The sequence below is a fragment of the Mchenga conophoros genome, linkage group LG5 (genome assembly GCF_057382185.1).
Source record: "Mchenga conophoros isolate Kocher_MC1m ecotype Shallow Benthic linkage group LG5, M_conophoros_male_GT1.1, whole genome shotgun sequence".
NCBI classification, from domain to species: domain Eukaryota; kingdom Metazoa; phylum Chordata; class Actinopteri; order Cichliformes; family Cichlidae; genus Mchenga; species Mchenga conophoros.
The window spans coordinates 35,463,672-35,534,659 of NC_140530.1; the positions used below are offsets into that span (position 1 = coordinate 35,463,672).

General features: G+C 40.3%; 5 protein-coding genes across 9 annotated transcripts in view; 3 read left to right on the top strand and 2 right to left on the bottom strand.

Annotated features, from left to right (window-relative positions):
* The first annotated feature begins 2,291 nt into the window (after positions 1–2,291).
* tubb1 (tubulin, beta 1 class VI) lies at positions 2,292–7,020 on the top strand. The gene is made up of 4 exons (XM_085275125.1): positions 2,292–2,406; positions 3,743–3,851; positions 3,992–4,102; positions 4,574–7,020. The coding sequence occupies exons 1-4, from the start codon at positions 2,350–2,352 to the stop codon at positions 5,716–5,718; spliced, it is 1,422 nt and encodes a 473-aa protein (XP_085131251.1). The 5' UTR covers positions 2,292–2,349; the 3' UTR covers positions 5,719–7,020.
* A 586-nt stretch (positions 7,021–7,606) lies between these two features.
* On the top strand, positions 7,607–13,128 carry prelid3b (PRELI domain containing 3). Its single transcript, XM_085275126.1, has 6 exons — positions 7,607–7,771; positions 8,878–9,046; positions 10,171–10,260; positions 10,984–11,054; positions 11,164–11,266; positions 11,665–13,128. Exons 1-6 carry the CDS (start codon positions 7,740–7,742, stop codon positions 11,779–11,781), a joined length of 582 nt encoding a protein of 193 aa, XP_085131252.1. The 5' UTR covers positions 7,607–7,739; the 3' UTR covers positions 11,782–13,128.
* A 4,740-nt stretch (positions 13,129–17,868) lies between these two features.
* On the top strand, positions 17,869–24,383 carry aurka (aurora kinase A). The gene is made up of 9 exons (XM_085275127.1): positions 17,869–18,415; positions 18,855–18,920; positions 20,194–20,533; positions 20,620–20,662; positions 20,763–20,954; positions 23,013–23,151; positions 23,335–23,483; positions 23,612–23,786; positions 23,873–24,383. The coding sequence occupies exons 2-9, from the start codon at positions 18,858–18,860 to the stop codon at positions 24,053–24,055; spliced, it is 1,284 nt and encodes a 427-aa protein (XP_085131253.1). The 5' UTR covers positions 17,869–18,415; positions 18,855–18,857; the 3' UTR covers positions 24,056–24,383.
* A 3,227-nt stretch (positions 24,384–27,610) lies between these two features.
* slc32a1 (solute carrier family 32 member 1) lies at positions 27,611–32,375 on the bottom strand. Its single transcript, XM_085275128.1, has 2 exons — positions 31,412–32,375; positions 27,611–30,267 (listed from the first exon to the last, which is right to left on the bottom strand). Exons 1-2 carry the CDS (start codon positions 31,802–31,804, stop codon positions 29,080–29,082), a joined length of 1,581 nt encoding a protein of 526 aa, XP_085131254.1. The 5' UTR covers positions 31,805–32,375; the 3' UTR covers positions 27,611–29,079.
* A 27,393-nt stretch (positions 32,376–59,768) lies between these two features.
* arhgap40 (Rho GTPase activating protein 40) overlaps positions 59,769–70,988 on the bottom strand; it is a 25,058-nt gene continuing 13,838 nt past the window's right edge. For all 5 annotated transcript variants that reach the window (XM_085275134.1, XM_085275131.1, XM_085275130.1 and 2 more), the window contains 10 exons: positions 70,748–70,913; positions 70,158–70,249; positions 69,788–69,865; positions 68,338–68,497; positions 67,456–67,538; positions 64,730–64,936; positions 63,827–63,967; positions 63,272–63,423; positions 63,079–63,134; positions 59,769–62,582 (listed from right to left, as the gene is read on the bottom strand). In XM_085275134.1, the coding sequence (XP_085131260.1) occupies positions 62,476–62,582; positions 63,079–63,134; positions 63,272–63,423; positions 63,827–63,967; positions 64,730–64,936; positions 67,456–67,538; positions 68,338–68,497; positions 69,788–69,865; positions 70,158–70,249; positions 70,748–70,913 (1,242 nt within the window). In that variant the 3' untranslated portion in view covers positions 59,769–62,475. The remainder of the gene's footprint in view (positions 62,583–63,078; positions 63,135–63,271; positions 63,424–63,826; positions 63,968–64,729; positions 64,937–67,455; positions 67,539–68,337; positions 68,498–69,787; positions 69,866–70,157; positions 70,250–70,747; positions 70,914–70,988) is intronic.

Here is a 70,988-nt window from a genome sequence, read left to right on the forward strand (position 1 = left end):
CCTTTAAAAAGCTCAGTATCATTTTATTGTTGGACAACAATTTATCATTTATATCCACAAAAGTTTAAATATGCGTGATATTTTACACCTAGCATATAAATAGCATCTACCACACATATGTTTTATTTATTTATTCACTTTTCTCACTCTGATTAAGTATATAGGTTTGCCAGCAGCATTAACAAGCCTAACATTACTGTTGCATGGACATGTACTTGTAATAAATACTTTAATATTTAATTTACCAAATACTTTATTTGGTAAATTTTGCTCATTATTAGAGTTCAAAAGGATTATCCGAGATACGCTCACTAGCTAATGACCATCCGTGAGTGTGTGGTTTCACAGTCACCCCCATCCCACCCCCTCGCTCATCACATCTGGTTTCAAAACACCAAAATGATGACAACAATAATGCTAAACATGAGGTAAAAGGTACATCAGAAATTTTGAGGTAACAGGTCGTCAGTAGCTAGTGGGTGAGATCACACTGTGTTTGCTTTGAGGGCTATATCACTGACGTCGTACAGATCCTGGAGTCTTAACAGTCTTAACAGAGTATTAAGAGCAGTCTGAAGCCTGAACTTTGGACTTATTCCTTATACATCCGGTGACCTTATTAACATCCATTTTTTGCCGTCTTTACTATGTACATTTACCATTGTAAGAGCATATATGTGACAGAAAATCTGGAAAAACATAACACGTCATAATGGTTCTACCCTAAACTTACTGACGAGCTGCAAAAAGCAATAAAAACAATTATTTAAAGTAATTAAACAGACACTGAGAGCCATTCAAAAAAAGGACGTCCTGTCATCTTCACTCACCTCCTGGCGATTTAGATATGCAAGTGGCTCTTTGGCCTTTAGATCACAGACGGATGCATGTAAAACACACACACACACACACCTCCCTCCATAAATGTGTCAAACAGCAAGAGAAACAAGCTCAGGGCAAAACACATAAAGGTCATCAATGACAACTAAATGCTGCTGTGGCTCACTAATGAATGCCCACAGACGAGTGAAAAAAGACTAATAACTTCAATTTCAGAAGCAATATAAATGCAAAATCTCTGTAAACAAAACTTTTCTCAGTTCAACGGCGTTTTTGTCGTCGCAAACCACGTGCACTTCGCTTATAAGGTTTTGCCAGTATACTGAAAGGAACTTTGTACAGTCACCTGCAAACTGTCAAAGTGGGTGGTATCATGAACTATGACAGTAAAAATCTCAACAAACGCAAATGATTTGACCATATGTGGCATTTCTGTAGGTGTGAGCAATAGAGCCTTTGTCCTTATGCTGACCTGTACTGAAGGTACAGTCAAGGAGAAAACTTACACTTAAATAATTATGATATTTTCTGTGCACACTAACTAATAAAGTAAGTTAAAAGCTATGACAGGAGAATAACATTTGTCCTCTTTGTTTATCTCTAAATCACTTCTCTCAACTATAGTAACAATAATGATGGTTTAATTCTGTTTAAACCAATTTGTCACCCACATTTGCATTTGGGTGACATAACTTTATTCAGTTATATCATGTTATGCTTACATAAATCCTCTAGATGGTAGCATCTCTCACACATATAACATTCACTGCAAACAGATGTATCTACAGTGTTAACATTATTTTCTTCTTATATATAAACGAGCATGCTTATTGAGTGTTATCTGACGCTGACCAGAGAAACACATCAGCTTCCATTAATTTCTGGTTCACTTCCTTCCTTCTTTTGCCCAGCTGCACAGCTCAGATGTTCTTTTTATATCCAATAAAATGTCGTGTTTTGCATTAGTACGACAATATTGCAAAGTATTAAAATATTCCAAGAGCTCACCTTACTTCATCTAAACATGTTTCAATTGCCTTTTATCAACACAAAATGCACAGGTTTATTGAATATGAACAAGTTGTGTTGATTTAACTCAGTTGTTTAAGTTTCTGCCAATGTCCACTATTGAAATAAATAAATCCAACTTGGCCTTTTTTCAGTGTAGAGGTGTTTTGCAAGTCTACAAAGTTTTATACAAAAGGAAATATGCCATGCCTTTTTCATAATTAGCTATTTATATTTGCATATGTGAAACATACAGATATAAAAACAAATCTAAAGCAGACATGCTATGTCTACTTACTAATGGAAGCATAAACAATGAATGGTAAACGCTGCTATTCTGTGCACAGTTTCCATTGTGTATCATGGGTCTCTCACATATTATCAGCAGGGGTGACTCCCCGACACTGCTGGTGACATCATTTCTTGTCCTATAAAAGCTGACAGGAGGACTGAAGACTATCACAGACCACCAGCTGTTCTGCGTACTGTAGCCCGACCATCATGCGTGAAATTGTACATCTGCAAATTGGACAGTGTGGCAACCAGATCGGCTCAAAGGTAAAATAAATAAAATATATAGACAAATGCATTAGCATCGTTAAAACTTCCTATGTAATTCTTAAAAAGATTATTTAAAGATGCGTCAGTTTGACTATAAACCACTTTTTACTCTAATTGTGGTTGAGATAAAATGACAGAAAATACTTTTCTTTACTGGCCGCATTATTTTGCTTTTTTCTATTTCGGTGTATATTGTCACATGCAATTTTTCTTTGCATATCAAAAACAGTTTTGAGTGACACAGGGTGTTCCCTGTCAGGCATTCAGGCTAAAGATAAGAGCTAAAATGAGAACTGCAGTGCGAGCACTGGGTGTGACATTTTTATCGTCGCTGACACAAAAAAGAGAGTGAAACTACAAGATAATAAAGCTGAAAACATAACACTTTTAGATACTTTTAAAGTTGACTCAAGATGCTGACTTTAAATAACTTTACCATTTGTACAACTCGAGATCTGAGCTTGAGGAATCTGTTATTAATTCTGTATTGTTTATGTAAAGATTTCCATTTGTACAACCTGATGTGTCTAATACGTAAAACTAAAAAAATGTTAAAAGATAAAGTCAATTATTGTAGCAGTCAGCGCAACTTAATTAAAGTCATTTCGAATATATTGCATATGTGGGAAGTTAAACAAACTTGTTGATTTTTGCAGTTGAGACAATTTTTTAAAAAAATCTAATTTTATGTCCAATAGCAAATTCTGCACATCGTGTGTGTAAATAAACTCCAGTTTAATCCAATTTACATGCAACAGAAGAAAGCTTTAAAAATCATAAATGAACCAACCACTTCCTTATTTGTTAAACTACACACCCTAAATTTTTTTATTAATCTTAATGCTATACTCACAAAACACAAAGCACAAAATAATCTAAATCTAAAGTGTATTCAGAGGCTGTTTGAAATTAGAGAGTAACAGTTTGAACTCAGGGCGGAAAAGTAGGGGTCCGGACAAATATTGAGGGATTAACTGGTGGAACATTCAATATGAAAATGTAAAATAAATGTTTAAAAGTAATGTGGTAACCAACTTTAGTGCTGATGTATGGTTTTCATTTTTTTTATTATCTATTAATTTGGTGAGATGTTATAAATTTCTTGTTATTTAGAAAAAAACAGTAGATTTAACAGCCTGATATTTTAGCCTACACCTTTTTGTTTTAATGGTCATTAGGGTTGTAAATACTGCAAACAGTGATCAAAATATATTTTTAAAGAAACCATTTAAAGACCTTAACATCAAAAGTGTTAAATGAAGTATTAATTTTCTGCATCTGCAAACATTTTTGCTTCTGCTTATGTTATACTGATGCTTTTATTTCTTGGCAGTTTTGGGAAGTGATAAGTGAAGAACATGGGATCAACGCAACAGGCATTTATGAAGGAGACAGCAACATCCAACTGGAGAGGGTCAACGTCTACTTCAACGAGGCGCATGGTGCGTTATTAACTTGAGCTGCTTTATCTGGCTTGATAAATTTCAAATTTTTATTTATAAATTCCAGCTGTTTACAAATTTACAAATAAACAATATTAAAATTAATTAAGTCTTTTTTAAAACTTCAACTGTGTTTGCAGGTGGTAAATATGTCCCCAGGGCCCTACTGGTGGACCTGGAGCCTGGCACCATGGACAGTGTAAGAGGAAGCCGCATTGGGGCCCTTTTTAGACCAGACAACTTCATCCATGGTGAGATAATCAATAATATGCAAACTCTGAAACTCTGAAACTTTCTGTCTCACATTTCTGTGCTTTTGATTTTCATGACTTTTTGAGAAAGGAGGCTATATGCAGTTTACTATATTATACACTACATGTTGTGCTTTGGATTTAGAAAGCTCTTGGATAGAGTTGTACAGTGTAAATGCTATATTATTTTTATAATATTAGCCTTGCAGTAAGAAAATAATAAGGTTTCCATCTTGGCTTTATTAAAAAAAAAAAAACCCAACTGAATTTGACTTATTGAATTTCAGAAAGTAAAACTGGTAAAACTGATAAAAAATTATTGCAAAATAGCTGTGCTAAGCATTTAACCTGTGAAAAGTTGATACATTTACTGCCCTAGAACTGAAAAATGTCACAATTTCTTTTCTTTTTAAAATTGTGATGCATGTTATCAGTATCCTTGACCTACATACATTTATTCTGGCATTACAGGAAACTCAGGAGCTGGGAACAACTGGGCAAAAGGCCACTATACAGAGGGCGCAGAGCTGGTGGAGCAGGTGATCGACAGGGTGAGGCACGAGAGTGAAAGCTGCGACTGCCTGCAGGGATTCCAGCTGGTTCACTCACTCGGGGGCGGCACTGGTTCTGGAATGGGAACCCTCATCATCAACAAAATCCGTGAGGAGTACCCCGACCGCATCATGAACAGCTTCAGTGTCATGCCGTCGCCTAAAGTCTCTGACACGGTGGTGGAGCCCTACAACGCTACGCTGTCAGTCCACCAACTTCTGGAGAACACTGACGAGACCTACTGCATTGACAACGAGGCCCTCTATGACATCTGTTTCCGCACGTTAAAACTGACCACGCCGACTTACGGGGACCTCAACCACTTGGTTTCCATGACCATGAGCGGGGTCACGACTTCTCTGAGATTCCCTGGACAGCTCAACGCCGACTTGAGGAAGCTCGCCGTCAACATGGTGCCCTTCCCTCGCCTTCATTTCTTCATGCCAGGCTTTGCCCCTCTGACGCCACGTGGCAGCCAACAGTACAGAGCTCTCACTGTACCGGAGCTCACCCAGCAGATGTTTGACGCCCGCAACATGATGACAGCGTGCGACCCGAGGAGAGGCCGCTACCTCACGGTCGCTGGCGTCTTCCGTGGTAGGATGTCCACCAAAGAAGTGGATGAGCAAATGCTTGCCATCCAGCAGAAAAACAGCAACTACTTTGTGGATTGGATCCCCCATAACGTGAAGGTCGCCGTGTGTGACATCCCACCTAGAGGCCTCAGAATGGCCTCCACGTTCATTGGCAACAACACAGCCATTCAGGAAGTGTTTCGAAGAGTGGGCGAGCAGTTCGTCATGATGTTCAGACGGAAGGCGTTTCTCCACTGGTATACGGGGGAAGGTATGGATGAATTGGAGTTTACGGAGGCAGAGAGCAACCTCAATGATCTGGTCTCAGAGTACCAGCAGTACCAAGATGCCACTGCTGATCTAGATTGGGAACCAGAAGAGGAAGAAGAGGAGGGACCCTCACCATCAGCAACAAGAAAGGCACAGTCTAAGGTGGAGGTTACGTTGGAAACAGTGACTGAAATGAGCAAAGAAGCCAAAGATGAGTAGAAGATAGAAGAAATGTTGGAATATTGGTATTAAAATGAACTCTTACGCTGTAGTTTGTCGCATCTGTTGTTGGTGTAAGTGATAAAAGGTGCTGCAACATATTTGCAACAATAATGGTGATTGTCTGCTTTGTATTCTTAAACTGATCATGTGCTTGAATGTGCGTTTTCGATTTTTTTTTAATTTCACAGTAAATTTGTTAAATACTATTTTTGCATGTATATATGAAAAGTAATGTTTTGGCAGCAATATATATCCATCAGCTTTAAACATGAAGTGTCACCTTTACACTGCTTGACCAGTATCGTTTGCATTTTGCATAAGTTGTGATAGCAATTAAAAACAGTAAAACAAGAGTGAAATTTTGTTCCAACAATGAAAAAGGAAAACCATATTTTTACTTTTAATTCAGTGACACAATTTTAAGCTAAACTGGACTAAACTCAGCTCTACTGATGGACGTTCCTCTGACAGCACACTGACACTGATACCGGCTAAGGCTGTCGCACAGTTTCCTCCCACTTTCACGAGCCTGGGGTATAGAGATTACTCATAACTCGAACAAACTAGCTGCACTCTGAGATAAGTACACATGCTGCCAAGATGTCCAAGTTCAACCGCAATAAAGCCACACTGCACTGGGATTAAAGAAAAGCCTGTAAATCACACGGGGGTATAGGTTATGGTGACAAGTGCAGTATTGCCCCACAGAGGACAAATTCTACAATGTAGCAACAAAGCTAGGAAGGAAAAACAGCTGTCATGTTTACCAAAAAGCAAGCAGGGTTAATATCACTCAAAAAAGAAAAGGACTGACTAAAGAGAGATATTACTTCTCATTCTCAATAGTTTGAGTATTCAGTAATAACTCAAAAGCTATGTAAATGTTAAAAAAATAACTTTATTTCACATAATCCTGTCCAGCAGCATTAACATTTATTGTAATTTTATTGAATAATTATGTAATTAACCACAAGATATCACACTCAGCTTGAAAAAATTACTTGGAACTGTCTTGCACTGGAAGAGATAAGGACACCAGTTTTTACTTGACACAGCACTCACAGTACTAGCAGTTCCCAAACTCGTCCAGTAGCTCATCTTCCCATTGACAAGGACGACCATTTACCCCAAGGTTGTTACTCTGAGCCAGAACTAGGTATGACAAAACACTTTCAAAGAACACTTTTGAAGAAGCAAAACTTGACTGAAAAAACACTGCACACAAAAAACTAAAATATATTTTTAAAGGAAATGTGAGTATTGCTGTTTTCTTTGTAACGCATATTGCAAATTTTCTAAAATATTGCTCCTGAAAAATACCGCCCACAGTTGTATATATATTAAAACAATTTTTTAAAGATCTGCCAATAAAGATTTGTTTTTTGAGGGGTGGGGGTAACTTTTTTTTGCTATATAAACTAAACTAAACCTAACTTAAAACTGAGCAAAAGGGGGGGAAAGTGAAAATAAATCCTGTTTTCACTCAGTAAAACAAGTCTGTCACTTCATAATTGCGCAGAGAAAATTAAGAACGTAATAAAGACTCGGGATCTACAGAGCCTGCACACTTATAACCAAGTGCTGAACCATTACATGAAGATTTGATCTGTGACTCCGTCCTGTTGCATCAGCTGAGTAGGTCTTAACCTTCAGCTGAGTTGTGTAACAGACAAGGGCGATATTCACAGAGCCTGCCAAGCCTGATGGGAAAAAACGTATTATGCATACTTAAGGTGATATGTTATAATCACGCTTTTGTTACATCGGTTAAGTGAATTGTCCATGGACATTTACGATAAACTATTTCTTATCCTTCTATTCCAGGGTCAGCGGACTTGTACGGCATGTGCCACAGTAGCGGAAGTGCGTCACGCACCCGTGACTTGCTCTGGTATGAAGGGAGGAGACATGCGGTTGTCTTTGAACGTGGTTCACCCCGGTCTGTCAGTGCGTCTGTGCCAGTCTACCGGCTCTTTAAATTACCCCCCTTTCACCAGCAGCGATCAGCTACCTAAACCATGAAGATCTGGACCTCAGAGCACATATTCAAGTGAGTAAATTACCCCTGCAAAGCGTTTTTATGTCCGGCCTGCAGGAGCTCGGTGTGTGGTTCAGCACTTAAGTAACGCTAGTTTTAATCCGCTGAACAACACACGTAGGGTTTATAACACAAAACTGTAACCAGACGATGTTCCTAACTATAACTAACGGACTATGTAAGTGAAATATAACCTGTCTACGGTATAACTTTACTGTCGCTAGCTTGTATGCTAAAATGACATGCTAAGGAGAAGTACCAGACGTATTCTATTCGTTGTCAGTCTGTGTGTAATTTTAAAAACAATGTAATGCTTAAAAGAAGTCACGCAAGTTCATAGGTGATTGTAAAAGTATTAACATAGCCATGGTGTGTGCGGAACTGCCGGTTTCTGGTTACAGATGCTTTTGTCATTGCATAATCAGCCAGCCAGGTCAAGCCCTTGGTGCGTAACCTTTCCCCTACATCTCCGTGTGCGTCACTACGCAACGGGCCAGTGCATGGCAACCACTCAAAACAACATTTTTACTCAATGAGCGCTCTTTACTGATGTTTTGTTCAAACATTATATATCTACTTAACTAACTTTGGATGGATATTTTGAAAAATTGGAAAGTGGGAAATTGTTTAGACTCATTAAAATATTTTGACACATTAAATGCTTTAAACACAAGTTCGAATCTTTTTTTTTTTTTTTAATGATCACATAACAAAACATTTTTTTTGTTACTTAGTGGTTAATTCACTAGTCATTTAATTGTTAAATGTGTGTATTGTTAGCAAACTCGCTTTAGCAGTGTTGGAAAATATATTCATACAGCCAAAAAAGAAGAAAAACATGACACAAATTGCTTAAATGAAATAGAATAGCTACCAAAATGTAACGCAAAGGACTAGTTTGAGATATTATACAAAGGAAAGAGAATAAATTAATAGATGTGAGATAAAATGAGTGCTGATATTGGATTTAATGTTGATAGCCAACATAAAATGGTAATTTATAAAGAATTATTTTAGCTCTGTATTCAGTTTGTGTAAATATAATGTATAAGACATAAAAATGTGTATTTGGCAGTTTTTATTTGTTACAATATTAATATTTTTCTTTGCTTCAACAGCCACCCTTGGGAGATGGTGATTAAAGCTGCTATGCAGAAGTACCCAAACCCCATGAACCCCAGTGTGGTTGGGGTGGATGTTCTGGACAGAAAAATTGACACACAAGGATGCCTCCACAGTAAAAGACTGCTCAGCACAGAGTGGGGGCTTCCATCTATAGTGAAATCTGTGAGTATCAAAACCCAGCTGTGCATCACTGACAAACGCACAATCTTATCAAATGATAGAAAAAGCAGATAGAAGCGTGGCAATGGTGAGAGGTTAAGGCTTTCCGTTCAACAAGTGCAGCGATAACCTAACAGGTTATCAGGCTATTTCTGTCCAGGAATAGTAGCAACAGCTGACCTGTCTGCCCAGGCGGGTTCATGGCTGCGTGCCATGACTCGTGCTGTACAGGACACCGTAGTGACATTTCTGTCATTGCTCAGATGTAACCCTTTACGCCATGTGATGTAACTTTCCGTCTTTGTATGTCAGCCCAGTTAAAACTAGCAGTCTCCTGAATCGGAGCAGTGACGGAAGCCTCTGAATATCTGTCATGTCATTGAATTTTTCCTTCTGACCCTCACTTTTTGAAGCCAGTAATGATAAGACTGCAGAAAGCTGATATGCTACATACTGTTTAACTGTTTAAATATTAGGAAATCAGGTGCTGTTCGTCAGCACTGACCTTTGCTTGGATTTCTTCGGGTGAAGGAATGCTCACTTACTACATCTATGACTAGCCTCTGTAATTCCAAGGACAGACTATGACCCGGTGATTGATAGTGTATTAATGTAATCTTTAATCAGATTGCCTCAGTCTCTGCGTATGAACTAGATCCATCTTATGGATGATGCCCTGTGACAAAGGTCTCCTAGGAGAGTTGTAGTTGTGGCAAACTAAATCATCAATTTGAAGCTCAAGCAAGTGGAATCAGCCTTTTCTTACTGCAGTCTATTTTGCCTCTTGTACTCTGGAAAATATGGCATATGAGTTACAAGAAGTTAAATTATCACATGGTGCAAATGTTAACTCGCATTAAGGTGTCGTGGTATCAAAAAGCCTCTTTTGGAAGTAATCCATGGAAGTAGTAATTTAGTGAAAACACAAAGTGTTTACTCAGCTGCAGCCTTCATGTTTCTACTTAAAACACAGATTAAGTAACACTTCTTCACATGAACTTTAGAGTCATTAGAAGGTCAATTATGATTTCTAACCTCACTTTTTTGAATTATCTTTGAATTATCTGCTCCATTTCTGAAATATCTTTTAAGGTTTGTGTAAAATGTATCTCTCTCTTTGTCCTCAGCTCGTTGGTAACGCACGAACATACACTTATGTTCAGGAACAATCAGTTATTGATCCCAAAGAGCAGACTTTTGAACTTCAGTCTTCAAATGTGAGTACTAAAAAGTTTTAAAAAATTACAAATATTGTATAAACACCTCCTGTTTTTTGGCTCACAGTGGGTGAAAAACCAGATTACCGAGCACGGATCAAAGCACACTTTTACAGTCGTACCTCGTTGTGCTGCCAGCTGAATATAGACCATGATGCTGGCAAGCAGGAGCAAATCTGATTTCATTTCTGACTGCTAAGAATGGGAGAATTTTTCTTACATGTTCTTATGAGACCTGTTTGACATGCACACATCTGAAGAGTTTCTGTGACTTAATCCTGGAATCAAGTCCAACTTGTTAAACTGCGTGAGAAGTCACTTCTTAGCAGAGTGCATTTTAACTTTAGAGGCACATGTAGAGTATTTTGGAACTAAAAAAGAACTTCAACTTTGTGATTCAATCAACTCGTTAAGAGCATGAAAATCTTCAAGTCTGATACGTTTTTGATTTAGTTCAGTCTCTTACTGTTCTTATTGTCTTGGAGACACCATATAATCTGCACATAATTTTTTTTAATGGATTAATAAGTATTCTGATTTGTAACTAGTCTGTTGTGAACTTGCTTCACCGCACCTGCAATAATGGAAGAATTTGAGTTCTTTCTTTTTTTCTTTTTGTTAATGCCTTTTCTGGTGTTTTAACAATTGACTTATGGTTATTGTCCTATTGCTGTAAGGCATGATCTCTCCATAATCTCACAATTTGCATTTCCCTCTCTCCAGATCACATTCACAAACATGGTATCTGTGGATGAAAAATTAACATATAAACCACACCCTGAAGATCCAGAAAAGTAAGTTTTAACACTGTTACACTGATGTAACATGTGTTATAAACACTCTGAGCTTGAAGTGTCAGATTGTTCAATGCACACCATAACTTTGATTTCACGATTTTTTTAGAACAATATTGACCCAGGAGGCTATCATCTCTGTGAAAGGGGTCAGTCTCAGCAGCTACCTGGAGGGAGTTATGGCCAGCACCATCTCTACTAATGCTGGAAAGGTAAGAGGTTCCTTCAAACTGTACTGAGATTGGTAAAGTTTTAAGTAGTTTTGCATGTGACTAGTGTTGGTTAAATAACTAAAACCTAGCTGTAATTACATATAGGCAGAAGTGTTTATAGCCATTGCAAATCGCAAGAAAAGAAGGGAGATGATAACTGTTATGCTGGGGCAGTAGCAGCAGGTTTGTGGCATTTCACTTGTACGTCCAAAAGTACTTGTGTGGAAAAATCTTTAAAAACTACGAGATGACTAGTCAACAGCTTAACGTTCTCTCCAGACCAGTCGCTGCATGAAGTGGGTTTACGTGTTTCAGGCACGCCGTCTCTTCTGTTCTTGTATTCTACTTGATGCAACTCATTTTCCCGTGAACTAACATTTCACTTTGTTCTCGAACAGGGCCGTGAGGCCGTGGAGTGGGTTATCAGGCGACTGAATACAGAAATCGAGGAGCTGGCAGCCACAGCACGTGGGACCATACGCACCCCGATGGCTGCTGCAGTCACAGAGAAATGACACCCAACTCTGGTGTTCAGCTAAGTTTCAGATTGGACTGCACAGCAGAACAGCCAGCCTCCTTCTATGATACTCTGGTCCTGTTTGGTGCTTTGGGGATTTTTGTATTATTTAAGGGTACAATTTGGCATGTTGTGTACTTTTACCAGTTATATTCTAAGCTGGAGACTGCTGCCTAAAGGAGGTCTGAGTGGTTTCTAGTGATGCGGCCTGGCGGGACTGCTTTGATAGGGCGCTGAAAAGTTGGTGGCTCACTCAGGGACATTTAAACACTACTGCCATTTGTGTCTTTGAAAAAAGGTGCAATGTGGAAGGACTGGAAACACAAGAAATGTGCCAATGCAGACGCTGCTGTTTGTCTTTACAAATGCCTTCTCCAGGTGTGTATTCATCTGGCAGAAATGTGTCAGAATGCCAGCATATCGTCTCTGGTCCGAGCTTCACGTTTACAGCAGAAAAACAGGTCATGGTGAGACGTATAGGAGTGACTGTAACAAATGCGTACACTGAGAAATGATGGCTGATATTAGCCATGGAGGCGGCATGTCAAGCGCACTGAATGTCACAAATGCATGCAAGCAGGTCAGATTAAACGGTTTGGGTTATCCACAGTGACCACAGTAAGGTTTATTTGTGTAAGAGAGCCACCTCAACAGTGTTTTCGTATGGGACCTCAGTTACAACAACAGACTGTACTAGGTACGAATGCAAGCCTGATACTAAACTGTACTGATGTAATGTAATAACTTATGTCATTGAGGTATTTAAGTGAAATGAAGGGATCAAAGTACTTGCCATATTTATACTTTTAAAAAGGTATAGTAGACCTTCTCAAATGCTGCTTTAATGTAACATAAACATGAATCTGTTTACTGTGTAGAAACAAGGGTCAGACTTCTTTTTACATACTAAACATGAGGTCGTTTCAACTGAAGTAGTTTTATCAGCACGTGCATAATCCTGTAAGCATGATCACTGAATGCCGGGGCCGAAAGCTTCACAATTATTACCAGTAAAAGCTGCTACATGTGCTAAGCAAGCTTTTTGATAAAACTGTTTCAGTGGATACTCTGTGTTTGAGATAGTCTCATAGTGGGAATCTGTGTGGCGATGGTAAACGCACAACTTTCTGTCTATAACATATTTATAAATATTTTTTATCTATGTCAGGGATATTTATTTTTGGAAAAAGAACAATTTGGAAGAGCAAACTATGAGTTTGGTTGATTTTTAAAGGAAAACAACATGTTCACGTAATAATTTTTGTTTTCTGAATGGGTTATTGTGTAAAAGATTCTCACCAAATGCAGAATGTGTGAATAAAATATTTGAACCCTTTTTATTTAAGAGCTTTTGTCAGATATTCTTTCTTGTTTTCTGGTTTCTTGCTGGAGGCAATGGTTGTATATTTTAAACACAGAGGGAGTTACCTGACATAAACGGGAAACGCTGCACATTTGACAGGATGATTGAAGTTCTGACTTCATCATGCAGGCGCCACATGCTGCCACGTAGTGGACAAATGTCACAGTTACAATTTCTGGGAAAAAATGAAGGAAATGAAATGATGCTAATTAAAAAGAATTATTTAAAATGTTTGTGGAAGAGGAAATGATTCATATTTTATATATTTTGGGTGACATATTTCTACAGGACTATTGAAATTTAAAAAATACTGAACCCCAAGTCAGACTGATTTATTTTGAACCAGTGTATGAGCAGCTGTGTTACATATCTGCAGTGTTGGGAAGGTTACTTTTAAAATGTATTCCATTACAGAATACATGCCCCAAAATGTATTTTGTAACGTATTCCGTGAGTAACGTATTCTGAATACTTTGGATTACTTAATATATTATCATGCTGCTTATAACTACATGAATGTGATTTATTACTATTACTGAAGGTCCGCGGCTCATAGCCGAAAACTAGCTTTACTTTGTTGTCTGGGTCAGGTTTGCTAGCGAGAGACCGAGAAAGGCTGCTCCAAGGAACTTATTGTTTCAGAGGAAAACACGAACACGGTGTACAGTCGAGTCTTAATCGCTTACTTACAACTGGGCTCATCAGGCACTCTTCTTGGCTGCAGTGGTTATTATTATATTAACATGCTTCCAGCTCCCGTTTCTGCTCGGTGACAGCTCGCACTTTTTTTCTCCCTCCTCGCGCTCACAGACACATAACGGATATGGCAGTCCATTCTCCCCGCAGCACGGACTACACTGCCCATGAGGCTACATTCTGTAGCATTCAGCTTAGCACAACAACAACAACAACAAAAAGGCGCTCTCTCACCCAGGAAACACACAGTCGCAGAGAGAGCGACACCCTGTAACCATGGCAACCGTAACGCTGCCACCATAACGCTGGAACAACAGAACATAGCTGTCAAACAAAACCGTCCTGACCCGTGACAATATGAATCAGGCAAATACCACCGTGTAATCCATTTATTTCAACACAGTATCTGTATTCTAAATACCACCTTTTTAAACGGTAACTGTAACGGAATACAGTTACTCATATTTTGTATTTTAAATACGTAACGGCGGTACATGTATTCCGTTACTCCCCTTCCAACACTGTATATCTGGTATGGAAAAAGTACACAATAATAAAAAAGCAAATACACTTCAAAGAAGCATGGGCCTTATGGTTTGCCAGGTAGGATGGATTCCCAGAACACCTGCTCTCAAACTTAGCTGAGATCTCTTACAGGTGTTGAAATTTTCAAAAATTACTTGAGCTCCCCTTGGCTATGGGTCACACACTCATGTGGTTTGAGAAATACTGTTCTAAGGAACAGTTTTACACCATCATACACACATTTTTATACCAAACCAGTTTGAACAGTGTGAATGGAAACGTATGCAAGTCACTGAAATTGTTTAATTAAGTACTGTTTTATTACGTTTTTAGTATTTTTTTCTCAACATGGTGCAATTTTTTTGATAGATTTTTACATATTATTTTTCAGTATACATTGTTTTCTTGTAGTTGTTCTTCTTTTATAATGTATTACTTTTTATTCTAATTAAGCATATAAATACATAAATAGCATATAAAAAGCTCTTCAGTTCAAACGGAATAAACAGATAGTTTATTCTCAGTGTTATCCTTACAAAAGGTGATGCACACCAAAAATGGCATCACCACTGCAGGTGCATGGTGCACTTTGGTGTCACTTGTCTTGCAGCCCTGATTACTGCAATAAATCATATTTAACCTCGGCTGATCTAACCTCACACCCATCACATCTGCATGCCCCTGCTCTCTTATTTACATATACTTCCAGGGACATAATGAGATTTCTTTCAATACATTTTCTGGCCAGTTAGCTGCTAATGGTTAGATAGTTAATGGTCACTGAAGTGCAACAGTGATATTGAAGAATGTAAGCTGCCCTTGCACAACATAAAATTCTCATAGTATCTTTGAAAACAGAGAAAATGTCCTTATCGTCTGTGTCTGAGTCATTAGCACAATTCAATAAAACACCACAAATGGGATATAAGTTCTTTTCTTAATCCACAAAAATCATAACAGTATCCTATGATTATTCTGAATCTGAAAACAGGCTTCTGAAACAGGCTTCTGAATCTCTTGGAAGCCTGTTTTGCTGGATATATCTGGCCTGTTTTGCTGGATATATCTGACCCTACGGTACTGATAAAACTGGATTCATCACCACGTAATTAGATTAATTACCCACCAAGAGATGCCCAAAGATATCTTGCAAAGGAAATCACTTAATTAATGTTTATTTCTCCCTGGATGTAGTTTCTCATATATTAAAGGCTTATATAACCGAAAGGCTTATATAACCGAACAGCAAATGATTTATTAGAAAACTACGTGGAATTTTTTTTAATTACATGTCTTCAAACCTTTGCTAAGATGTGTATTACTAACAGAGGTGTGGACTCGAGTCACATGACTTGGACTCGAGTCAGACTCGAGTCATTAATTTTATGACTTTAGACTTGACTTGAAATAATGTTCTAAGACTTGTGACTTGACTTGGACTTTTACACCAATGACTTGGGACGTGAATTGGACTTGAACCGGTTTACTTGAAAAGACTTGATATTTTACCCCAAATATAAAATTTAACATGCATATTATAGAGATTGGAAATGTGACGTCATTCACGGGTAGAACCGCAAAGGATTCTGGGAACTCGTGGCAAGCGGTACTAGCGCACGCAGGCTTTCAATTGAAACCAGTCACACAGCGATAAAAAGAAACACAAAAATGTCAAGAAGCTGTTGTATTATTAACTGCAATAGCCGGTCACATGACAGCCACGGGAAGCCGACGGGTAAAGAGATCGGTTGTTATCGGATTACGTTGTTGAAGAGAAATTGTTCGAGCCATGTTTCCGAAGTAACAAAGAGGCGACTGGATTGCAGCCATTCAAAGACCAATTATAACGTCCCAGAACACTCCAGCTCACAGGTTAGTCTGCTCCAAGCATTTCCACAAAGGTCAGTCTGCTGTTGTAGTTAACATAATTGGTGATATAGGTTACAAGCAAGTCTGGCGCTGAACAGAAATTGTCGCGCTATGCTCCTTTGTTTATTGTGCATAAATAGTGAATTGTCCTGACAGAATATTGTGTTTCGCTTCTGTTATTATGGTACATTGACAAAAACATATACTTTTATTCACAGGGTAAAACAGTTGTTTTGTATCACTAATTGTCCAGTGCGATTACAGCATACAATATTATTGTCACTGCTACATTTCTGTGATGCTACCAGAAATTATTTCCACTGCTAATTAACTACCGTTGAGCTCAAAGGTCCTATTAATAAACGGTTAACGAATGTGTATTTATGACGACGATTTGTGAGACTGGTAAACTTATGATACGTACGATGGTCTTTCGTTCTACACGGTGCATTTCAAGGTCCTGCACCCATCCGTCGGTAAACTGTACCTGGGCTTGTTGCAGTGACCGGAAGTTACTAAACTTCATGAGTGTATGCACTCACTCCAAGAAGCGTATAATTATAAATATGCATATAAATATGCTACGATGAGATAGCTGACTTCATCTAACTAGCAAATGTTTTCCAGGCTACGTTGGTGATGCAGTTTTTTTTTAAATTATATATTTTTTAAAATATCATTTATTTATGTATGATATTTTTGTCATACGATTTTAAAGCCGGTCCTACAAGCGCATCCAAGAATAACATGCAGCTTATCTCAGAACTGTCGGTGAAAATTATTCTTGGAGCTAGGTTTAATTGAGCTGCATTTTAAAGAGGTGCAATTTCACAATTTGTGTATATTTTCTAAGTTCACTATTTTGTCATGTGTTGAGAAAAACACAGATTTAAAAATTACATGGTCTAATATTTACATTTAGCATATAACTGCAACATGCTTTTTTTCGGTTTTTTTTTTAAAGACTCGAAAGGACTTGAAATTCAAAATTTCAGACTTGTGACTTTACTTGGACTTTTACACCAGTGACTTGAGACTCGACTCTGACTTGCCTGACATTACTTGAGACTTGACTTGAGACTTGAGGATAAAGACTTGAGACTTACTTGAGACTTGCAAAACAATGACTTGGTCCCACCTCTGGCCTTTAGTTTGTGTAATAATTATCTGTGAGGGGGTCAGAAGTTGTTTTTCTTACATTTTCCAGCCAAAGTTTTAAAACTAGCAAAAACAAAAAGAAACATAAAATAAATAAAAGGCTTTATTTGTTTGTGTTATTTAGACAACACAAACAAATAAAAGGAGGGCTCTAAACTCGCTTTATAATTTGCAGTTGATTATGTAATTTGCATTTTTTATTTACTTAAGCATTGCATTTATTCCTTATATTTGTTGCTGATTTAACTTTTTTTCTTTTTAAAGAAAGTCGTCCAATAATAATTATAATAATATAAAGACAAATAAATGCGTTTTGTAATTTCTGATCTACTGGGAATCAAAAATAATAAATTTAAATAGATTTCAAAAGCGATATCATTGATAGTAATAAAAAGAAAGAAAATACTATGAAACTATGATTAACTCTTGTTTTTCTGAGTTTATATTTGGGAAGAAACTTTTTTTTCAAGCAGCTGAAGTAATAATAAAATCATTAAGTGTAATAGCATGTGGTATGGAAGAGTTCCTGTACTGACAGTGTCTGTGGACTGCCCCCTAGTGTTTTGGAAGATTCACTTCGACGTTAGTACGTCACTCTCCACCGGCCGCCGCGATAGCCTCAGCCAATGGAGAGTGAGTACTGAGCATTCCCTCAGCCAATAGCAGCCTGTGTTGTATTTAAAGGTTTTAAACCGAGGGCCGTTTGAAATTAAACGAGCAGTGTTCGGAGAGTTAGCCAATCTCAGTCAGTCTCTGTACTGCTACAGCTTTGTGTTTCGACTTTATTGTTTTATTAGCACTCATGTAGTATTTTTCAGAAAAAAGAAGTGATACTAAGGTAGACTCGTCGTAACGTCTTCGTGGATAGTCCTTATGTTTGTAGCGAGCCACAAACGCCAGCTGTGGTCTACTGGCCGATGTAGCTGTTAGCTAGCCTCCCTTGGAGCTGTTTTCGACCTGTTTATGTTCTAGAAAAATTATCGTTTAGCGCTGAATCGGGTCATTGCAATAATATATTTAGGTAAGTGGTTTTATACAACTAGCTTGTTGCAAAAAGGTGATGTTTAACGTGGTGTTATGGTGTGGATGCTAATTTAACTTTACCTGATCGGCAACAACGTGACGATGATGGCTACTGTTAATCTTCCTGACAGAATAAACATTGTAAATTGTATATACATTTTTAAACAGTTATTTCAGACATGAATACAAGAGCGTCTATATCCAAACAGGATTGTTATTGGGTTTGTTTGGTTTTTTTAAGCTAGAAGAAATGTCTTGAAGGTTCTCGGTCATCGTAGTCTAAAGAGGTTGAAAAGAAAAGCGTCTCTTCCAACCTCCTTAGCTAGAAGAAATGTGACAGACTAAAGAGTTAAACAAACTGCATGTTTTTCTTAATTCCAATCACGTTTTTAACAATTTCTTTGAATAAAACCTGTCTCCGTTTACTTCTTTATTAGATTATGGACTCTACTGCTATGCACAAGATGCCAAAAGGCACGAAACTTCAAAGGCCTGAAATTAAGGTAACTCATCATAAACCCGGGGCTGGTTAAAAATTTTATTAAATGTGTGTTTTTGTTTCTTGTTTTGTTTTGGTAAATATCCTTGATTACTGTGTATGGCATTAGATTTGCGCTTCCAAGCATACCAGTGTCTTTGGACACTTTTCTATATGGCTTATTAAGAAGATCTAGTGTATATAGAGACTCGGCATATGCATCACCAAAAACGGACCTAAGAGAGAATTTACCCACAAAGCTGGATGGGTGAAAATGAACATGGCCAGAACTAAGCACTTGTATGTGATCATAGGAGTATTGATCCACTGATTAAAATAGAATTGGTGTTTGTTAATTTAGATAACCGTGTCTTTTGAGGTAAAAGATAAATGCTGTTGTTAAAACTTGTTTGTTTGGGGGGTTTTTTTTTCTTCAGATTAGGGAACTCACAAAGGTAAACAGATTTCAAAGTTTCAGATTTTTAGAGTCCTGACTTTTCAGGTGACAGTCTGTCACTATTACCCTGACTGCAACTGGTCCAAAATGCTGCAGCTTGACTTTTAACTGGCATGTGCAAGACAGACCACATATCATTTTTAAGGCATTGCATGCGTTTGCACCTTCTTGCTTCCATATAACTTTGCCTACTTCCATTAGATCACTGAGATCTGTTTAGCAGGTTCTCCTAGATTAAAACAGCTGATCAGGGTTTTTGCTCCTAAATAGTGGAACAAACTGCATCTGCACATCTGGACCCCTCCAGCATTAGACATTTTCAAAACCTGTTTTCATCATTGGCTTTTAACTCTAATTGGATTACTTTTTCTCAATCTTGCTTTACTCATGTTCTCATTTTTTCTTTTTAAAATCTATTTTATTTTTATTACCTATGTATTTTACCCGTCCAGTTGTACGGGATGGTAGCCAGCAGTTATTTTTTTTAAATGAGCTTATAAATAAACTAAACTGACCATATTGACTACACCACAAAAAGCATTGTTAATCTTGATAATATGAGCAGAATTGATGACCTTAAATTGGACGTTGGCAAGAGCATATGGTTGTCTCCGTCTCTGTTAGCCATGTGACACACCAGCGACCTGTCCAGGATGTGCTCAGTGAGAGACTAGGTTGAATAGATGGTTAAGAAAATTTAGAAATGAAATGAATTTCAAATTACAATTTTTTTTTATTTTTTTTTTCAAGGTAAAGCTAATTTATAATACTTTTAAAAAAAAAAGTAAAAAGCTTGAAGCTTTTTTCAATTATTATTATTGTTTATCTTGTTTGTTTGCAGTCAACCAGTGATGGGCCCAAGCGGATTCCTGTATTGCAGCAGTCACAGCCCATTCAGAAGGCTGTAGTCACACCAACCCCGCATCAGCGAGTTCTAGGTGTATCAAATGGACCTCAGCGCGTTCAGAGGCCTATGAGTCACCAGAAACCAGTGTCAAACCTGCCCGCTACTGTCAAGTCGACACACCCTGCTGATCAGAATGTGAACCCCGCTACTCAGAATGTAAATGCAGCAACACAGCTCAAACCCAGCACCCAGCAAAAGCAGCTGAAAACGCAAGCTCCTAAACCAAACCTGACCAAACCCCAGTTGGAACCACAAAAGCCAGAGAAGCCACAGGGTAAGTGTAATACTAAACTGGGAAAACAATGGTGTTTGTGTCTGTGTTTTGGGTGCTAAAATGTATCCTCCTCTTTCTTTGTCCAGACAAACCTGCCAAGAACGATCATGCACAAACCTCTACATCAAAGTACGTTTAAGAGTAGTTCCTTGTCTCATCCATATACTTTTATGACAGGTTAAAGTTTATGTCGCTCTTGCTGTAACCGTGTGCTGGTTTGCTCACACAGGACACGATGGAGTCTGGAAAATTTTGACATTGGTCGTCCTTTGGGAAAGGGGAAGTTCGGGAATGTCTACCTCGCCAGGGAGCGACAGACTAAGTTCATCCTGGCCCTGAAGGTGCTCTTCAAAAAGCAGCTGGAGAAGGCTGGGGTGGAGCACCAGCTGAGGAGAGAAGTGGAGATCCAGTCTCACCTCAGGTAACATCTGTCGAATTATATTTTACTGTTAATTGTAATTAACTACTCCCCAGACTAGCGTTTCTCAAACTGTGGTGAGTAGACAATATAAAGCGCCTTGAGGCGACTTTTGTTGTGATTTGGCGCTATATAAATAAAATTGAATTGAAAAAATTGAATAGACCCACTGCAGGCGAGCTACAGATGAGGGAAAAGAGATGGGGTCAAACTGAAGTGACTGATTGTTGTAGGGAAAGTAAGCAAAAATGACTTTGGTAGTCAGCACAACAGCATTATTCTACTCAAATTATCTTGGATCCATGTCTGATTTTTCAAAACTGTCTTGAGTAGGAGTGAGTTTTAAAAAATCTATTTTCTGGTCCAATATATTTTAATATGTTCCCTCTTACTTTGGCTGTTTTGCTTCCACCACAACAAAATCACACCACAAAATCAGCCAGCAGTGGCTTTCTGCTATAAAAAGCCAGGCCAGGAAATTCTCCTTCATATTTTTCTGTGATTAATCATTAGCTACTTTGACACAAAGGCATCAGCTGTGAGGCTTGCACTTCTGATGAAGTTTCACAGGTGTCAGCTTTGTTTTTATGCCTAGATAATTTACACTGAGTTTGTAATTGCAGAGAAATTTTCAAGTAATTTGAAATGAAATATTTTTAATTTACCATTTTTAGAGCATTCTTTGGACAGTACGAATCAAAGATAAATGATTATAATATTTCTGACTCTAAGTTGAATTGAATTGAATGGAGTCGGGACCTTGCGAATCAGAATAGAATCAGTTGTAGATGTTGGTGACGATGCCCAGTCCTGGTCTTGAGTCTCATACAAATGGTATAAAACAGTCATAGATTCCAGGTCAGAAAAATTAAGCAGATGTAGAAGTACCTACAAACCCTGCACTCCTGAAGGCCAGCAGACTGTGATGGATGTGGTTGCAAAAAGTCCTTTAGAAGTCTATGGAAAAACAGCTTTCTGACTCCAACTCTTTAAATGCTGCTTCTGAGTTTGTGCACGGGCTCAGACACTCGTTTTGGGTCAAAAATAATAAAGTCTGTTTTTTAAGTCTAGGACACATGTTCCAAAATGGAAGATTATCTGTGGCTTGTGCTCATTGTTCATATTAGATATAACTGCATTGAATTAGTTTCTTCGTAATTGTAATGACTGTAAATGTGTCTGTGGGGTTCTTGCTCAAATATTCAGACCTTTAAATTTTAAATTTGGGAAAAATAAAGTATTAAAATGTCGTTTGAATCTCAATTGCAGGAATTGTTGTTTTTTTTTTACGACTGGTAAAAATGCAAATAAGTGAGCCAAGAAGAAGTGGGCAGATGAGGTGAACACCTCAAAGTAAACATTATTAGCCCATAACTAATATCTGCTTGGTTTTATGTTGCTGATTGATGATTTTAAGTCTTTACGAGCAACAGCGTATGGTTTTAGAGTTTAACCTGTGAATGCCTTTTGTCTCTTGTATGAATGGGTCCATCGCTTTAATGTGGCTCATCACATATGAAAGTGTGTAAATGTGGTTTGTGTTCTGTTTGGCTGTGTTGGTATGCTCCTGCTGTACGGCTGGGAAGACCTGTGTTAGTATGATAACTTGTTTTTTTGATTATTATATATTTTTTATTTATTTTAATCTGTGGAAATCAGACTCTTCTTCATGTCACTGTCAGACAAATGTTCAGATGCTGTGGGGTTTTCACGTTTATCTAAATGTTAACACTGTCAGGTTTAAAACCTTTTCCCTCAGTGATTGGATTTTACTTCAGATATGGAGAACGTCACAGGCACGCTATGGTTTCTGAATCTCAACAAATCTGATCATCAGACGGCGAGTGTGAGACTCTGTGGACTTCCATATGCCCAACTTTTTTTTTAATATGACCACATGGATTCATTTACAGAAAAATGGCACTAAAACATGCCAACTACACATTCCCTTCAGTAAAATTACCCCTTACCATAGTAATGAATAGCAGTTTAGTTTGGGGAGTCCATACATATTGGAAATGATGATTGTCAAAATATCTAATGGTCCTGATTTTCCTACAGGCATCCGAACATCCTGCGACTCTATGGCTACTTCCACGATGCCTCTCGTGTGTACCTCATCCTGGAGTTTGCACCCAGGGGAGAGCTGTACAGCGAGCTCCAGCGCTGTGGGCATTTTCCCGAGAACATAAGCGCCACGGTAAGAGTGCAGAGTTAAGACCTTTTCGGCACTCTTGTTGTTCTATAATCTAAGGAGCTTCCCTAGTTTTACCCTTTATTTGTAGAGAATCCTGTTTCCAGGATGTTTTACGTTCACTTAAAGCATCTCTTCTGTGATGCGTGTTGTGTGCTTAATACTTGTGTGCTTAATGTGTTGTTCTAGTACATCATGGAGTTAGCAGATGCCCTCAACTATTGCCACACCAAAAAGGTGATCCACAGGGACATCAAACCAGAGAACCTGTTACTGGGGGCCAATGGGGAGCTCAAGATCGCGGATTTCGGCTGGTCTGTTCACACCCCGTCCTCCAGGTATGTTCATGCAACTTTTTCGCTTTTAATCATGTTGAAGGTGAAACTATGGAAATGATTTAGCCTACACAGGTAAGAAATTGTATATCATTAAAGAGAACAAACATTTTTTTTTCTCTTTTCTTCAGGAGGTCCACTCTGTGTGGGACACTGGACTACTTACCTCCAGAGATGATTGAGGGGAAAACTCATGACGAGAAAGTGGACCTGTGGAGTCTCGGGGTCCTTTGCTACGAGTTCCTGGTTGGAAAACCCCCATTTGAAGCAAAAACCCACGAGGAGACCTACCGCAGGATTTCAAGGGTATGACACCACCACAGTACAGAAATGCTCTACGGCTTCTCTCAAAAGTTGAATATTTATTCCCATTTTCTGTCTTTGACCTCCAGGTGGAGTACTCTTACCCACCACAGGCCACTATCAGTGCTGGAGCTAAAGACTTGGTTGCCAGGCTGCTGAAGCACAACCCTATGCACAGACTGCCCATCCAGGGAGTCCTGTCCCACCCCTGGGTGGTCGAGTACTCGACCAAGAAGCCAACAACCTTAAACAGTGAAGAGCCCAGCCAGTGACTGGTCTCTATGTACGACCGCACGTCTGATGGAGACTGTACAAGATAAACACGAGGGTGTAGCTGATGTATGAAAATCTGCTTCTATCTCTGACTTTAAAACCACTTGGTGGAACAGTATTTTGGTTTGCAAATATTTTGAGCCACTTAGCTATATTTTATCTTTTTTTTTTTTTTTTAAACTTAATGTTTTCTGTCTTACCTGAACTTTCTTTCTGTGGCATTCTGTTTCCTGTAAATATTTTACTGTCTGCAGAATTATGAGAGTTTTACTGAGCTTTTCTAAAACGTCGTTACTTGAAATTGATAAATAAATTATCATCAAAGACTCTCACTCTGGAATTTGTCCAGTGTGTATTTAACAGTTTTTGTGTTTCAGGCTCAGTTATTTTACTCAGTAACCTGTCTTCACACTGACGTTTGAGTGAGGCGCTCTCATCGACTTCATACACCTCCAGCTGTGTCCAGGCTGCACAGGGAGCTGGTAGAAGAATTTGTCATTTATGAAAAGTTCCTGTTTCATTTATTTGTAATGTAAGTGTGACTTGTGGGTCTGTGGTAACTGGATTGGTTAGATATTTGTTTTGAGGGAGTGTGTGTGAGTCCTAAATAAGTGGAATTGACTTTAATTTCAATAAGTCACAGATTAAAACTGCATGTGCCAAATATGAAAAACATGTTAAAGGTTTGCTGACCTGTCTTGACCATGATGTTTTGTTCTTTCCTGTTGTGAAATTCACACTTTTATTTAGGATTCTCTGACACAGTCTGTAGAGCTTTTCTACTCAATAAGCAACCAACTTTTTACTACATGCTGCCTTCAGTGGGCCTGCAAGCAATTTGGAATTCAGTTATACAGTGGGGCAAAAAAGTATTTAGTCAGCCACCGATTGTGCAAGTTCCCCCACTTAAAATGATGACAGAGGTCAGTAATTTGCACCAGAGGTACACTTCAACTGTGAGAGACAATGTGGAAAAAAAAAATCCATGAATCCACATGGTAGGATTTGTAAAGAATTTATTCGTAAATTAGGGTGGAAAATAAGTATTTGGTCACCTCAAACATGGAAAATCTCTGGCTCTCACAGACCTGTAACGTCTTCTGTAAGAAGCTTTTCTGTCCCCCACTCGTTACCTGTATGAATGGCACCTGTTTGAACTCATCATCTGTATAAAAGACACCTGTCCACAGCCTCAAACAGTCAGACTCCAAACTCCGCCATGGCCAAGACCAAAGAGCTTTCGAAGGACACCAGGAAAAGTATTGTAGACCTGCACCAGACTGGGAAGAGTGAATCTACAATAGGCAAGCAGCTTGGTGTGAAAAAAATCAACTGTGGGAGCAATCATCAGAAAATGGAAGACATACAAGACCACTGATAATCTCCCTCGATCTGGGGCTCCACGCAAGAGCTCATCCCGTGGGGTCAAAATGATCATGAGAACGGTGAGCAAAGATCCCAGAACCACACGGGGGGACCTGGTGAATGACCTGCAGAGAGCTGGGACCAAAGTAACAAAGGTCACCATCAGTAACACACTACAACGGCAGGGAATCAAATCCCGCAGTGCCAGACGTGTTCCGCTGCTGAAGCCAGTGCATGTCCAGGCCCGTCTGAAGTTTGCCAGAGAGCACATGGATGATACAGCAGAGGATTGGGAGAATGTCATGTGGTCAGATGAAACCAAAGTAGAACTTTTTGGTATAAACTCAACTCGTTGTGTTTGGAGGAAGAAGAATACTGAGTTGCATCCCAAGAACACCATACCTACTGTGAAGCATGGGGGTGGAAACATCATGCTATGGGGCTGTTTTTCTGCCAAGGGGACAGGACGACTGATCCGTGTTAAGGACAGAATGAATGGGGCCATGTATCGTGAGATTTTGAGCCAAAACCTCCTTCCATCAGTGAGAACTTTGAAGATGAAATGAGGCTGGGTCTTCCAACATGACAATGATCCAAAACACACCGCCCGGGCAACAAAGGAGTGGCTCCGTAAGAAGCATTTGAAAGTCCTGGAGTGGCCTAGCCAGTCTCCAGACCTCAACCCCATAGAAAATCTGTGGCGGGAGTTGAAAGTCCGTGTTGCTCGGCGACAGCCCCAAAACATCACTGCTCTCGAGAAGACCTGCATGGAGGAATGGGCCAAAATACCAGCTACTGTGTGTGCAAACCTGGTAAAGACCTATAGTAAACGTTTGACCTCTGTTATTGCCAACAAAGGTTATGTTACAAAGTATTGAGTTGTATTTTTGTTATTGACCAAATACTTATTTTCCACCCTGATTTACGAATAAATTCTTTACAAATCCTACCATGTGGATTCATGGATTTTTTTTTTTCACATTCTGTCTCTCACAGTTGAAGTGTACCTCTGGTGCAAATTACTGACCTCTGTCATCATTTTAGGTGGGGGAACTTGCACAATCGGTGGCTGACTAAATACTTTTTTGCCCCACTGTACTTTTGGCCAAAGACCATCTGACAAGCATAATGTAAGAGCTGGGACTGAATCTGTAGATAATTTGCCTCCTGAGCCACAGCTGTGGATGGAGTGCCTCAGCATGGTTATACAGCTTATTTCAAAGTTGTATTTAATAAAGCATCAAGAACAACTGTGACCTGCTGTCTTTTAATGTTTACAGTAAAAATAATGTAGTTTTGTCCCGGAATGGTCACGAAAGAACTCGTGCTATTGTGAAAAGATTTTAAGAAATGGAGTCAATAAGTCTCTCTGCTTCCAGCTAGTATTTTCAGTTTGTGTCCACTAGGGGGCTCCCCTGCCATGTGTCACTGAGATCATCACGGGACGATCAGACTCATTTTTAGTAACAAAATTCGTTGTTTTCGTTAATATTTTCAACCCATACATTCCGTAAATTCTGGTTCTATAATGTCATGCTCTCTAGGGTGGCTCACTTAAAATACTGATGCGTGATGGAGTTTTGTTTGTTTTCTATTACACCTTGAAACCAAACTAAGCCTTTTTTTTTTCATTTTTGTTTTTGTCTGCAGTTAAACCTGTGAAGCATCTCCACCTTTTGAGAGCCGTAAATCACATTCAAGCTAGTGAGCTTTGTAAAACCTGTTTTCTGCAGTAACCCCGCCTTTAAATGCGCACTCATTTTGATGGGTTCCGCGCTATAAGGAAAATCCATACCTGACTGACTAGTATGGCGCACTTGGTAAAGTTGAAACTTGACAGCTTGAGAGGAGGCGGGATAAAATCAACAGAGTGGATAAACAGGTCGGCCATGAGGCCCTGATGAGTGCCTGCAGCAGAAAATCTGTCGACATTTTATGTGAACACGCAGGAATGTGAGGCCTGGTGGAAAACGTGCGCGCTGTGGATGTCTCTGCAGACTCAGGTCTATGACGGGTGGAGCTGAAACGGTAATCGGATTGTGTAGTAGTAGTAGTATGACCACATACCCTCCTCTCACTCACTCGCACACACATTATATGGTTATTTTTCTAAGTCACGGGCCTGCGCAGTCTTAACTCTGCGCGTTGAACCTCAGTTTGAATTTAACAAATATGAATGCGACTAACCATCGTTTTCTATCTTTTATTATAGAGAAAAAAATACATGTTCTGACCGATTCTCGTTTTACATAAAACCACACACATTTTTACAATATAATTTCACTTATTTCTTTATTCTTTAATATTAATTTTCACGATATATGATAACGACTTTGAGATATACATTCCATCTTTTTGAAACCACAATAACACACTACACATACGGTTTTATAACATTTCCACAGGACCCATTGGATTGCACAGAATGAAAAATGTCTGTATGCACATTTTCCTCTTTAACGATCTTTCTCTTTTAGATTTTCAGACACCGAATTTTTTTTTTCCGAGACATGAGATTTTCAAAATTAATTAGAAATAAAAAACGAACAGGCCGCGTGTGTGTGCGTGCATGTGCGTGTTTTCGTTCTATTTCTTATGTGTGTGTATTATTTCATTTAATACTCCCCGTGTTGCTGAGATCTGTGGGGCTGGACGTTATTGCCGATTGAAAAGTGAATTAAAGTAAATATCGAAGAAAAAAAACAAACCAGGCCTATCAACAAAGCGTTACTATTACACGAGGATGAACCGAAAATTAAAGGATTCTTAAATTTCCACTTCCCAGTTTCAATGTATTTGTGTCTAAAATATCATACATTCAATGCATAGTTTGTTTAGCTGCTGTGTACTCTCTGATAGTTTGCATTGCCAGAATATTAAATAATCGGGGAAAGTCAATTTTTGCGTATTTCTCAGGAAACTTCACAATTACTTTTTATCGTCTTTACGCCGTCGTGTGTTTCTATCTCTTATTGCCGTTGTCTTATTTTATCTTTTAGATGCACCGGCGTTCGATTTTGGGTTTAATGCCACACTCAAAGCCCGCAGTCAAATTGCGAATCACCTAAAAAAAAGAAGTGGTGTTGCGTGTGTGCGCGCGCGTGTGTTTTAATCCCTTTAAAACATCTTAAACATCATTAAATCACAACAAGTCCGTCCATCACAAACTCGAGCGTTACATGAAGTGAAGTCTCGTGTGGGGAAGCACCACAAGAGCGACGAAAAGGCGAACTGCCCTTTTTGCAATTTTGTTTTAAGGTCGATATTGTAAACGTTCACTCCACTGGAAAATATGTATATGTACTCTTGTTGGCATATTTATACAACATGTATTGTCCGTAGGCTAAAGTGTGTCGTGGATGCATTAGATTCCCTCACTGCCACCAACTGTGTGTGTGTGTGTGTGTGTGTGTGTGTGTGTGTGTGTGTGTGTGTGTGTGTGTGTGTGTGTGTGTGTGTGTGTGTAGACTGATGCAAGCACTGTATGAGTGCGAAAATGTCCGCGTGTGCTCTGTGCGCACTTTTACGCATGAATTAAGCAGAAGGGACTGCGCTCGCCAGGGAGTCATGTGTTTTTTAAATTTTATTTTATTTTATTTTATTTTTTTCACTAAATGGAGACTTGCAGTTAACATCTAGTTCCAGCAATGGCTTGCAATTATTCTTGTATGTTATATCTAAAAGCCTCTATGAGCCCCTCCATTGAGTGGATGAAACCAGATATGCTGCATATACCTCCTATTACAAAGATGGCGACATCAAAGAAAACCTGGTGCCATAGCAGCTTTCTCCATAAAAGCTTGAGGTGGAAGAGACTGGGAAGCAGAAAGCAAAGGCCTGCGCCCGTCAGGCTGCCGGTGAGGCCCATGAGGAGGGCGAAATGTGGCACATAGATCGCCATGAGCAGGGTGAACACAACAAGGCTACATCGGAGAGTGAGTCCCCAGGACTTTAGGCGTCCATCGCCTCCGTAGCAATCTGGAAAGTAGGCGCGTCCCCCTTCGTTGAAAAATGTTTTCTCTAATACCTCGACAGCAGCGAAAAACGGCAGCGGATACGACAGCAAAGCTTTGGACACGAGGAAGAGGTTGACGACAGCTCGGATGGTTGGGGGCAGGTTGTCTGTGATGACCTCCTTGGTTTCATCAGCCCAGGTCAGGTAGGCCACCAGGGCGAATAGACCCTTGAGGATGCAGGCAGCGATGTGAGTCCAGTTCATCATGCAGTGAAACTCGCTCGGTTTCTGCATGTTCCCCTCCAGAGACGGCAGGAAGATCTGCGAGGTGTAGCTGAACACAATAATCCCAATGGAGATGGGGAATTTCTTGACATCGATGTAAAACTTCACCTTGTCCCAGGCCCAGTCCCTCGCTCTGGAGAGGCAGTACGCTATAACGAGGACGTTAATGACAAAGTGGGCTAACGTGCAAAGCAAGCTGAACTTGGAGACGGCTTTCAGGTTCTTGAGAAAGGCGCAGGGGAGGAGAGCAGCGGTGGCGATGATGGCCCAGGACTTCTGGGAAATTGGCATGTTGGGGAAGCTGTTGTACATGAGATTACCGCTGACCACCACGTACAGGATGCAAGTCATCACTAGCTCTATGATTTGGGCTACATTCACGATATGGCCACCTAGAGACGGGAATCTGGGCGCGCAGCAAGCGTTGGCAATGTCCACATAAGAATCCCTCACACGGACGAGCTGTCCGTCTTCGTCCTCCTCGTACAGGCAGGCAATGAGGATTTTCCCCGTGTAGCAGCACACCACAGCGGCGAAAATAATGAGAAAGAGTCCGAGGTATCCTCCGTGCAGGATGGCGTAGGGCAGGCCCAGAACGAACATCCCCTACAAACACAGACAAATAAAGCATCGCTAATATTAGGCTGTGCGCTATATTAAGTTGTTAAATGAAAAGTATTAATTTAATCATTAATTATTTTTCTTATCATAGTATTTTTTATTCGTGTAACTAGATGATGTTTTAATGTGTGCTTTGAGGCTGCTCTGCCCGACCCTTCAGTGAATCTCACTCCCCTTTTCATGTTGTGGGTTTTCCACTTGGCTTTGAGCGCATCTGCCCGCTTCTGACGTCATCACGAGCTGGAGGAGACACACTCTGACGTCAGGGTGACTGCCGCGACCACAGCCCCGATAAAGCATAAAAAGGATTGCGTCTAGAGGGATTTTTGTCGCATAGCCTCCACACACACGCGCGCACGCGTACACACAGGCTCTCTCGAGTAAATGCTCCACTTTAAAGTGGTGATTTTTTTCCCCACATGAAAAGATAAAATAAAAAATAAATACTTTTTCGAAATGCAGCTTTTTGCACACACACTGATCTCTGTAATTTGAAATTTCATATTTTTCAGCCGCGTCTTTATGGTTTTAGTCTAAAATGTCACTTGGACTTGATCATAAAACCAATTTTCCTGCATAACTACAGTGTTATTCTTACTTTTAACTTAGCTGGATTTAGATTTTAATATAAACAAAATTATAAAACATTTTTAAAATGCAGGTTTTGGTTTTCTTTTTATTCTAGAGTCTACACAAAAATTCCTCCATCCACTTATTTATTCCCACGCGGAGTATTGTGAGAGCATTTATCGGGGACGTGCATCAGCTACACAGCACATTACTCCAGACAAAGAATGTGCATGTCGAGAAAAGGAGGGGGCCAGGGCATCAACTATCCCCCCCCTTTATAGCGCATAAACGTCTAAAAAATCTCTTCACTGTTGTGATCAGAGATTATGAGAACGCACTTAAAAGGTTTAAAGAAAGTGGATATTTGCCAGACTTTAATTTAAAAACCAGCCACTTCACAAAGTTGCTTCAAAGGGAAAAGCCTGCTGATTTTTTTTCTTTGTGTATAATTATTTTGATGTGTTCGTAGATATTTATTTATCTCGAATTTCTCGGATGCTTCGGAAGCGGCTCAACCATTTGGAACCCAGAACAATCCGTGGAGGGGGTGCGTTTTTACCTGGATTGCGTTCGTGACGTTCCAGCCCGCCTCCCAAGCGGTGATTTTTGGTCTGACTTCGGTCAACTCGTTCGTCGGATCTCCGTCCTTTGAGGCAGAGTGCGGTGGACCGGTGCCGTCCCTCTGGTAGTGGCTGTCCCCATCCAGTGCGCCTCCATCTCCGCTCCCCTCTCCCCCCATTTCATCGGATGTTAAAATGTCCATCTGCATGCCTTGCCGGTGGTCGTAGTCCAGGTCATCGCAGGCGGCGAAACCCAGAGCCTCTTCGTCGGTGGCGGCCTGAAACCCCATCCTGGCGAACATCCCGCTCACCTTTGCCTGGGATTTGTTGGACACAGCCGTGGCTGCATTTGTCAGTTTATTGGAAAGCTTGCTTCTGATTAACGTCGCCATTTTTCGAACCTCTCCGGATTCCGAACTGTCTGCAGCTTAATTAGTGTTTGTCTCCTCCAGTCAGTAAAAAAAATGAGGCTACTTTGGATTGCAGCTCTTGATTCTCTGCATTAGATAAAGCCACGAAGGAAAGCGCAAATGTTGGTTGAAGACACCGTCGGTTTTCAGTTGCTATCTCCACTTTTTAGTCACTGCTCGTCTGCAGCCTGTCGTTATCCCCAGGTTCATGTCACCTTCAGACGTCGCTGCTCCGTTTCTGCATCTTGGCACTGCGCTCTGATGCTCGACGCGTAGCGCACCTTCTCAGTCTCTGAGGCAGTTCAGCGGCGTGCGCAAAAGCTTTACGCACGACAAAAGGCGAGCCACAGGTTCTTGCAGGCCTGTAAGATCGCTTTCTTTTGGGTTATAAGGTGGCAGGCAGCGCTTCCAGGAGTTACTTCTCGTCTTTCAGGTGCCTTTACTGATGCCAATGCGGTACCGTGGAGCCCGGGGGGGAGGCAGGGAGGAGACACGTGTCCTCACCAGCCTGCCAATGCAAAGCACGTCTCCAGCCCTCCCAGTGCCCCACCAGGAGAAAACGGGAGAGATTTGCTGCATTTCTAGGGGAGGTGCTTGCAGTACCCCCACCACCCCCAACCCATAATCTATAATACCTCATCCCAACAACCAATGGCATTCCGGGGGCCTCAAACCTTGCATAACTTTACCCATATAAAAGGAAGCTGAAATTTGACGAAACCCCAAGCTCTCCGGACCAGATTGTATGATGTAGGAATAAAAGGTGTAATTATTTCTTCTTTTATCAAATGTCATTTCTTTTTAAGAAGAAGAGGACGCGGAGCAGCGTAATAGTTAACTTAATTGTTTCTGGGATTACCTGGATCGGGGTTTCAAACATCGCTTTGGGGTTGATTAATTGATCAGGGGATGTGATCTCGCGCGTTTTGTCTTTGCTAAAAGGTGGTAAGACGTAGAATTTGAGCTTGTGTTTGAAACCCGCAGCTCATTTAGTGGCTCTATTGCAGGCTGAAGCCTTCATTCAGCATACTCATTCATTCACTCACATTCACTCATTCATGATTTTGCATCTGTGATGTTACAGTCTGACCCGTGGCGATGCTCCCTTTAAGAAAACTATATTTCGCTGCGAGATTTATTCATTAAGAAAATAAAATACGTAGTTTGAACATAAAAAACGTGACAGGGGATTAGTGATATGTCAGCCTGAATTAAACCCAGATGATTGGGTCTGATATTTTATTTGGGTGCCAACAAACTATCTTCTAAACATACCGTAAGTAGAATTAATAAATATCCTTATTTTAACTTTTGGCTGATCTGAGTTCTCCTCATCTTTACAAAAAATGCTTGAAATCCTTCGGCTTTTATTTGTTTTTGTAAATGTAGGTTAAGTGAGGCGGTAACAAAGGCTCAAATTGCTGTAAACGGTTTGTTGACATTGCCTTGTCACTAGCACTTTGTGCGATGTGCACACCATGCTCAGTGTTTCCTCAGGCTGCAGTATCAGAGTTCATCGCCGTAACACAAAGCCGGGGCCTTGCTCGGTACGAGAAAAAAGCAAAAAAGAAGCCTGAACTAACAGACAGTGTGCTGCATTGCTGCCTGTGTGAGTTCCATTGGGAGAGCATTTACTTGGACCTGAAAATAAATAATGCGGCCTATTAAAAGCTTTCACGTTGGGTTCTTCAATAGCTTGTAACCCGATAAGACCAGAAATGCATCTCCCTAGAAATACAGCTGACTCATCTCCAGTTGGCCATCAGCAAACAGCAACCACAAAATCAGACAATATCAAACTGTTTTTTCCCAGTATTTTTAACACTCCATAACTATTAAGAGCCATTATATTAAACTATAATTAACCATTTTGCTTCAAATGAAACGCGTGATGTAAACCTTTTAGCAAAATAGCTAGAAAGATGTATTTTTCTTCTCTCTGTAGCAGAATTGAACGGTGTCAAGCCAAATTCACCCCGGAGCCAAACTGCATCACGACGATCGCGCTGACTGGCTCAGACTGGAGTGCAGGCCTGCTCTTTATCGGGCCTGTGCATCAGCATTAAAAGCTTAAATCAGTGCGTTTGAATCAGAAAATACGAGGCAAACGCGCCTTTGTGTGCCTTTTTTCCCTTTAAACTTCCAGCTGTGGGAACGAAAATGGCCGCTTTCCCTTGGCCTGAATGAAGGAGTTAATGACAGAGGCTGTTATCAGCGGGCTGCAGCCCTCCTCTGATCTGCGCTCCGCACTGTCTGATGAAGTGTGCTGCGAGATGAAAAGAGCAGCCGTGACACCACCAGCCAGCAGGTTACAGCGGCTGCAGACCTCCTCACGACCTGCTGTACACATAATAATAATAATAATAATAATAATAATAATAATAATAATAATAATAATAATAATAATAATAATAATAATACATTTGTGGATATTTGGTCTGACTTTGCAGTAAAAGTTTGGTTTTATGGTCATGTGATGACGCAAAATCGTGCACAAGGATAACAAACAACTTTCAAACAAATAAGAGCCCTTTTTCTGTCATGTCACATTATTAGTATTGTTATTATTATTATTATTATTGTTGTTGTTGTTGTTATTATTATTGTTATTATTGTTATTATTATTATTATTATTAATAATAAAATGATAAACTGGCAGAATGAGCTAGTATTCGTTGTGTTTGTATCCGAGCACGCTGCTGTGATATCCTTGCAAGAAAGTGATTCCCCCCCCCCCCAGTTTATCACCCATCCCGAGAGTCGTCAGAGGGTCAGGGTGCCACGTCCCAGGAGGATCCACATCTCTGTCGACACAGATATGGCCGATCAAAGCTCTTTGTCTAGTTTGCGCTGCTTTTGTATGTTGACTCACATGTTCGAGTCATCTACGTTGCCATTCGGCCTTTTTTGTGGTGGAAGAATCCAAAATTGCATCGTGATCTCAGTTTGTCCTCAGATTCATTTTATTTCAGTATTTCAGCCCACGCACCCCCACCGCATGCACAGCTTTCCCTCCCTCCCATCTCTCTCCTCAGTGTCTCAGCCCCCTCCCGGCCCTACATTTTTTTTTCTTTAAAAATTTCGTATTACACACATGGGTGAGCTGGCACAAGACCCCCACCCACCCCGCCCCTCCCCATTTCTCGATTCATAAAATAATTTTCAATTGCAGGAAACATTTTCTCTCAGAAAGATCATTCCGAGAACAAGGCCGAACAAATAAATAACCGAATAAACCGGGGCGGCAGTTTGCTTTTGTTGGCCACCATAAACCAGACTATTGGATCAAAAGGAAAATTATACTTAGGCTAATGTTGGGCTTCTGACGTCTTTACGCCGGTGCAGTGTCAAAGATTAACAGTGGTTTTATGTTACTATGGCATCGCTGAATACAATTATAGTCAACTTTTGCTTTTGCAGCGTCTGCAGTTCAGCCATGAATGTTTTCAATGAAACAATAGAAAGATATGGCACTGTGCCACTATTTGTGTGTTTGTGTGTTTGGCGCACGAACCAAGCCGAGCCGACACGAGACAGTGATGCCAACAAAACGCGCACATGCGGCCGTTTTAATGTGGGGGTTTTTGGTTAAGATTTCTGGATCCTGTGCCATATTACCTTCCATTTAACCCACGACTGTCCGGCTGCTGCGCCTGCTCAGCGAGGCAGAAAATACCACCCCAACACTCCTCAATTAATAAGGGACGGTGAAATGGCACTCTTCGCTCTCTGGGGATTAGAGCAGGGAAATTAGCCCACATCAGGCTAATCAGAGGACCTCAGAGTCCATTAACATTTGCATCACAATCACAGGTAGCGCTTTGCCTGTGCTATCGACTGGATTGTGTGTTGTCTGCTGTGAATCGTTTGGAAAGCAGAGAGAAAAGAATATTTCTCTGTGCCACGTGAACCACGCATCACTTTCAGCCGAGTGTTTTTGTCTTTTTTATATATATTCCTGCAGGATTTGGGTTCAGGGAACTTTATTATAAGTTATACCTGAAATCTAAACTTTAGATTAGGCCAGAAAAAAGCGTGAGATTAACTTTATGGGTATTACCGCTTAAACCTCGCATTACAAAAAAACACTTAAGTCAAACTGACACCAGCAGTCAGCACAGCTGAGACAGGTGTCCCTCAAAGTGGGCTACCGGTGCCTTCTGTAGGAGGAGGTCCTCGTCAAAATGTGTTCATATGAATGCGTAATTTTGCCGTATCAGCCACGTCGTCTGTGCGTAATTTCCCTAGTTTAAACATTTTAATTACAAATCAAGCATTTAAAGCTTGTATAGATATGCAGAGTAGAGCTCACATTATCATATTTTTTCTGACCTCACTGTGCTGCAGCCGAGTCAACCACAGCCGCCGCCCACTTCCACGAAGAGTAATCCAGGTGGCCTGCAGTGGTAAATCACTAAGAGCCTTTTCATTACTCCTAATGCGCCTGTTTAATGGATTATTATGGGCTCCCGTGAGACTTCCACATTGATGGGTTTGTATTAGTCCTGCTTGGTGGCTTCTGTCTGCACGACAACAATGACAAATAGCAAGAGGAATTCTTCTACTCTATCTATCTATCTATCTATCTATCTATCTATCTATCTATCTATCTATCTATCTATCTATCTATCTATCTATCTATCTATCTATCTATCTATCTATCTATCTATCTATCTATCTATCTATCTATCTATTATATTATATTATATTATATTATATTATATTATATTATATTATATTATATTATATTATATTATATTATATTATATTATATTATATCATTAATATAAACTGAAAGCATTGGTGAGTGTACTCCTTCTCCTCCTGCTTGTGTATTTGATATAAAACGCTCCCCAGACGCTGTTTTGCTGTTAACCCACAGTGACTCCGCTCTCTCCATCACCTTCTGACGTCCCCCTTGCTGGATCGGCTCGGGTTCACTCTCCTGCTGTGACACATTAACATTGTAATTGCCTTTTTTTGAGCACAATAAACGGAGCCAATCCGCTGGGACCTGCACGGCCCGGGGCTGGCACAAAGCTATACCATCGATTTTTCACACACTGCCAGCATAAAAAAAAAAAAAAAAAAAAAAATCTCAGCCATCACCAGACACAGTTCTGACCTGGGCATGCGTGTTTTTCTCTCAGCTCAAATGATGTAGGGTATCTGGTGTATATCTGACACTTGAGATCATGTATTTTGCCCTCGGGTAAAATACATGAGTAGTCTATTAACAGAGCTAATTATTATTTTAAAATGCTCCATTAATCAGTTAAAAATGATTCTAGCCATTCATTTCCATTTTTGTCAGACATAATGTTTGTATGAAGGTGAATAGCACAGCAAGAACCATAAATATCTATCTCACCTAATCTCCAACCTCCAACACAGTTAGAACTCCTACTCGTGTGTGTTTGTTGTCTAACAGTGTGTGTGTGTGTGGTCTTGTCACCCAGAGTCAAGTCAATAAAGGAGCAGACCTCAGTGGCTGCTTAACGGATGTGTAACAGTTTTGTTCTCATTAAAGTTTTATGCCATGAAAGCAGCGACGTCTTGTCGCTCTCACAGGGATTCCCACGCTTGAATCAGGCTGCACTTTGACTGAGAGAGCTGAAAGGCTCACACGTGTTTCATACTGAAGCACAACACACTCCCTGAGTGAGAGCCTGATAAGCTCAGTGCATGTCAAGCTTTCTGTTCATCTTTTAAAGCACTTATAATGTACATGGCTTCATGTAGCCACCTTATAGAAAAACAGGGTATCTGGTTTAAGAGTCTCACCTTCTGATGTCAGAGATGGGATCTGGTGGCTTGGAGGGATACAGCTGGTGTCCACTTGTCTTACTGGAGGAAAGATTCACTCACAATCAATAGTTATTCTAAATGATCATTTTTATCCCATGGTCTCTGTTTATATAAAAAAGTGGTCACTGAATGGTTTGATGAGTAAAAAATATGTGAAGCGTATCACCAGATCTCAACTCAGCTAAACACTTATTGATAAGCGTATTAGTCGTCTCAACCATCATCACCAAAAGACCAAATCAGGGAACATCTGTAGCAAGATTGGTGTTCACTTCTTCCTTTGATTTGTAGAAACGTAAATAATTATAGCTGTTCTGGTGGTTTACTAAGACACTTTATGTTGGCTTTTTATTGAAATCGTCACATTATTATATAAACATACATTAAATATGAACTATAGCATGGCTACCTTAGCATAAACACTATTTAAACACAGTCTGAATGTCCAACCAACCCTCTAAACTTTGTTACTTAGTTATGTACTCAGTGAACTTTAGGTGTGAACCAATCTAAACAAATATTGGCATATAAAAATACAAATCATATCTGAGCAAGCTTTGGTCGTGTGCAGGTTCAACACTTTATATGGAGAAGAAAACAGAAATTAAATTAAATTTATTGGCTGGAGACAGTCTTTATTTTTTTATTAGAATTTTAAAACATACCTTCTTCCATAAATGATTACTCGCTATAACAGAAATTCCTCCAAATAGCCAATACCTGAATGTTAAGGCATAGATTATAGTTGGTTATTGTGTGTGGTGACTGTATCATCACCACAGTCCCACAAAGGCCTGTTTATACCCGATGCTACCTTCACCAACAGCAGCACACAGCAAAAGTGATGTCACTACTCCTGGTGCTATCCAGGCTTTGATTTGGTTCAGCTTGTAACCTGGCTAAGGTGGCTTAGGTGGGGTTGCTGGGTAGAAGATGCAATTGTACAAAAAGTTTTCTTCCATTTTAATTATATATCAGAATCGGAATCGTGTTTATTGGCCAAGTATATGTGCAGACACATACAAGGAATTTGGTTCTTAGAAGGGAGATGGCGAGGGGAAAGAAACTGTTCCTATGTCGGTTGGTCCTGGTCTGCAGGCTTCTGTACCGTCTGCCAGAAGAACACAAGTTCAGATATTTCCAAATTATACAGAGGGAGATGCTGCAATGATGTGAAAAGAAGAGACTTTCTAAAGAAACTGCAAAAACCCCACACAAACAAACAAACAACACAAACTCACACCAGCACTGATGTGGAAGTTCTAACTGAGTGGCGACAATTATCATGTCACAGGACATCTCCGAGTTTTCTCTTGAAAGCCTCATCTTTAAAAACTGTTAGCATCTCCCGCTGTATAATCGTCACTGAAATGGCGGGAAAGTGCAACACAGTCGTGCCAGCAGCTGTGAAGTCACTTGTGACAGCATAGAGTACACGCTACTTTTAAACCAGCTGTAAATTAACAGATAGTTTGCTCATAGGTTCCCTTATCAAGTATGCGCAGGAAGCTTTTGATAGTTTCTCTGATGTCAATATTTATGCTAAACTAAGCTAAGATATGCTAACTACAGATTCCTGTTTATCACACAGACAGCATCACCAGGTCACTTGTTTAACTGTGGGTACAGAAATCATAAGAGTACTTTTCAGATTTTGATTTCGTTATCAAAATATGTTACACACACAAAAAAGCACAAGTAAGGCTGTAGCTGACAAATCATTGTGACCGTCTAGTCAGACAAAGACTTTTTTTTTGTCAGCAGATAATATTTCCTTCCCAATAATGCTATTTTTGATTAACATTCTCTAAAGTCATGTACCGTATGTTATTTTAGTTAAACATTATCGCTAAAAAGTCGTTGGACCCAGATGGACTCAAAATGTTTATTCAAGGTGTACTTCAATCAGATTTTCACAACCCATATACCTTCTTCTGGTTCCATGACTAGATTTGACTTCCTGAGACATAGGTTTTCTTTCTCATTTTTGTACCCTACCTTCCACCTTTTTCAGTTTTCAAGCCTCTCATTAGTACCCAGGGCTTTGCCGAGCTCAAGAGCTGCTGCTAGGCCTTTCACTAAACCGTAGTCGCAGGCAAAAAGCTAACTTTACTCCATCTGCCATTCAAGAAACACTGTCCATCTAACAGAGGATGTGATCTCTTCTAGTAATTAATGTAACCATAGTTTATTCAGTACAGAAGCATCTTAAAATCAGCTAAGATTGTACAGAAGAAAAACATGAATTGTAGGTTTTGTATCCATAAGCAAAAAAAACGAACAAAAAAACCCCACTGGAATATTTTGTTATTTCTTTTGTCCTGAAGTTATTTGCATTTGCTAACCTTTATGTTTTAAAAAAAATATGCCAAGTGCTTCTTCTGATAGCGTAAATTGCTATATTTCTTTTAACAAGAGACTGGATCAAAAGATTAGATGAAACAAATTCAGGTGAGTGATACAGGGAATCCCTTATTTTTAAATTAGCAGCGATGCTTTGTTTATTCTAATGCATCCCAGTGTTTTTATTAGCGTAACCCCTCCATTTCCTCTCCCATCCACTCTGAATGAGTCATTGAAATGCACATCTTGTTTGCAATTGACTACATTCACAACCTGCTGAAAGCTTTTTGTTCAGCCCCTGTGATGTCGGCAGGCCTTCAAACAGCTTTGATTTAATTGAAACTCGCCGTGCTCGTGGAGAGTGCTTGCAGTCTAATAGAGGCAACCGCTGGCCATGTTGCATACAGGTTTAGGAACAAAAACCATATATGCTTTTGAAAATGGGTTTTTCCCCTCCGTGTCCTCCCCTCCCCCAGCAGTCGAACCGTGCAGCCACTCTGGGCTGTCATTAACTGCTATTGTCAGCAGCACAATCAAGTGCAGGAGCAAAAAAAAAAAAATACTCCAGCACTTATCATGAGCTCAGCCACAGGAGTCACGCACATACAGGAACACACAAAAATGCACAACACACAGCAGGAGAATGGGTGTTACTATTGATTTCTGCGCTGATGTGCGAGACATCGCACAAATACTGAGGCCGGGCTACAAAAGGTGTTTTGTCTTTCGAGAGCTATGATTGTTCTGCGACACCAGGCCAATGACTGAGCTATGTTTAGACTTTAGGTCAGTAAAGCTGTGGACTGCTTCAATCTTCAGTCCGATCTCAGCCACTTTCACCTTCTTATAGAGATAAGTGGCAGCTTAAATATTTTTAAAAAACAATCGCAAATTCAAGAAAGCTCCAAATAGCCCAGAGTTCAGACTGCTCTAAATTTAGTTTTCTACCCTTGGATCTGTATCATGTCAGTGAGAGCGGCCATGCTTAATATGGCCATCTGTGGATGGGAACACACCAGCCCCACCCCTCTGCTATTTAAACCTTCTGTTTGCAAAGGTCAGCCAATGAGGAGAAAGTTGGTTTAAGGTGGAGCTAAAGCATCTTGTTTCAAACAGAGGATGAATTTCGGGCCTGCCGAAATTGAATAAGGATTGTTGTGAATTATGCTAAGCTACACAAGTAGAGTCTAGTAGGAATGAACATTTTTGATATGTTAAATATCTACTAATTTCCAGTTGATGCTAGCCTCGAAAAATTCAGTAACATTTGCAAAAAATTACCATGCACAACTGTCTAATCTAACACTTGTTTAGTGTTTTTGTGGTATTTTCTGTCAGTAAGCAACTGAAATATATAAAACCAAAGGTTTGTTTATTCAAACATAATAATCCAGTATACAAGCTGTCTCTGAGTCCTAAAAAGTGGCTTTAAATCAAAGTTCTTAAAGTAAAAAAAATAGCTGTGATTGGGCAGGATTTAAGATGATTCAGATAATCTGCTCTTCATGACTCTTTGGGTGTCATCCGATCAGATTTTAAATGTGACAGTGACCAAAGCAGTCAAGGCAGTGCAAAAATAACGTAAAAAACGTTGATTTATCGATTTAAACATCATTTAATGTAAGCAGCTGACTGAGAGTGCAATCAAAAGACTGTAAAAACGGTACCGATCCGCAAGTCACTCAAGTGTGTTTCTGTTATTCCCTCGAGTCCATCTTTCATTCACTTTCATCGACACACAGAGGTTAATCTCTCCAGTTGGTTTCTGCCTTACTTGTTCTATAGTGAGCTGCATCCCCGAGGGTGACTGCAGTAACACATCTCATACAAACCTGTCAATAAGCCCAACTTCTCCGACCCCGCTTCACGCTGACCCTCAGGCTCCCTCGTCCTGTGTCTCTACATTTCACCGCCGATTGCTTTTTGATCTCCCTCTTGTCCTGTTTGAGCAGAACATAAAGGAGCACATGCACGACTGCAGAGGGCAAATAGACACAGAACGTGGAGAACCATTCTAAGGTATTGAAAAGCCTATAATATGTGAAATTGTGTGCTTGTTCTGTGTCTATTTGCCCTCTGCAGTCGTGCATGTAATACTATCTTTTCTCTTTGGTTGGTTTACATTCCCAAATTCATTAACCTTTGTGTTTTGACAGCAACACAAATCAGGTCCTGTCAGCAGTCTCTCTCCCTGCCGTCTGACCACGGCTTCTTGTTTTCATGTGAAGTGGACATTTTGTTCATGTCTAACAAACACGATGTTACAATCACAGGTTTTTGTTGTGTATGTTTTGCATCTGAACCCTTTAATGCCCAGTGTATCATATTTCAGATATTTGAGTTTTTAAGAGCGCTACATCATCAGTGTGATTTTTTCCCCCACCTGAAAAACATCAATAAATAGCACAATACATTTTAAAGCAACAAACTGTAAGCAAATGTAAGCAAATAGCCCATCCGGCTACACATCCATTCGCTTCTGCTTATCCTTTTCAGGGTCACGGGGGGCGCTGGAGCGCTTGGACAATTTCAATAAACACTAAATTTTCAAAGAAATTGAATTTTATGGTGATTATTTAATGGTTTAGGCTTTAAAGGGTTAATCCCAAATTTGTTGACGTTGTGTGTCTTTGTATATCTAGTTTCTCCAGCATTCTGGATAATCCCGTCTCTGTTGTCATTTTTAAGGTTAGCCTTCATGTGAAGGCTAACTAGACTAGATTGGAGCCAAACTAGACTTCCTTTTTGGTCCGTGAAGACATTTCAGCTCTCATACCAAAGGCTTCTCTGTCCTATTCATTTATATAGCACCGATTTACAACAGGGGCAGCACGGTGGCATGGTGGTTAGCACTGTTGCCGCACAGCAAGAAGGCCCTGAGTTCATCATTCTGGGGTCTTTCTGTGTGGAGTTTGCATGTTCTCCCTGTGTTTGCGTGGGTTCCCTCCGGTTACTCCGGCTTCCTCCCACCGTCCAAAGACATGCAGTTTGTGGGGATAGGTTAATTGATTAATCCAAATTGTCCATTGGTGTGAGTGTGAGTGTGAGCGCGAATGGTTGTCTGCCCCTGTGTGTTAGCCCTGCAACAGACTGGCGACTTGTCCAGGGTGTACCCCACCTCTCGCCTTATGATAGCTGGGATAGGCTCCAGCGCCCCCCGCGGCCTTGAAAAGGACAAGGGGAAGCGAATGGATGGATTTACAACAGGAGTCACCTTAAGGTGCTTTACATTGAAAGATACCCCAAAAATCACAGGACCCTCTATGAACCACTAGGCAACAGCGGGAAGGAAAAACTCCCTTTTAACAGGAAGAAACGACCAGCAGAACCAGGCTTGGGGAGGGGCGACCATCTGCTGTGAGAAGGTGAGAGGAAGGAGACAGGACAAAAGACACCGTCTGGAAGAGAGCCAGAGATTATTAATAACTAATTATTATTAAACACATAGTGAGTGAAAAGAGGTGATTGAAGAAGAAACACTCAATGGATCATGGGAAACCCCAAGCAGCAAACGTAACTAAGAGAGGATACAGGGTCACCTGATCTAGCCCTAACTATTTTTTTTTTTTTAAAAAGGAAAGTTTTAAGTTTAATCTTAAAAGAAGCGAATGTGTTTGTTCCCCCAATCCAAACCCTTGAGCTGGTTCCACAGAAGAGGGGCCCGAAAGCTGAAGGCTCAGCCTCCCATTCTACTTTTAAACACTCTAAGAACCACTGATAAACCAGTCTGAGAGTGAAGTGCTCTACTGGGATGATACTATGAGGCCTTTAAGATACGATGGGGTCTGATTACTCAGGATTTTCTATGTGAGGAGTCCATTTAAGTCCAGCCTAGAAGTAATAAATGCATGAACTAGTTTTTCACCATCACTCTGAAATAGGATGCTTCTAATTTTAGGGATATTGCGTAAATGAATGAAGGCAGTCCTACATATTTGTTCATGGTCTCACTGAAAGACATGCCCTAGACTCCAAGATGCTACTGGAGGCAAAGGTAATACCATCCAGATTAAGCATGTAGTCAAAGATTTTTAAGATAGAGTAAAATAACCTCAATTTTATTTCTAACCAGGAAATTAGAGATTCTAAAAACCGATGTTCGAGGTACTGCAAAGTTATTGACCTACATGATTACAGGGTGACATGAGCCCAGGTTACCTCAGCATGTGACCCAAGAGGAAAATGTCACTGGGTTTAAATATCAGATTTTAGAAGAAGCCTCTTCAATGAGATGTGAAATATCTTCAAGAAGTCCAGTTGTCTTCATTTCCATGACAGACACTGTTCATGTGGCAGTGTTAGGTTTTTACTTTCAAGGGTAATGTTCTCATGTGTTTTGTTGTGTTCTTACTTCCTGCTTTGCTTCTTTTCCCCTCATTTGTGGCTTTTTGTCTCTCCCTTGTTAGTTTCATCAGCCAGTGTGAGCATTATCCAATTGTGCTCCAATTGTACTCCAAACCCTAATCCCATGGTTCCTCACATTTCCGGTGCTTAAATATTTGGATTCTTGTTTTGTTTTAGTGACATGATCGTTTTCTTTCTTGGTTATTTTGCTTGTTGTGCATTGTCCTGACTCTATGTCTTGCCATTTTTGGTCCCTATCCCACTTCCGTGACACACTTCATGCGGCCAAAATAGCTACTAAAAAAGTAGCAGACATTATCTGAGGTAACCACATATTCAGTCACAGGACTGGAAAGTTGAATCCATTTGCATAACCACAAGGACCTGATGCTCCCACATTATTTAATCCTGTGTTTTACATTCCTATAAAAACAAGATCTGGCCATTTATGCAGCAACAGAATTCAGACTATCAGCATGCACCTCTCCCTAATTCAATCTTGAATGTGGCATATCACGGTTCCACCGTTTTTCACCCTCAGGTGGACGTGATACCATCTCGATCGTGCGCTTCTGTTTAGTTGAGATAAACAGCAAACAATATTAAACAGCTCCATATCTGCTCCTTACCCGTTCCCTCTTCTCACACGATCCAGATATGACTCTCACTGCTGACTTATTGCATTTCAATCTCACCACTCTCTGTATTGTCCTCTAATGCCCCCTCACCCCCACCTCTTCTGAATGTATTAGTCTCAACACCACCACCATTAGTGTAGTTGAGCCAGGACCACTTATAGTCAAAAGAAGATTGCCATTTGTGTCTGCACTTATTTATGTTAGATGTTATGGCTTTGCTGGGAGACCTGCATGCCTTTCTGTGTACATATGTAGACTGGATGCAGAAGAGAAACGGACATCAATATCAACAGAAATGGCCCCGTTTAAGAGAGAAACAGTGGAGAAGGAGGAACTATGTGAAGGTGGGTTGCAAAGAGGCTTGCAAATATGAAACAACTGTGAGCAGGCTTAAGCAGCTTATGTAATGTAGTCAGTCCTTTATGACATTTACTCACTTTATATACAAAAGGGTGTCAGCTCAGCCATCAGCTAAAGTGGACTAGACCTGAAATCAGCTGATCTGCCAGGATTGTGGTTGAACTTCACTTCATGGCCTGGCTGGATTAGCACTATGCTCAATGGTTGTGTGTTCAGCCTGTTTCCAGATCTTCTGTAGCGGCTTTAACACCTTGGTCTGGTAAGTGAAATATATAAATAGTAGTGCTGTCTGCGTTAAAATGTTGTTAAAATGACGTTAACGCCATAACCGCATTAACGCGGCAAATCTCTGTTAGCAAGTTAGGGCGGATCGCCCCATGCGTGGGGCTTGATGGCGCTAACACATTAACGAGCTAACTGTGCTAACGCGTTGATGGGGTGCAGCCCAACACACAGGGCAATCCTTGATTGAAGCAATCTGTGCTGAGTTTATCCTTTATTATATTTATGCGTAAAGCACAGAAAACTCAGTTAATAGAATTGTTAAAAGGTCGAACAGGCTGATTGGTGAGTCACAGCTAGGGACTCTGAACTGGACACGGTGTACCCTGCCTCTCACCTATGGCACCTGGGACAAACTTCAGTCCTTCAGTTCTGCACAATTTGTTTATTATAAAATGCTCCCAGATAAACTACAGTATCATTTGTGTCTCTTTTTCTCTAAAACACACAAAAGTTACAGTATAATTATTTCTTCGTGTCGTGTAAAAATGACTTGTTACTTCCTCGTGTGCATACCTTTAAGAATTTAAAGGTACATATAATTCAATACATTCAAATTCCATTTAATTAGAGGAGTCACAGACTGCATCACAAGGTGCTACCTTTGAAGTAAATGTATCAAGATATAGGGTCAATATTCTCCCACGTCTTGTCCTCAATAGTAATAAAAGTATTATAATTACTTGTAACATTGGAGCATTATAATTGAATCTTTGACTCAAAATGTCTAATGCTCTCTGGTTATATGAAAGTTCAAATCATCACTTTCAAATTTAGCTGATGTTTTTGGACCAAATTGTTTGGTGGTTCATTTGGAAATTGGGTTTCTTATTAGCCACTAACACAATAATAATTGTTTAAAGCTCTGAAATTGTTGAGTATGTTTGACTGTGTCTGTCTCTTTGTTATTGGTCGTCATTAACAGTTCTGCCTTCTCTTTGTTTCCTTCATATCTCCTGCTTTCCTCTCTACAAGCCTTTCGTTTTCCTCGTTCATTGTCTTATTATTTAATCTTTATCCTCCCTTATCCCTCACTTGCCCTTGCTCCTGTCCCTCTCCTCCCTTCGTGCAAGCGCTCTCTTTCTCTTTCTTTGTTGTGATCATACCTCCATCCAGGCACCTGACTGCAGATAATCACCCAAGAAGAAGAAAGAGAAAAGCTCAGTTTTTATCTGCAGCCACAGCTGCAATTCATTGTAGAATTGTGAATGACAGAGATTAATAGCACCCCCTCACTCTCTCCATCTCTCCCTTTTTCCCCCTCCTTTCCTCCACTTTCAGTCAGTGCTTTCTCCTACAGCTGGTGCTTTCTGAAGGGTGAAAAGACCCAGCTTCATTTGAATGCCCCATTTTGAATTTGCTGCACAGCAGCTGTAAATTATGGGCTTTTGTAGGAGGAGATGATGATCATGTCACACATGAAGTTGCACATTATGAAAGTAGAAATATCCCCTCCTCGTTTTTTACATATAGGAACACATTTCATAACATTTTAACTTCTATTAACTATTTAGTTTAAATAAGTTTGTTTACAGGGAAATTAAAGTGACTTATCATCAAAGCCAGTTTAAATGATGGAGGGAGAAGGGAGGTGCTATTAAAAGACTCGTTTGCTCTTGCAATTAGAAAAAGGACAATTTTGACCCAAGGCAGCATAGCCCAGTGTGATTTAAATGGCAGAGGGGAGGAGTGGTTTGCAGAGCTCTGTGTAAATGGCACACTGGCAGGTTGAACAAAAACACTTTGCTGCGGCTGAGACGAGAGGGGAGACGGAACAGATCCGGGCTACAACCTGCACTGACTCCCTGTCCTTTTCTATAAACGTCATACTGGAGCTTCATCTTTTTGATTTTTCCTCTTCTAAACCCTAAAAACAATGCAAATTTCTTTAAAAACGTATTTATTTTTTGCCAAAGCTTGGTATACGAAAATCGCAGCACCCTGATGAAAATCTGCCATCAGTGTGTTACGTTGTACCTCAATCTTTTCCTTTTAGGAAAATTTAAATAAATTCATTTTATTCTCCTGTCCTAAGTGTACATGCTTAAAGACCCTCTTTACTCAAAAATGAAACTAATAATTAATCAGTGTTGTTGCTCCTCACCGAGACCGTTTGAATGATGGCTTCTTCCTGTTTAAATGGAGTTCCTTCTCCAAATCCGCCATCAAATGATTGCTTTTAACCTTAGTGGGTTTCTAAATGTTTGATTCTACAAAACTGGACTGCATAAAATCCTTGTTTTCAGATAACTTTCTCTGGTTGAAAGTGGATAAAGCTGAAGTCCTTATTTGTGTCCCAGCCCGCTTCAAATCTGGGTTTGCGCTCTTCTATATCAAAACAACTTTTAGAAACCTGGGAGAGAAACTTCACGGGGGAACTGTTACTCTGTTTTGCATATCAAAGAACTGCTTCTGTTCTGTTTTCATCAGTTGAGAAAAATCAGTAAAATCTCATCTGGACATTTTTGTTCAGGCTTTTATCTCATCTCACCTGGGCTGTTGTAACTCAGTCTTCGCCTGGCTCAGTAATCCCGCCCTACATCATCTACAACTGTTAAAAAATGCTGCTGCAAATATTTCCTGCCTCACATCTCTGTTGATCTCACTGAACCAGCTTCCCACTAAATAGAAAATTCAATTTAAAGTTTTCAGATCACAGTCTGCATGGTGAATCACATGCCTACATCAGTGAACTTTTGCTGCATTATGCCATCAGCAGGAATCTTAGATGTTCAGATCCCAAAATTCAAAACATATTTGCTCTCTGGCCTTCAGTGTGAAATCTCAGTGGAAGACTCACCTTTTCAAACTCAGATTCATGTAGCATTTTATTTTGTTTCTGTCTTATTTCACCTGTATTTTGCTGTCCTGGTGTCATTTAAATCTTGGTCTTATGTCTGTAAAGCTCCTTGTGATTTGGATACTGAAAGGATACAAACAGATATTTACTTATGAAATAAACCAGATAAAAGTTATATTCAAGAAGCAAAAAATTGTAAGACTTTAGTCTTAAAATGTAGGTGCTGATTATTCTCTCTGTGTGTAGGCTAATTATTTATTCAACTAATAATTGAATAATGGTCTGTGTAGCATATGCCCCGCAGTTTTTTGCTTTTCTCCTCAAAGTACGTTAAATGTGTCAGTCCCCATCCAACAACACAGTGCCTCTCATTGTGTTCAGATTACAGTGCTGTCGCTCCTGTCTGCAGTCAGGGGGGGGGGGGGAACAGCAGATGACTCACTGATGTGAAATGATTACACAACTGTTGTGTGATTTTCTTCTGCTCCTGACTAAATGTGTAACATCTGATGGTTGAATTCGTGCTCATGGGAATCAGTTTGCCCTCCATATTGCACCTGCATCACTCAACAAGAGAGCGGAAGGAGGTGTGAATGAGGTCTGTTTGCAGCGTGCACACAGTCTAAAGCTGCCAGTTATTCTCTTCTCACTCAGTCACAGAAACTGAGTCAGTGTGGCAGATTTATTTCACAGGTTTGGTTTCATAAATGAGAAAAAAAAAAACCCAGTTGCTGCCCAATTTTAAGAGACAAAGCTAACTGAGATTTTCCCTTGACAGAAAGTTGCAAAAATATAACTCGGCCTCATAAATTGATTTGATGACATTGATTTTAGGAAATGAAGTCATACACAAGACATCACATGCATTAATGGTCAGATGGTGGTTCAGACTGATATCTTGAAGCAATCTGTGCTGAGTTTATCCTTTTTCTGTGTTGTGGTTTGGATATTTATGTGTAAAGCACAGAAAAATCAGTTAATAGAATTGTTAAAAGGTCGAACAGGCTGATTGGTGAGTCACAGCTGAATCCAGTTACAGAGGCTTGCTGTAAGTAACCTGAACCTGAACTAATAAAGGCAGCATGTCTTTGAAACCATGTCAGAAAAAATACGCACAAAAAAATTCCCTTGCAGCCTTCAATTTTTTGAATTTTTTTGAATCTCACTCTCCAATATTTCCAGAATTCTGAACTTTTCTTTTTTCCCCCACAAAGGAATCACGTACCATGAAAAACCCCAAACCAAAATGCTTTTTTAAGATTAATAAATAACTTCCATGTCTGGTTAAGTATAATTTATCTCAGTTACACTGCCGTGCTGCTCTTTGCATCATCTGAGATCTGTTCTGTTCTCAAACAATCTGAGATTATTTCCGCCCCATGAAGTGGCGTGGCTCTCCACTCCACTGTGTGAAGGGGTGTCTGGGGATGTGGACACGGGTCGCAGGCAGCACCACATCAGGGCATCGAGCTCCAGCCGAGTGGGAATTCATGTTGATTTTCATGCTTGGCTAAGCCTGTTTTGCCAGCTGCCATTTATGTTCAGACATTCATTCTGTATGAGTGACAGTGTGTGTGTGCGTTCATGTGTGTGTGTGTGTGTGTCCTATTTTGGCCAGTATAATGTAGCATCCAGATTAAAATAGAAACAGTGTCATCATCACAGCAGAGCGTTATCATCAGACCGTCTCTGAAAACAAATTAAAACTCGTTTTCTCAAATAAAGCTGCAACCGTACAAACACGGCCTCTGCAGCATCTTCTTATTCCTATTGCTTCAAAAGAAGAGCTGAGAGCTTTTTCTTTCCTCCCCGACATAATTCAGCCTGGCGTCTAATTCATATTATTACTGAAATTGCCTCAAATTTGTTGCCATGGTTATTTTTCTCTCCTCTCTCTTTTAAGCTTTGTGCCTCCTCGGTGGCCAATGATTGGAGCCGACAGCAGCTAGAAGGAGTGTGTGTGTGTGTGTGTGTGTGTGTGTGTGTGTGTGTGTGTGTGTGTGTGTGTGTGTGTCTGAGTGTGTCAATAGGACGGCAGATAGGCTGCAAGGCAGTGACCTGGTAATAGTGAATGTATCCACAGGCCATATTCCAAGATAGTTGCCATGGTCACAATAATTGGGAAGCAGAGCAATGAGAGAGAGGACCGTGTGTGTGTGTGTGTGTGTGTGTGTGTGATGTTTTCGTTATGTCTTCAGACAGAGGGAAAGACAAAGAAAAAAAAAGAGAGTGACAACAATTGACTTTAAGAAAAAGAGGCTTGAGGCAACACTGCAGACTAGCAGCAAGACATGGTACTACATTAGCTGCTGATGAGTGCTGATAAAGACACACTGTACAGTTATACAATACAATTATATTGTATTGTAATTCAGTAGAAGTCCACCGGTTATAGCCTAAATCTGCCCTGACAGCCAGAAAGATGACAAACTTCAAAAAGATTAAAAAATGTGCTGTTGGTTTTCAAGTCCTGTCTATGTTGATATTAGAACTGATTAAAGTTCAAATCCCAAAAAGATTAGAAACCTGTGAATCTTGTATCTATTAATAATTATTGTTTTTTGCCTCAAAATAAGCAGGAACGAGCCAGAAAATTCACATTTAGGCCAAGAACTGGAAAGTTTAAATATTAATTTGGCCTCATGGTGATGATGTCATGTAAATGCATCAAATAGACCACGCCCTTCACCCAATGAGTCTGACTCTAAATTTAACACATATATCCAGCTCGATGTACGGATGCTTGTTTCTTAATCCCCGTAAGTCAAAACTTTAGGTTAATCTTTTTAAAATTTAACACAAAATGCTGAAAAAATGTCACAAAATTAGCAATTGTGACAATTTTTTTTCACTACTAAGCACAGCATGGTGGCGTGGTGGTTAGCACTGTTGCCTCACAGCAAGAAGGTCCTGGATTAAAATCCAGCATCTGGCCAGGCTGTGTGTTTCTTTTACATGTTCTTCCTTTGTCTGCGTGGGTCTCTCTGTGTTAGTCCTCGGCAACAGACTGGTGACCTGTCTGGGTGTACTCTGACTCCAACACTATGGCAGCTGGGATAGGCTCTAGTTCTTCTGCCACTGTGAATAAGAGAAATGAAGAAAAATGGACAGCTGGAGTTATTAAGCTAAAATTTAAATATGGAAATAGCAAAAAAAATTGTTTTCAGTCTCACAATGGTTACGTCAGTTTTTAAAACTGTGTATGATAAGAATATTAAAAGATTACATGTTTTAATACTGCTCACTGGGATACAGTGTTCTCACATTTATGTGGTGCTTTTCTAATCTCATCACAATCACCTTTGACAAGTCACATTTTAATAGCATTTAAAAAACACTTTATTAAATACATTTCAAGCACTTTATCTACCTTAAATCCTCAGCCAATTTGAAATTGCCAGTTAGCCTAACAGAAACTGGAGGACCTGGAAAGAACACGCCAACTCCATGCAGAAACACTCCACCCTTGTACCACCTGAAAACCAAAAGTCTCCCAGGACCTCCTTGCTGATGCTCCCACAGAGCTGTGGAGTAGAGACTGATGCTGCCACAATGTGTATAAGTTGAACATTAATACACATATGTCTTGAGCTGCCTGACTCTGAAGCTAAAATATCTTTGAAACGGTGGCTGATTTTTTTTTGTTGTCTAAGTTTCTTCCAGTGTGTGTGAAACATCGCACTACAATGTGGTCCTGAGGATGCCTGCTGCTACAGGAGCTGCCACAAACAGCTTTGTTGACAGGTGTTTATATGTCTGTCTGTCTGATTTGGTTAACCCAGTAGTGCAAGTTAAAACCTTTGGATTGTGGATGAGACCAGCATGAAGGTTGAAACCAAAGAGGCGTGGAGTCTGACCCATGAGTAGAGAGTATAGAGCCCAGACGTTACACCCACCCTCGGGCCCTGTATTCTTTATTGGTGTCTGTATCTGGTGTATAAACATCATATTTTTAAATATGTGTGCTCCAAGTCCTCATTGGTGTTTTGGCCTCTCGCTACTTTTGCGTTAGCTTGAGATTGTGTAAAAACTGAAATCCTCCAGCTGTGTTTTCTGGCTGTGCCTCTCAGCATTGTGTGTAACCCTCTCTGTATTGCTGTTATCAGGCTTGCCACAGTCAGTCTGCAGCTGAATGAAGCGCTCTGTCCCGTCTCTCTGTCATAACAGAACAGCACAACATCATCCTCTCACACACTGTCATCACAGGGGTGTTCCCCACACACACACACACACACACACACACACACACACACACACACACACACACACACACACACACACACACACATATTTGAGACTGGTTTGTTAACCTCCGGCATCCAGCTGTCATCATTACTACTGTCCACCCACATGTCTTCCCCTCTCCCCTCCTTCCCCATGCCGTGGCCAGGAAAAGCCCCCTGGAGGGAGTCGTGCAGCGTGGGTGCTTCTCTACTCTACACATGCAGCATAAAGTGAAGTGACAGCCGGGGCAATGAGGCGATGACGTGGTAGGTGCGTGTTGAGGTTGTGGTTTTTCATTGGATGACGGATTTGCGTTGCACGATCACGACTGTGGTGCAAGGAGGTGCTGGACATTTGAGGGCAAACCTGAAGGACAGAGCTGCATGTTCAGCTGTTCCACTTCTGCTTGCTTTTAAAACTTGTATTTTCTTTCATTTCTACAGTCTATTCATCCATTTTCCTAAACGCTCTTTCCTTTCCTTTCCTTTCCTTTCCTTTCCTTTCCTTTCCTTTCCTTTCCTTTCCTTTCAATGTCAAGGGTACAGTATTTGAAGTGTGGGGGCATTTGATGTGTATATTTATATGTGATGGTAGTGACACATTGTGTGTGTGTGTGTGTCGGGGGTGGAAGGTGTGGTGGTCATGAGTCATGAGTCATGTTGAGGAGGAGAAGCACAGCCCCCCCTCCTCTCTCGTGGGGTTTTGGAAATGAGGAACGATGCACCAACATCATGCTTCAGGGTGAAAGCTCTCTATTGTTACTTTGCTGTACCGATAAGGTGTGTGTGTGTGTGTGTGTGTGTGTGTGTGTGTGTGTGTGTGTGTGTGTGTGCCAGCCTATGCAAAGACATGCAGAAGCCCTCCTTTTATTCTTTGAAGTGTGAATGCATGAGCTCATGTATACATACAGTACGATTTGTTCAGATTGAGAAGTGCTGCCAGTCTGAAGTGTCACTGTGTGTCTCCCTGTGCGTGTGTGGTGTGTGTGTGTGTGTGGTGTGTACATGTTTAGACATCTTTGTGAGGACAGAAAATTAGCATGCTACTTTACCAGACCAGCAGTCACTTATAGGGACAAAATGCCCGTCCCCACGAGTTTGAAGGCATTTTTGAGGCTAAAAATGTGGTTTGTGGTGTACATGTGTTTGTGTGTGTGTCCATTGGAGGCAGTGAAAGGTTATCAGATGTGTAAAAATGGCCCCAGTAACCCCAGTAAAGGCCACAAACTGAAACACACTGATCTGTAAATTAAGCTGTTTTATAAACCCCTTTTTATGTTTTGGCAATTTTAACACAGATGAGCTGTAATGTGAAAACAGATATATGAGGCATTAACCTCTATTCAAAAAAAATTGTCTGTTCAACACACTTTTTTTAGACCTGGGACTTCAATCAATTCATCCCAGTGTACTCTTGTCCTTTCTACGGCTCAAGATGGTAGAATGGGTTGGAGTGGGTCCATCCCCGGCTCCTCTAATCTGCATATCAAAGATACTTAATACTCAACTCTGAGTTCGTGCATCCATCTGAGTGGGAATTTGTGAATGTTAAGCTAAAAGCACTTAGACATCGTGAAAAAAAGCGCTTATGTGAATGTGTGTGTGAGTGGGTGAATGAGGGTTGTAGTAAGAAAGCACTTTGGGTGCTCAGAGTAGAAAAGCGCTATGTAAGTACCAGTCTGTTTATCTTTATTTAACACACACGCTGGGGAGCCCGGAGTGATGTGCTGACTCTTCTCCAAACTATTTTACTTGCTTTGGAGTCTTCTGGATAATTTTAACTGGACATGTTGATGGTATTGTGGCATTTGCAAAGACTCAAATTGTCCAGTCTTGGTCTAGAAAAAAAAACCTCCTACAAAAAATTCATAGATCTGGGATTGACTTCAAAAGATGAGCCAAGCTCCAGGTTAAACAAACAGCTAATGGAGGTAATAATGGCATCTATGAATCACAGGCAGTGTTGGGGAGTAACGGAATACATGTACCGCCGTTACGTATTTAAAATACAAAATATGAGTAACTGTATTCCGTTACAGTTACTGTTTAAAAAGGTGGTATTCAGAATATAGTTACTTTGTTGAAATAAATGGATTACACTGCGGTACTTTCCTGTTTCATATTGTCGCGGGTCAGGACTGTTTGGTTTTGTTTGACAGCTACGTTCTGTTGTTCCAGGCGGCAGCGCTACGGTTGCCATGGTTACAGGGCGACGCTCTCTCTCTCTCTCTGCGACTGTGTGTTTCCTGGGTGAGAGAGCGCCTTTTCGTTGTTGTTGTTGTGCTAAGCTAACAGGCAGAATGCTACAAGCATAGCTCTAAAGAATGTAGCATCATGGGCAGTGTAGTCCGTGTTGCAGGGAGAATGGACTGCCATACACGTTATGGGTCTGTGAGCGCGAGGAGGGAGAGAGAAAAAGGGGAGTGGAAAGGTACGAGTTGTCATCGAAGAAAAACGGGAGCTGGAAGCATGTAAATATAATAATAACCACTGCAGCCAAGAAGAGTGCCTGACGAGCCCAGTTGTAAGCTATTAAGACTCGACTGTACACCGTGTTCGTGTTTTCCTCCGAAACAATAAGTTCCGTTGGAGCAGTCTTTCAACGCCTCTCTCTGTCTCTCGCAAGAAAAATTGACCCCCCCAACAAAGTAAAGCTATTTTTCGGCTACGAGCCGACAGGGACCCCGACGTATTAGTCAGAGGTCCCTTTACTACAGTTCGGAGTCGCGGACCTTCAGTAATAGTAATAAATCACACAGCAATAGCACATTCACGTTGTTGTAAAAAGCATGATAATATATTAAGTAATCCAAAGTATTCAGAATACGTTACTGTCATTGAGTAACGTAACGGAATACGTTACAGAATACATTTTGGGGCATGTATTCTGTATTCTGTAATGGAATACATTTTAAAAGTAACCTTCCCAACACTGATCACAGGCTATATGAGCGATAAACATTCAGCTGATGTAAATAATTCAACTCTATTTGTTTTATTTTTCAAGTCAAATTCTTCTTGGTTCATTTTCCTTAGCATGTAGTTATTTTCCCCCATTTACCTCACAACGTTTCCTTGCTTTCACATATAGTTGCAAAGTGGGAGGGAAGATTTATTGTGCCCCTGTTTCTGCTAATAAAACTCCCATTTATTTTCTTTGTGGGCCATGTTCTGTGACTTAAAGCTGGAAGACTTTTATGTCCCAAATCGGCTTGAAACTCTGAATCTGACTCATCAGTACAAAGGCTCAACAACTGCAACATGGCACATTGCAGGCTTATGTATTTACTTAGTTTTGGGTCTGTGCTTTTGCATTACTTATGGTGCAAAGATGAAAACATCTGACCCCACTCAGAGTTGTTATATAGGGAAAATCTATGCATCAAGTCTAAAAATGTTTTTAGTGCCAGGGTGGAAATATGCGCTTCAATGCTATAAAGTTGGACAGTCTATGGGGATTTACTCCCTTTTGGAGCCAGCCTCAAGAGGCCAGTAGAGGAACTGCAGTTTTCAGAGGTTTCTCTGCAAACCACATTTTTCTTCTCTATCTGAACAGAGATCTTGGAAAAGCTTCCTTTGTTTAATTAAATGTATTATTTTTTATGTGAATGTAATTTGAAAATCATAATCTTGGCCTATTTTCTAACCTTTTGCTATTTTGTAGTGCCTCACCTGTTATTCTATTAATATTGTGGGGTTTTTATTTTAAATTTTTTAAAACTTGAATATATTCCCATAGAAGAACACGTTTCAAACAGAATGAACTCACATTCCTGTCTGCCTGAATAAATCAGTCAGCATTATCTTCACCGGAGGCAGCCTCCTTTAAGCATATTTGCACTGATGAATATTGAAAGATAAAAATGGGCTTTTCCATGTAATCATTTCATCTTTAATTATGTGTTTTATTAATGGCACTTTTTATATGGAAATGCGATTATATTACCACTGCATACATAGTGCAGGTTTATTTAAAGCCGCTCTTCTTTTAATTTGGCACATTTCCTTCAAAAAATAAGGGCCAAAGTGTCCATTTGAATATCTTTGATGTTCCTTTCAGTGCGTCTTCCTGATGCAGATTCACAATCAGCCTTCCGCCTGTCTGTCGGCTGTCTGCAGGAGTGATAGCACTCTCTTCATTACGCGCTTCATTAATTTAAATGCTAATTGATTCTGCGAGGGCCTTTCAGACCGAGGGCCAAGCCCTGTCTTCTCACATTGATTGTGCATGTGTGTGTGTGTGTGTGTGTGTGTGTGTGTGTGTGTGTGTGTGTGCACCTGCTGGATCCTGGAGTGACACATCCTGACAGAAAAGCCTCTCCTGCCTGTCTGTCTGCCTCAAGTGTGGCACTGATATTGTTCGAGTGCTGCAAACCTGAGAGACGTAGTAGGGGGGGAAAAGCCCACCAAGAACCTGATGAGAGTTTAAAGGCCTCAGAGGTGGAAAGAAAAGCAGAGAAAATGTGAATAAAGGCAGTTGGCATACTGCATGTAACAACTGGATGGATGAAACACAGGATGCAGGGGCAGTTAAATGATCCATGCTCTGTTGCTAGGAAACATCGGGGCTGGATGGTGGAGATAAACGCTTGGATCCACCCCTGGCAGCGAGCGGAGGGGTGGGATAGAGTCGGGGGAGGCAGAGGGTAAGAAAGAGAGAGTGGAGGGTGTGAGTCGTGTGATAGAGACAGAGGCATTTTTGTTCACGGCAGATAAGCTTCCCTGTTCTCCCTCCATTACCCCCCTTTATTACCTCTCTTGTTTTCTTGTCTTCTTGTTTGTTAATCAGTAAAAACTCATCCCCTCCACTCAGACACCTAGAAACCTAATCGTCTGTGCCAGATACAGTTTTCCTCCCCAAAAAACATATTGTATCTACTCCATCTTCCTTATTAAAAAAAACTCAGAATCTTTAAATCAGCAAATTCATTGTTTCAAATATTTAATTTAGTCTCCATTACTCAGCATTTATTTCCCATAGAGTTTTAGTGCAATAATGTAGCAGCACCTCTCGAGGGAGCCTTCAGGTGCTCACTGCAGAGCCAAATACCCGACCTGGTCCTGCTGCACCTAACTTGTACACTGCACTTTGTATTAATGCAAGCTTGAACACTATGACGTCACCCAGCAGTTTGGCAAATCCTGTTTAGAACACTTGTTTTAGGCATTTGATCTAAGTGGCATAAGCCCCTATGAAGAAAAATGTTTTAAAAAATATGTATTTCAAACCTTTTTTTAAAAAGAAAAAGCTTTTTAATGCTCAACTACACAGCACAAGTCAACAAACTAGACTCTGCACACGTCATATTGGACATCAAAGCTCAAACATCCAACTGAAGTAACTGTTGTATCAGGTCTAAACTACTGGAGTTAATGAAGGCGATCTTGACTTTAAAACCTTCATCTGAGTGCCTTGTTGCACATGCTGAATTTTTCAGAGCTGTAAAATGAAGTGAAGTCTGATTATTGTGGTTCTGGTTTTACCAAAATAAAATTTGTTCAGTCATTTTTTGAAAAAAAGCTCTGCTGTTGAAGGCTAAACATGCTGCCATGCAAATATATGACATATAAGAGAAATACTGGCTTCAATATAATAATAATATTTGCTTTTCTCTTTGGGAGGCATTTGAGTAACATCTGTTCTTTGCTTTTGTTTGTTTAAATATAGAAATGATTAAAAGGCCTTAATTTGAGCTCCAGAAATCTTTCAGCTGCGTTTTTTAAATGTGTAATTTGTCACATAAAACGTCCTCCTCAATTGAATAAAGCCCCCGCATTACCGAAGGCAACACAGTGGTGTTTAAGGCCCTGACTCACAGCGAGCAATACTTGACTCTAACTCAGCCGGTTTAAACCTGTAATCAGGACCGTGAGGTTTTCTTCTGGCTCAAACTCTCCGCTCGCTCATCCTGTTCCAATCAGGACGAGCTGCAGTCCCGTAAACCTGTTAATTTTAGAGCAATGCTGTTTCCTGCTTCACTTGAACTCATCATTAGCAGGAATTTGAAAAAAACTTTTACTTTTTTGTGCAAATTGTCAGCTGTCATTGGTGGTGGCTCCTCTACAGCCAGTGCCAGGAGGGAAACCGTGGCTGCCACCACGTAAGCACAGGAAGGAGCTTCATTTAAAACTGTCATCCCCTCTTCAATCCGGTCAACCTGACACAAAAAGATAAAAAGGAGGAGAAGAGTGCTTCCTCCATCAACTGTGAGGGAAGTGGCGAGCTCTGAGCGCACGTCATGATTAGATGTGAATGGGATGTGGCGGTCTGATTGGTGCAGAGAGCCGGGGGTCAGGCGTTCTGCCAGCAGCTCATACAAGGCTGCTGATTGCTATTCATCCGCTGATTACAGTAATTTAGATCTGGAGCAGGCCAAAGGGGCCTACGTCTGGCAGGCTGGCTGCTGTGTCTGATTTTTTTTCTTCTTGTTGTCAGAAATGAGTGAATGGGGCTTGAAAAGGAACCAAACACACAGCACATTCTCAGAAAAGTAGGGTCTGAAGGGGAATCTGGGATTATGTGTGAAATATTTGTCATTTTCTTTTAGATTTTGTTTTAAAAATCACAATTGTCAAGATATATTCTACACACTTACATTGGCATTACAAACTTATACAATAATAAGACAACGAACTCCATCTGCTGTTGCGGAAGCTTAATATTTAACTCCAAAAATATCAAATGCATCTCTAAAATCAAATTTTCTGCAAACCAAAACTGAAAGAATGAATGATCGAACAGTATATGATACATCAGTTTTGCTCTTTTTGTCTTCCAAGCGCCCTTTTGGACACGCTGAGACCTTGAATAATTGAAGTTGATGAGGCACTTAGTTGTAAATGGTTTTTCTAGGCGAGCTGGTGATGATTAATCAAGGAACAGAGCAGCTCTGGCCTCTTCGCGCGCCCACATTACCAGGTTAATCTCTCTATTGATTATTGCAGCCGATTAAACTAATGCTTCACCACCAGATTTTCTCTGTTTTCACACACGTGTCTATGGTTTCCGTTTTCTGCTGGTGCATAAGCACACAGGGAATGGATGAGAGGTGGCAGTTGTAACTGTAGTGCTGATGAATGATGCGTTTGTTGATGCAATCTTTCCAACAGCCATTAACTCATATTGAAAAAATAAATCATGCTTCACACAACATGAGATTCACATTTATTGACAAAAAAAAGGAACATTTTTCAAAAGTTTTTCTTTCTACAGAAAAGAAATATTTTCACAGATATATTAAAAACTGTAAATGTCCTTCATGTAGTTGTGTGAGAGTCCCTGGGTAATCACACAGATAACACTGTTTCAGAGAGGAAACGTCCTCTCTCTCTCTCACACTCACACACACACACAAATACATTCACATACAAACATAGATCATAGAAAGCTGCTGCAGTGTGAACCTGTGCCCCTGTTTACGCTGTTGTTCAGCGTGTGGGTTTAGACAATGCGTGTCCACGTGCTCTGCTCCTCAGGGTGCTCGCCCTCCGGGATGCTGCTTCAGAGGTGACCTAGTTCTCCTGATTGTCAGCAGAAGGCAGTTTCATCAGCTCGCTTTGTGCCAAGGCACTGAACTGTGCCTGGGACCCTGGGACGGGCCAATTGGACTTGTGTAATGAAGCTGATCACACACGTGCATGCACACACACTCACACACACACACACTGCTGTCATCAGGTCCAGGGCAGCAGAATTTATAACGCCCATTTATTACGTTCTGCTTTATCAAAGAAATGCGATTCCTCCGTGTGCATTTCTGATGCTGCGCTGCCATTATGGTCCATTACAGGGAAGTGACAGAGATGGAGGGGAGGGTGTTGATAGATGTCGGGTGCGGGCCGGCTGTCATTACCCCGTCTATCGAGTGGAGTGTGTGAAACGCTTCCCACAAAATGGCCGCGGCGCACCAACATGGCTCCGTCTGCGAGGAGCAAACGATTCACATCTGGCGATCGGTACAAAATATTAAATACATTCATCTGCTGCTCGACTGCGTTCGGAAAAAGCTTTGAGTAGCCTCACAACAAACAGTCCTACTGCAGAGGGTTATCCTTAAAGTGTGTATGAATGAGCCATATTTATACAACTTCTCCTACTAACAGATGTAAAGAGATCCATTAAAAAAATGCCAGCATACGAACAATTATGAACACAAACACTGCAAACTCCCACACCGAGTATGGGCAGCTTAACACATCATACTGTTACACTGAGTCTCGCTATCCTACACAATACTCACTGAATAAGAAGCAACAACGGTATTACATTCATATAAATAATAACAATAATAATAATAATAATAATCCCAGTACACCCCATGAGTCACTTTGCTCGTTTTCGCCTTCATTCGTGTGTTTTTTAAAAAAAGACGAGAAGACCAGCTTCACTGTGTGTCCTTTACAACTCCCTTTAGAGGTACAGTCACTGTCCTTGAGGTCACAACACCAAATCTCGTGGTGTCCAAGAGAGTCTCTTTGAGCGCTGCTCTGTGCAGCTCAGGAAGTCCGAGGATTTTTTTTTTATTTTAATGCCCAGGAGATCGCAGGGTTTCACAGATAAAGGGATATCAGTTCATCAGGGTCTCTTTCCCTCATTGAATGGCACAGGTGAAGAAGGGAGTTGACACTGACAAACCCCAGTCTTTGTTTACTTAAGTCATCAAAGCTGCAAAATCAATCTGGATCGATCTGGATCAACTGTCTGTTTCCAGGTTAGCTTCTGCTCCAGCAGCTTAAGTGCCCAGTGTCTTCTGTCATGCTGCTGTTTTCTCATTATTTTTGTTTCAAAAAAATGATCCAAGGGTTTTATGTTCAAATTTGTTTACACGAGGTTACGAGTAGCTCTAGATGTAAAGAGAATGTGTAAATAGGAAAACTTGCTGCTTAAGTCAGGATAGAAGAATAAAGAAATCAGCTTTTAAAAGCTGTGTTTCTCCTGATTTATGGTAAAGTAACACTGGTGGGTGAACAAAGAAATCAAGGTATGGAGCACCTCATGTATTACTTCATGGTCAACTATTTTTTTCTGACAAAAGTTGAGAAATCCAGAATTTCATAATAAGACAAAGTTGACCTGCTACATGTGTCCTTGTTCACTGAATACTTGAATATCCAGGGTTATCTGTATGAACTGGCTGTATAAGTGACTGAGCAGTGGTAACACTGGAGACTGATGATGTAATAATAGCTTAATCACTGGAGATGCAGGCGGGCAAATATTTACAAATGAAATCTTGTATTCTGCTGACTTTTAGCATTAGACAATAAATTTTCTTCAAATATGCACATAAAACTCTTGTATCACGTTTGAGCTTTTTACAAAGCCCTGATAAATCATGATAGAAAAACACTTTTGTGGAGCAGATGCTGGCCTGACAGAGGGCGTGAGCTCTCTATAGCCAGAGGTGCTCTGCATCCCCATCTGCTCGCTCATGGTTGGATACGATTGCTTGAGAGAAAAGATGGCGAAGCAAACTGTCCAGCCGGTCGCTCTCCTCTTTTCTGTGCAGCAGGTTCTCTGTTGGAAGTAATGAGTCGCGTCGGCAGCTTTAGGCTCTCAGCGTTGCAACGCAGGAGAGAAATGATGTAGTGAAGGGAAAAGAAGAAGATGGAGAGAGGCAGGAAGAGAAAGACAGAGGGTAGTGTGTGTTCGTGTGATCGCAGACAGTTTTTAGGCTCTGCTCCAGGCAGATTCTCCATCTATCCGTTCCCGCTTCCTCCATCTGTCTCCCTCTCGCTTGTTGCTCACGGGATGAACAGGATATGAAGAAGTGATGGCTGTGTGGATTTGATTTTTCCGTAGACCTTGATGCCTTTATGTTTAGTCTGAAACTGAGTTTTCGTTCAGTCCATCCATCACAGCCCCCTGCTGCCGCTGGGTCTCCTTTTGATGATCCACTCTCCTCCAGGATTGCTGTTGTACAAATCTAGAAGGTGTGTGTCTGGATCTAGGCAGTGCTCACCTGCAGAAATAACACACAAAAAGTGAACTTCAAGACATATCAATTAATTAATTTATGGATCAAACAATTATGGCAAGGATCATTACAAAAATGTTCATAACGATTTTGTTTTTCCTTTAACAATAAAAGAATATGAACTTGTTTATATCATCTCTATGGTTTCTACCCATTTTTCTGTCAGCTGATTATGAATGTGCTGACTGTTAATCAATTCTAATCCTTGTACTTGTATTAAAGCATAAAGATTAGAGTTTTTCGACCACAAAAGTAGTGCAGATTACAAAAAGTTTCGGTTGTACTGTGTCAGCTCTCATGTGAGCGCGCAGACATGTGTGTAATAAGCATTTGTCTGCTCTGATAACTGCAGATGCACTGCTCGTGTCTCTTTGGTGCTTGTACACTTCATTACGTAAGACCTTGCTACACTCGTGGGCTCAGTGAGCAGAAAGACACGCAAATGTCAGTGCTGCACCGGTCGGAGAACACTTTCACTCACCGATATTCCCGCCCACTTCGTACAGGGCGCAGTCCGAATACGCCACCGAGCCGTTCCTGTTGAGAGACACGCACGCGACACCATGCATGAGGGTCTGTTTTTGTTTTTAACTAATCACATGTATGAGCAGACAGATTCGTGCAACACAGCTGGATGCATTAAAAACATTTTTTTTAATATTGTGATATCGTACCTCCGCATTTTGCCCTTTCCATTTTCAGGGCTTCTGAGGAACTGGCGGTAAAACTGGGCGAGAAGGTCGGAGGCTCTTGAATTTAAGTTAAGCTGATAATCCATCGTGCTGCTTTCCAGTTCTCCAACCTGGATTTTCACTGTACGATGTGGCTGCAGGACACAAAAAGAGCACAATTTATTCTTCCTGTTTGGTCATCATCTGGAATAACTTTGAATATCAAACGCATCGATACTTATATAGTATAAAATCTCACAGTTATTGTATTTGAAATTGATTTCTCGGTAGCTGAACACTTATGCCTTTCTTTCTACAAAGGGAATTTAGGGAACTGCTAAAACAGTTCACTGTAGAAGTTCCCACAAACATGGTGCACTTGTTCATCCCTAACCGGCTTATGTCAGAAATCTGTCCGGCTCCACCACCAGCTGAAACCTACTGTGTTGTCTTAAAAACCAACTGAAAGTTTCTAATACTCTAATAAAATGGTCCTTCGGGCCTGGTATGCAGCGTCTCTAGTGAAAGAAGCAGTACAGTGTTGTGACACCAGCTCACCTCGGAGTTTTTCTCCGGTTTTTCCCTGCTGTCCGTGTGAATCTTTCTCAGCAGGTTCTTGAAGCGACGATCGTATAACTGGTAACGCCGGTTACTGTTCTCGTTCAGCCTACGCACCTGGCTCATGAGGAAATTAGGGATCTGGAGAGAGGAGCAACATGACACAATGTTTGTCTCATGCCAAGAAATGTTCACACACTGTTTGGCAGGAAAAAAAACAAAAACACAGCCTCACTCTGGAAGTTTCTATAGTGACCTTGTCAAACCAATTAAACTTGTGAAGTAAATACAGCAGGAGTTGGCAACCTATCCCTACAAAAATATCTGCGTGGAGCTTCAAAATACATTTGGGACTTATAAAGGGACGTAACACGTCTATTAGGTACAAATGAGCCCAAAAGGGGCAAATAATTAAACTATTTTACCACATGACTACTCTGCAGGGGGTGAAAATACAAAATACAATAATTTTCTTTAGAAGTTGAGGAAAAATAGCTACTGCTTAAAACTGACCAGCTAGAAAGTTACGTCGGCTCTGAGTCCTGCCTGTGTTTGTGCAGTGATTTAAATTAAAATTAGCCCACAATGATAATGAATACAACACTTTAGAAGTGTACCAGCTGCAAAATCAGATTTTTGGTTGATTCAGACTCTACTCCAGCAGCAGACCAAGCAGGCCAGTAGGCCAGCAGTAACCTAAGCTTTGATGCACATTTTAGTTTGCAGAATACTAGTTTATTACGATACTATTAGCTTATTGGTGTATAGGCTGCATATTACTACATTTTGAGAATGTAAAGAATCACGTGCAACAACAATAAATCAAAAATGTAAATGTTTATGGAGATCGACAAAAGGAGTTGCATGTGGCTCAGGAGCTGCAGGTTCAGATCTCTGTCCTACCGTCCAGAGCAGGTCCTGGTAGCGGATGAGGAGCCTCATAACATCCGCCGCCTTCTCCGCCTGTCCTTTCTCTCCACCCTCAGTTAGTCTGCTTGGGACAGCCTTATGCAGGAACAGGTTGGGAGCCATGATGGTTGCGACGGCCCACAAGTTCATCCTGTTCTTCTTTTCCTTGGAGACCACCTTACTGAGGAACTCCAGCAGAGCCTAAAGCAAACACGGATGCAGATACAGGTTTCCTTTTGTTAAAGCTTGGAGCTTTAATGCACTGATCTATAGCTAAATGTCTTTCAAAAAGAAAAGAGAGCACTTAGATGCAGGACAAAATACGATGAAGTGAATAATTACAGTGAATGAATCATCTGCAACACCTCTGCTGAGAAGTATGCTAATGCACAGAAAGTTTCAGCTGTGACGCTGGAGTCAAAGTAATTAGTTCAGGTGGCTTTTAAGCTCCTGGTTGCTATAAATGGAGATGACTGCATACTTGTGTTTAGTGAAAATGAGTCATGGTTAATGCAAGCGGTTATATAACAGAGCAGAGTGTTTAAAATGTGGAATAGGAGCAGAGCAATACAGTAATGTGTTATGAAACAGTGCTTTTGGTCAAGTGTCATCCTGGATACATTTGTGGAAAATCTAAGTAGAGTCTGTAGAGTGTGACATCAAACGTGGCAGAGCCTGTTGTTCACAAGTACAGTTTTAACACGTGGGGTCATTCACACATTCTGTAACATTCATGTAGCGTTTTACACTTTGAACTTGGCTCTGAAACTTGGAGATTTTCTTCATGTGCATGCAAGTGAAAGGAACAATGTAACACTACAAAATACTAGAAATTTGACATTAAATTAACATTGAAAGATTAATACAATGCAGAAGGTGGTTTAGTATCATCTTGATAAAAAATAAATAAAAAAGGCTTTTCCCGAGAAAGAGAGAATCCTTAAATGTATTTACTGTTCAGTAGAGATGGGCAGTAACGGGTTACAAGTAACGCGTTACTGTAATCCAATTACTTTTATCAAGTAACGAGTAAAAGAAGGGATTACTATTGCAAAAAAGCTAATTAGATTACTGTTACTTTCCTGTAAGCACACCGCGTTACTGCGTTACTAAAAACTGGAGTTTTTTGCGAGTGTCTCATGACAATGACGTAAGCGAGTGCGACGTTCGTGGCAACAGCTGTGTGCAGATCAACAACGGATAATATATGGTAACAAATGCGGCAGAGAGTATGACGTGCAGCGTTTAAAGCGTGGAAGTACTGACCTTACTTTAAGTTTGATTTCGTAAAAAGTAAAGATTTCGCTGCTCACTGCGTGGGAAGGAAACTTCTTTTTACAGCGAAAAAACCCCCTAAACTTCCGCTCAAGCACCGACAGTACGCTGCCACGGGAATATGAAACTCCCAGATCCTTCCACTGACCGCTAGGACACACCTGCACCAGGACAAACCTCCGCCTGCCCCACTCCTGCTATACAGGTGAAAATAGAGCAACAGGACTGCTGAGTGTTTGATTTTATTTCTTTTCTGCTGTGTTTTACATGCATTTATTTGAAAGAGTGTAAACACAAAAAACTATTTTATTTTATATGCTGGAATATGCAGAAAAAAGTTAATGTAAATGTTAAACAAATTTCTTCCAGTCAGAGAATGTTGCATATAATTTAATGTTTGCTTCATGCGTAAATTTAAAAGATTAAAACTAATAAAACTAGTTTCAAAAAGAGACTTTTTCATTTGATTACATTTTATATGATGGATTATGCAGAAAAAATAGAATTGGGCTGAAAGATCTATCGCTTTATCACCTATTCAGGTTGTAATTTTTTTTAAAGTAACTAAGTAACTAATTACTTTTGAAAATAAGCAATCAGTAGAGTAACAAGATTACTTTTTTGGGGAAGATTGCTTTTTTCAAGTAACTTGACCAACACTGCTGTTCAGCATTAATGAGACAGATGTGAAGCTTTCACACATTCTGGCCTTTGAACTGAGTGCTAATAATAAGCTAGTGTTCTTCCTGATGTTCTTCCAAAGCACATCTTACATGAGCTCTGATCCAGAGGTTTAACTGGACTTGTTGGATATCAAGTTATCAGACAGCGTTCACTTACTAAGTATTCCTGAGCCCACGCACCGACTTCCAGGACAGACTTGTGTCTGTTTTTAATGCAGTACTGCATGAAGATTACAGCATTTTATTTTCTTTAAAGAAAGCCACTGAATCTCTAAATGCTTTGATGAAATTTGCTGTGATGAACATTTTCTGTTTAAAATATAGTACGAAATGATTAAATCATTGTTGCTGTTATTTTATTTACATGTTAGGCAGCATTACAACTTTTTGCAAGTATTAAAAAAAATGTGACTAAAGCATTAAAAGTATGTGAGTCCTTTAGCACAAAACAATATAAAGTTATTAATATTTATGCCGTCAAAAGAACTTTTCTCGTTTTTGAGTAAAGACAACGTTTGACTTTGACTTAACATGTATTAAAATGACCTGTTTTAGCTGTGCTCCTAAACGAAATCATAACAAGTTAAAGTGAGTAAATATAGTAAATAAAAAGCACAAAGGTGGTATGTGAACAGAAAAGTCATATTCCATTATCGAACAAGCCCACAATAAGGAGCAGCACGGATTTCTGCCAGAACAAAAAGGCTTTACTGCGTCTGAGAGCACGACTCACTGTTTGTGTCTGTGTTGTGTTGTCTTTACCTTTAGTGTGTTTCTGTTGGGCTCGGGCAGCAGCAGGATGAGCAGGTTCAGCATGTGGAGTTTCTGTTTCAGCTCTGTGATTTCTAAAAGAAGAAACAACTAGGTAAGACAAACACACACACACGCACACATAATTCATTTCCTCTGTTTGACAAAGAATAATGGTATGTCTAAGGATTAATGACAGTGTGACAGGTGGCCATTAGCTTTGTTAGCTTATGTCTCTGCGGTCGCACATCATTCATCATCGCAGTGATCCTCCTCGCAAGCTACACACCAGCTAGATTCTATTAATATCAATCTGTATTTTTATTAAAGTGAAACTAATGTAAATGCACTGATCTACAGTACAGCTGTGTCACTGCACATGTATTTGTGGCAGTGCAGGGATACTTCTTAAAATGGTATCAACTTGTTCATCTTAATTTTAATTTTTCAGCCAGAGTAGAATAGATAAGTGTCACACGGCGCTGCCGTCGAGGTGAAGAGACTTATTATAATTAATATAATTATAATTATGATGTGAATCCTGCTGAGCTGTCTGTGAAAGTGGGCAGCAGATTAGTGCGAAGAGGAGGGGAAGAAGAGCTGATGCTCTGTACAGTAATTTGATACAACCTGGCAACAATGAATGAATGATCCAAAGTTATACTCGGGTACTTTAGCGGTGAAATGCTGATTGACTGTATGGCTGCACTGTAAATATAAAGCCTTGTCCTAAAAATGAAAACCTTTAAGGATTAATACAAACATCAGACACAGTTCTCGTCCAATCCAAAATACTTAGTTATACAACAGTGTGCTACAACACTGTGCCACAAATATAACACAAATACAAAAGATGTTTTATCCAGCAAGAGCTGTCACTTAGTCTTGACTGACCCCTGACGGCGCTAAAGTTGTTGAGGTACTCCGCGGTGAGCAGAGGAGCGGGCAGCTCACGGATGAACTTCTTGAGCAGTGCAGCGGCGTCGTTCGGACTCACTTCATCCCATCTGACATGCCGTGAGTAGAAGTTGGCCTCCAAGTTCTGCTGCAGCAGCTGCAGACACAAAAGATGGCGGTTTAAGAGCTACGTGACATAAATGTTGATTCAAACTATCGACCCGGCACAGATAATGTCAAGGATCAGTCATCGTTTAAAATTTTCAGCATAACTCAGCGTTGACAATTTGAAAGCACATTGACCTGTATGCATTTAAAACCTTTACAGTAATAAATTATGTATTCATGATGATGGACCTCAGGACAAAGGTATCAAAGGTGTTTCATGTACTTTCACATACTTCATCTCAAGTGCATCTGTATATGTGCAAATTTAACTGACAACAGTCTTTATTTGTGCCTTGTGTAAGGCTGCAAACATTTTTCTATTATTAGCTCTAATTGTGTTTGAAAAGTCATGCAGAAAATATGTAACAGGACCAACTGGATGACTAGACTTAAACTAAAATCTATTTATAGTTTCAATCAAATTAATTTTGTTAAACTTTCATAGAATAATGTTTGTGCTCATTTTGTTCATCTTAATCTGTGTTCCCCGTCTCTGTCTTCATGTTTCACTGTAAGTTACTCTTTTTGGTTACTTCCTGTTCTACTCTGAAGGTTTCTCATTTCTGTTTTTGTTCCTGTTCCTCCTTTATGACTGTCTGCTTCGCCCTCATTAGTTTCACCTGTTTAATCATTCCCACCTGTGCCTTGTTTCCAGTCATCAAGTATATATTCCTCTCTTCATCTTAGTCAGATGGTCTTTGTTCCTGTACTTTTTGCATTTTGGACTCATGTGTTAGCATTTCAGTCTTCCTGAGCAGAAATCAAAACACCAAATGCCAGTGGATGCCGGTGGGTCACGCTGTGTAAGCATTAAATGCATTAATACATTTTAACTGTTTGATTTGCTGTCAAAACAATAAACTCAACAAATACCAATCCAGTTACATCTCTCTGTGTAATTGCTGTCATCAACCCCAGCATCTGTTCTAGCTGTTTTTCCTTCTTTAGAGCTAACTGGCACCCTCTAGTGGCTGCTGATATTTAATTGATTCACCGTCACCTGAGTGTGTAAGAAATTAAATACTTTATCGTGAGCGCTGCTTTACACCAGCAGCTGCAAAAGCTGTATTGATTTTGTCTCATTGGACCTTGTTTTTCTAAATGTCAGCTGTAGTTAAAGTTGGCAGAAGCCATTTGATTTTCCTCTGTATTGATCTGGAATTTCTGACATTTTACAGTGTCAATATTTTGGCTGGTTTGAAATTTTTTAATTTATTTTTTGCTTTAAACATCCAGTTATTTATTACAGTAATGAGGTGTGTAGACCCTGCTCTTGTACCTTGATTCTGGACTGAGATCCTGGGACACGCAGGATCCCCTCCGAATCGATTCCCTTTTTCTCCAGAAATGACAACAACTGCAGAGAGAGAGAGAGAAAGACGTCAGCAGAGTTGAGCATCGTTAGATAAGAATCTCTCGATCACCTCTGCTGGTTATACTCAGTAACTGCTGCTACAAACAGGGTGTGGTCAAAGTGTTTCAGATGCAGAGGACACGGGGCCTGTTTTCTGATTTTGATTCGAAGACGTTTGTGAAGTTTGTGCGATCAACAGATTTGAATCATAAACATCATATATAGAACACAATATGCACAAACAGTATGTATGTTGTTTAGGACACATGACACAGATATTTTTCAGAGTTCTTACTTCCTGCAGCAAGAGAGGAATCGAAGCGCTGGGCTTCAGTTTCTGATCGTTCTCCAGCAGCGTGGCCAGTGGGACTCCAAAGAGCGGGCTCTCTGTGAAAGACCAAAGAGTCAGTCATGCCTGCCCTCATATAAACATCTGGCTCGAACAGAATACGGGGCAAAGTCTCAATGTTTTGTGTGAGACGGGTCACTGCTTTTGCTATACTGTTGCTAACCCACATTTTTGAAGGTTATTTATGACTGATTGTTTCTAAAGAATATGTAACCACAGTTTAGTCTAGTTTTTCGTGCTATTCTGTGTGGAGAATACGCATGTAAAAAAGATTTTGAATATACTCAACTCGTCAGTACACCGGACATGACCACTGTTAAACTAGTTAACTATCGGTTAAACAACAGGAATAGTTGGCGGAAGTGAAAAAGCTGTCAGGTTTATATAGATGGCAAAATCTAAACACACAACATACAGTTAAAATCATCATTTTCTCTCCAGTGTGTTTATTTTTAAAGCTACTACCCTCACAGTATGCCTCAAACATTTCTATGTGTGCTTTTCCTGTAACGACCTGATGGTGAATGAAATCACACCTGGGTTTTTCCTCTTGCCAGTTTTGTGCCTTTTGACCTCCAGCTCTAGGAGGTCGCACAGCGCCGTCATGTCGATGAGAGCCAACTGACGCACCTTCTTCATGTCAGCGTGGGAGAGATCTTGAATACGAGTCACTCCAAGACGGCACTTGGGGCAGATGACCCGCTGGGGAGGCGATAGTGGAAGGAGAGGAAAAGCAGAAGGGGGCCAGAGTGCAGTTGAAAGTTAGAAAGTGGAGGT

Coding starts and splice junctions, on each gene's coding strand:
- tubb1 (XM_085275125.1), top strand. CDS start 2,350: ATGCGTGAAATTGTACATCTGCAAATTGGACAGTGTGGCAACCAGATC. Junction 3,852..3,991: donor CTACTTCAACGAGGCGCATG/GTGCGTTATTAA, acceptor CTGTGTTTGCAG/GTGGTAAATATGTCCCCAGG. Junction 4,103..4,573: donor ACCAGACAACTTCATCCATG/GTGAGATAATCA, acceptor CTGGCATTACAG/GAAACTCAGGAGCTGGGAAC.
- prelid3b (XM_085275126.1), top strand. CDS start 7,740: ATGAAGATCTGGACCTCAGAGCACATATTCAA. Junction 9,047..10,170: donor TTCCATCTATAGTGAAATCT/GTGAGTATCAAA, acceptor CTTTGTCCTCAG/CTCGTTGGTAACGCACGAAC. Junction 11,267..11,664: donor TCTCTACTAATGCTGGAAAG/GTAAGAGGTTCC, acceptor GTTCTCGAACAG/GGCCGTGAGGCCGTGGAGTG.
- aurka (XM_085275127.1), top strand. CDS start 18,858: ATGGACTCTACTGCTATGCACAAGATGCCAAAAGGCACGAAACTTCAA. Junction 20,955..23,012: donor GAGATCCAGTCTCACCTCAG/GTAACATCTGTC, acceptor ATTTTCCTACAG/GCATCCGAACATCCTGCGAC. Junction 23,484..23,611: donor GTTCACACCCCGTCCTCCAG/GTATGTTCATGC, acceptor TCTTTTCTTCAG/GAGGTCCACTCTGTGTGGGA.
- slc32a1 (XM_085275128.1), bottom strand. CDS start 31,804: ATGGCGACGTTAATCAGAAGCAAGCTTTCCAATAAACTGACAAATGCA. Junction 30,268..31,411: donor ACGTCACGAACGCAATCCAG/GTAAAAACGCAC, acceptor CTGTGTTTGTAG/GGGATGTTCGTTCTGGGCCT.